Source organism: Hibiscus syriacus, unplaced genomic scaffold, assembly GCF_006381635.1.
Source record: "Hibiscus syriacus cultivar Baekdansim isolate YM2019G1 unplaced genomic scaffold, ASM638163v2 tig00112000_pilon, whole genome shotgun sequence".
Classification (NCBI taxonomy): Eukaryota; Viridiplantae; Streptophyta; class Magnoliopsida; order Malvales; family Malvaceae; genus Hibiscus; species Hibiscus syriacus.
In genome coordinates, this window is record NW_024063235.1 from 2,384,257 (window position 1) to 2,456,345 (window position 72,089).

The window sequence follows — 72,089 nt, forward strand, 5'->3', positions numbered from 1 at the left end:
AAATGTTATATTATTCTAATAAAATTCCTAAGAATAATATTAAAATAATACAACACGGGGTCTACTTACCAGAAAAATGAGTTCGGGAGTCGGTTACGTATGGAGAAGGATTAACACCCCCACAATGCCCAAAAATTGGTACCAGTGTTTATTAATTAATTTATCTTTGCAATAAATTAGTAAATTTGTATTTACTTTTAATTTACAAATAATTTAAAATATATAACTACATAATAATATTTAAGAAATATTAAAAATCCTATTATAATATTGAATATTATAATCACATAAATTAAATTATAAATTATGTATGTTAATAATCCTAAAATATAAATACTAATAGTAATTAATCCTATAATAATAATTAATGATTAAAATATTAATATTAATATTAATCACAATAATTCAAAATAATATTAAAATAGTGTAATAATAATGTAATTTACCCTAAATTATTATATAGGTCGAAATGTAAATTATTAAAGATGTTAAGGACTAAATATGATATTTATCCTAAAGTATATATATGCAGTAGTGATCAAAACATAAATAAATAAAATTAAAAGACAATTCAAATGCATAAAACATGCTTTCAGTGACTAAATTGAATGATTTCAAAATTACAGGATCACAGGTATAATTTTCCCTACCCAGAATTATACACAGGCACCTCCCCAAAACAATCGTTCGAGAAGGGCTAAAAATTGGCCTCATTAGGCCTGAAGAGACTTAAAGTCTCATTTCCCTCATTTTCTTTTCTCTCTTTAGATAGAGAAGCTCTCGCATCTCTCTAGAATTCCCTCACCGGAGCGAATTCGTTCCCGACCGAAAGTCGTACGCTATCGTCAACCATCGCCGTCGGCCACCACCCACGGTGGCCGGAAAGTACCAAACTATCCCAAAATGTTCCTATCTTCCCCCTAAAGCCTAAATCGAAAGCTATTTACCCTAAAAAGCCCTCAATCGAAGAAATATGAGATTTATACCTTCGGTGTTTCGTCTTCTCCGGTGGCGCATATAGCTTCTGACAACGGTAAGGCTTCCTTTACTCTCTTCTCAATATTGAACTGGTTTGGTTATTGTGTATTGGGCGTTTGTTCTTCGTTTCTTGTTGTTTCTTCTTCTTCTTCGTAGGTTCGTCTCTATTTATAGGGTTCTTTAAGTCATTCTTTGGACTGGTTAAAAGACTGAACCCCGGTGAGTCACCGGAGCTATGGTGGTGACTCACCCTAGGGGCTTTGAGTTGTATGGTGGAGGAACTGGGTGCATTAAATGCACCCAGATCTCGCGGATCCAGCGAGGACGTGGCAGCTACTGGTTGGAGGCAACGGCGGCGAGGTAATCATCACTTCTATGGCGGCAGTCGGAATAGCCCTAGGGTGTAATGAGAACCCTAGGGTTCTTTCATGTCACACTTGGGACCGTTGGATCTCTCTAGATCCAACGGTGGAGATCTCTGCGGCACTAGAGATGCATGTGGGAAACCCTAGCATCATTCGGGCTTGTTGGGCTGCTCGGTTCAAATTTGGGCCTGAACCGGGTCTAGTTATAACATGGGTTCTTTTGTAACTGGGCCTTCGGGTTAATTTTGAGCCTGTAAAATTATAATTATAAATATTATAATTATAATAATAATATAAAAATATAATGAAATTAAAATAATATATTTATAATAAAACTCGACGAAAACAACTGTCGACAGGTGCCCCTCTTTGCTTATTTTTGTGTTAACAAAAATAAAGCAAAGATAAAAAGACAAGAGGTTTTTGTCCAGTTAACTTCATAAAAATTCATTCCACTACTCCTCCCTAGAGATCAAGCTTTTGATCTATTCTTGCTTCACTACTATTTTGTGAAGGCTGGATTGACTTGAAAAGAATCTGTTTCACTACTCTTCCGTGAAGATCATATTCGAGGTTGAGTTACTTCACTACTCTTTAGTGAAGGTTGACTTGAAAAGAATATGTTTCACTACTTTTTTGTGAAGATCATATTAGAGGTTGATTTGATTCCACTACTCTTTCGTGAAGATTAAATTTGCAACATTATAAAGAACTTGTTCCACTACTCTTTCGTGGAAACTAGACTCATGTAATATTTGGATATCTCTATTTTTAGGGATTTTGAATTGATTACTCACATTTCAAAGTTCCAACATCTTGGACCTTTAGCCTTCTTCTGAGAAACCTGTAGATGTAACATTGTGTTTGCTATCATGCATTTATGAATGTCATGATCCTATTTATACCTAAAAATACGTGCAATGACAAAGTTTTAGGGTATTTTCTTTTTCTTCGAAAGAGGACCCCTTTTTGTTGTCCATTCTTGACTTAGTCTCATCATTAGTGCAGCAAACATAATCATTTTATCTTAGCTGACCACCTTGATTCTTTTTAGTCGAACCTGAACCTATTTTTGTTCTTAATTCTACTAGTAAAAGTGATAAATCATTCAATTAATGACAAATATTTCAGATCATCATCAAGTATCTAAAACTTCCTATGCACTTCAATGTTTCATGTATCATGTCATCATATGTTAAAATCATTGTTAGTGTAACATCCCAAACTATGGGTTAGTGACTAAATTGTAAAGTTTCAGAAATTTGGTGATTAAAGTAGAAGAATGGATTAGTTTAATGATTTATCTGCAAATAAATATTAAAAGTTGTTAGTAATTATCAAATGAAGTAGATGGAAAAATGGTCATTTGACTAATAAATGAATTAAAAATAGATATGATAAGGATATATATGTTAGAGGGGATAAGGATGAAGAGATATTCTCTTCATCTTCTTCTTCTCTTCTTTTCTTCTTCTTCTTCTTCTTCTTCTTCTTCTTCTTCTTCTTCTTCTTCTTCTTCTTCTTCATGTACGAGAGAGAGAAGAGCCAAGCTTGCAAAGGTAAGATTCCTTGTTAGCTGATTATTTGTTAATTTTAAGAGTGGGTTTTGATCATTAGGTAATACTTAAGCTTATGGAAAGCTTAAGTTGTCCTAAAATCAAAAGATAAAGAAGTTATGAAAGATTAAAGAAAATGAGTTTCTTAAGGAAATTCTGGAAAAGAGTTAGTAAGTGAATTTTGAGAAGGAATTTGACTTGTCATCAATCTAATTAAGGAATATGGAGTGTTAGAATTAGATTTAAAACATGTTCAAAATCTGGTATGATTCTTGAAGTTAATAAAGCGGAGAGGATATTAAGGTTAAAGACGAGATAATTGATTATAAATGAGTTTAAACATGTATATAAAAGTTAGGAATATGAAAGGGGATGAAATATGAAGCATTTGAGTGAAGAGTTGATGATTTTCGGGTTCAAAAAGAGGTTTCGGGTAGAGTGCATCGATGCATATTCATAGTGCATCGATGCATCAAGGTTAAAACCCAAAAATTGTTTGAAGGTGTATCGATGCATTGGTAGTGCATCGATGCACTCTTTTAAAATAAAAACATCGAATGCAATTCATGCATCGATGCATAAGTAGTGCATCGATGCATACCAGTAATAATACAACATCGAATGCATTTTATGCACCGATGCATCAGTAGTGCATCGATGCATACTTTCATTGAAAGATGAAATTGTCATTTTTCTTAGTCTAAGGAGTGAACCATTAGAGTATATTAGTTATAATACTAATATAGATCTATGTATGATGATGTAGATATAGAACGTGATCCCGTTCCGGATCAATTGAAGGATTATAATCGAATCAAAGCAAAGCTAATGTGAGTGCAATTTAATTTGTACTTATATTATTGAATAAACATTTGGCTTGCGATGAGCCAGTGATGGAGTTACTATGGTAAGAAGTAACTCCTAAAATGTTATTTGATTGGTGATCAATGTTATGATTTGTGTGATTATGAGATATATAAGTTATATGGAAAGTATATGTGAAATAAGATATGAGCTTATATGAATATGTGATATGAATAAAGCTATAAGAAATGATTTATGTGAATACATGCATTTGTGATGCGTGTTATATGATATTAGATATATGTTTACACATACATATGGTATGTGACCGAAGAGAATGAACATGTGATTATAAGATCAATGATTACACGTACATTTGGTACGTGACTGAAAAGAAAGATATATGTTCATAAGAGAAAGGATATGAATAAGTAAATTGAACTGTTATGAATGTTAATGCCCATGTTATGTGATAAGAGAGCTAGTGGTATAGTTGGCATGCCAAGGGTCGAGGATTTACCTATGTTCTTCGGGACATATGGACTGTTTACCTATGTTCTTAGGGATATATGGACTGTTTACCTATGTTCTTCGGGACATATGGACTGTTTACCTAGGTTCTTCGGGATCTATGGACTGGTCCTTCGGGACGAATACTGAACTAAGGTTCGGTGCCCCATGAGGGAATTGATACGAGCTGTGGTGATAGCATTAGTGCACAACCTCAATGTACTCACATACCTTAAGTTCTCAAATGTATACATGGGCTAATGCAAGGGCTTTAAAGATAATAAATAACTTGTTATGATACTATATATATGCTTTGTTGTGAAATGACATGGATACTCGATGGTGAGTATAAAGGTTCAATATGCTTACATGATAGAAAGAAATTAGTAATAATGACATGAGTACTGATAAATATATTAATGATATATGTATAAGTATGCCTTATGTTATATGAAATGGTTTGTGGTTTTATTATATGTTTTATATGCCTCACTAAGTCAACGACTTAGCGTGTAAGTGATTTACACGTAGGTATGGAGAGGAGTAAAGAGCGATGTGGAGTAAGAGAGGTCAGTTCTCCTTACTCAATGTCAGATCAGAAAAGAGGTGATTAATATGTACTTTTATATATAACGTTCTAGTTGGCATGTATTCAAAAGAATATATTGTATAAACTCTGAATAGTTTTGTAAACGTTTTAAATAAGTTGAATGCTATAAAAGTTTTTAAATTACTCAATATTTTATACGAATAAATGTTTGAAAAGTCAATGTGACACTTCGGACTCGTATCCGGGTCGGATACGGGTTGGGGGTGTTACATTTAAAGGTATCAGAGCTACGGTTTAGCCGATTCTAGGCTTAAATCGAAGTCAGAAGTGTTTTAAAAAGTATACATGCCAAATCAAAGTGAAAAATTCTGATCTGATAGTGTAAGGAGTATGTTGTCTTGCTAATAAAATTAGATTATTATGTGATAATAGAAGTATGATAATAAGATCTTAGAAAGAAGTGAAAGGTAATAAACCTGAAGGTAATAGCATTCACCTGCCCTGGCCAGGCAGGGAGAAGAGCGAACACCTCAGGAAATGCCTGTATAAAATTTGGAAAATTATTCTTCATGTTGAAGAATGTTCTGATGTGTTTTAAATTTATAGTTCTTTAACTCATAGAATGAATGTATCAAATTAGTTGATAAAGTTGCGAGCACCCAAGTTCAAGGGTGTATTTGAGGAAGGTTCTATTGTTATAGACCTTTGGTTGAATGATATAATAGAAGGTTTTAATTTCTTCAAAGTGGAGATGTTGAATTGAGTAGTTTTGTTACTACTTTGGTAAGTTAGAGTATGGTGGACAATTGTCACCATAATAACGTTAAAAGATTAAATGATGTGATTAGAATTGTATAAGAGTTCAAGAATAAGTGCATTGATGAACAGTTTATAAGACAGATGAAACTGGAATACACGAGCTTGAAACAAGGGAATTACACCTTGTATGAGTATGATTATAAGTTTAATAAGCTAAGCAGAATTGCTGCTGAGTTAATTCCGACTGAAAATGATACATGTGATTTGTTGTTTAGGACTTGCGCCTTAAATTAAAAGAGTGTTACTGGTTTTGAATTTGTTATCGTTTCAAGAAATGGTTAATTGTGTTAAAGCTTTAAAGAGAAAGAGCTCAGAATGAAAAGTTTGGAGAATAAAAATCTCATATGATTAAGAGAATTGGTGCTTCATAGATTTCAGTACCATCAAAGAGAGGTAGAGATTCTGGTTTTTAACTTCAGATAAGGTATGAATTAGTTGTATTCTCTGCCAGAGAATCAAATCTGATGAGAGTCAGACAGACTCAATTAGTATGGTCTGGTACTGAAAGATTAAATATGATAAAGGGTTATAAGGAAGTGCAAATTATAAGTTTGTTTAGAAGTAAGAAAAGTATGTAAGGTTATATGAAGAGATTATGTGTAACGTAATACAGACAAGGATGAAAGAATGAGTAAAAGTTTGGATTGTGGTAAATTAATTAGAAAATGAGGAAAGAAATCAATTGATTGATTTTTGATTTTGAGTGATAAGAATTGATGTTACTGTCTACAGGATAAGTAACATTATATGAATGAAATCAGAGTTATGAATTTGAAACAAAGGGATAGTATTGTGTATAAGAAAGAGTGCGAATATGATAAGGATTTGTACTTTAGAATGAAAGAGTTAGCGTTGACTAACAAGATTTTGTGATGAAATTGTATTGGATATAGTTGTATATTTTGATTACGTAAATGTGATATAGTGAATGAAGTGAGGATTCGTATAGAAGTGTAAATGATAAGTTCGATATAGAAATACGAAAAGTGTGCAAGGTGATGTGAAAATATTGTTTGACTCCTTAAAGTATATGTTTAATCACAATTGAAGAAGATTTAAAGTTGTGTTTTGGTCAAATGATGACGAAATACAAGTTTGGTATGGTTATAAGGTAATTAGAGAGTTATGAAGAAATAGATGGATTTATAATATAGAGTGATGAGATGGATGTTACTGTCAACGTGATGAGTGACATTATATGGAATTTTAGAAAGGTCAAAGGAAAAATGCATAATCGAATGAGAGAAAAGACAACAATGGATTGGTATTACTGGTTATTGTTTATATGATAAGCAACAGAAGATGAATGTATAAACGAAAAAGATAGTTGGAAAACTAAAGGATTGAAAAGTAAGTTTCTAATGATGACAAGAAAGAATAAGTCAGGGAAGCAACATAAGAACATTAGAAGATATGTTCTTATTAAGATGTACAGTGAAAATTCGAGGACGAATTTTCTTATAAGGAGGGGAGAGTTGTAACATCCCAAACTATGGGTTAGTGACTAAATGGTAAAGTTTAAGAAATTTGGTGATTAAAGTAGAAGAATGGATTAGTTCAATGATTTATCTGGAAATAAATCCTAAAAGTTGTTAGTAATTATCAAATGAAGTAGAGGGCAAAATGGTCATTTGACTAATAAATGAATTAATAAGAGATATGATAAGGATATATATGTTAGAGGGGATAAGGATGAAGAGATATTCTCTTCTTCTTCTTCTTCTTCTTTTTCTTCTTCTTCTTCTTTCTTCTTCTTCATGTACGAGAGAGAGAAGAGCCAAGCTTGCAAAGGTAAGATTCCTTGTTAGCTGATTATTTGTTAATTTTAAGAGTGGGTTTTGATCATTAGGTAATACTTAAGCTTATGGAAAGCTTAAGTTGTCCTAAAATCAAAAGATAAAGAAGTTATGAAAGATTAAAGAAAATGAGTTTCTTAAGGAAATTCTGGAAAAGAGTTAGTAAGTGAATTTTGAGAAGGAATTTGACTTGTCATCAATCTAATTAAGGAATATGGAGTGTTAGAATTAGATTTAAAACATGTTCAAAATCTGGTATGATTCTTGAAGTTAATAAAAGCGGAGAGGATATTAAGGTTAAAGACGAGATAATTGATTATAAATGAGTTTAAACATGTATATAAAAGTTAGGAATATGAAAGGGGATGAAATATGAAGCATTTGAGTGAAGAGTTGATGATTTTCGGGTTCAAAAAGAGGTTTCGGGTAGAGTGCATCGATGCATATTCATAGTGCATCGATGCATCAAGGTTAAAACCCAGAAATTGTTTGAAGGTGTATCGATGCATTGGTAGTGCATCGATGCACTCTTTTAAAATAAAAACATCGAATGCAATTCATGCATCGATGCATAAGTAGTGCATCGATGCATAAGTAGTGCATCGATGCATACCAGTAATAATACAACATCGAATGCATTTTATGCACCGATGCATCAATAGTGCATCGATGCATACTTTCATTGAAAGATGAAATTGTCATTTTTCTTAGTCTAAGGAGTGAACTATTAGAGTATATTAGTTATAATACTAATATAGATCTATGTATGATGATGTAGATATAGAACGTGATCCCGTTCCGGATCAATTGAAGGATTATAATCGAATCAAAGCAAAGCTAATGTGAGTGCAATTTAATTTGTACTTATATTATTGAATAAACATTTGGCTTGCGATGAGCCAGTGATGGAGTTACTATGGTAAGAAGTAACTCCTAAAATGTTATTTGATTGGTGATCAATGTTATGATTTGTGTGATTATGAGATATATAAAGTTATATGGAAAGTATATGTGAAATAAGATATGAGCTTATATGAATATGTGATATGAATAAAGCTATAAGAAATGATTTATGTGAATACATGCATTTGTGATGCGTGTTATATGATATTAGATATATGTTTACACATACATATGGTATGTGACCGAGGAGAATGAACATGTGATTATGAGATCAATGATTACACGTACATTTGGTACGTGACTGAAAAGAAAAGATATATGTTCATAAGAGAAAGGATATGAATAAGTAAATTGAACTGTTATAAATGTTAATGCCGATGTTATGTTATAAGAGAGCTAGTGGTATAGTTGGCATGCCAAGGGTCGAGGGTTTACCTATGTTCTTCGGGACATATGGACTGTTTACCTAGGTTCTTCAAGATCTATGGACTGGTCCTTCGGGACGAATACTGAACTAAGGTCGGTGCCCCATGAGGGAATTGATACGAGTTGTGGTGACAGCATTAGTGCACAACCTCAATGTACTCACATACCTTAAGTTCTCAAATGTATACATTGGCTAATGAAAGGGCTTTAAAGTTAATAAATAACTTGTTATGATACTATATATATGCTTTGTTTTGAAATGACATGGATACTCGATGGTGAGTATAGAAAGGTTCAATATATGCTTACATGATAGAAAGAAATTAGTAATAATGATATGAGTACTGATAAGTATATTAATGATATATGTATAAGTATGCATTATGTTATATGAAATGGTTTGTGGTTTTATTATATGTTTTATATGCCTCACTAAGTCAATGACTTAGCGTGTAAGTGATTTACACGTAGATATGGAGAAGAATAAAGAGCGATGTGGAGTAAGACAGGTCAGTTCTCCTTACTCAATGTCAGATCAGAAAAGAGCTGATTAATATGTACTTTAATATATAACGTTCTAGTTGGCATGTATTCAAAAGAATATATTGTATAAACTCTGAATAGTTTTGTAAACGTTTTGAATAAGTTGAATGTTATAATTTTTTTAAATTACTCAATATTTTATACGAGTAAATGTTTGAAAAGTCAATGTGTTACAGTTAGCCTCAAATACTTGTATTCTTCAAAAAACTATTTTCATGTTAATACACCATGATTTTATGTACTTCAAACTAAACTACATGTTTTAAATTTTCAAAGCAAGATGATGTTTGCAAAACAATTTAACAAGAAAATGTTTCTTTTTATTCATGCAAAGAATTTACATGGAAAAATTTACTTGTAAAAGATAAAGTAGGTATCCTCAAACACCAATAGCAAATACTTTTGAACTGGCATACCACAAAGTGATTCGAGCGTAGCTTCTGTCAAAAGGATCTCGAAATTATAATGAAGGTTTGGAACTCCTTTTTATACATCCAAATCTCAATACTGAAACTTATCATTAATCATAATGTTGAACAACAATCGATTTTGTTACCCCAAGATCAAGGAAACATGAGCCCTGAATAACTCAAATTATCCTTTGGTTCCAAAATATTCGCTGTTTATATTTTCATCTTGAATCCTCTTTTTCTTTCAAGAAAAATAACTTTTAATCGCGTTAGAATTCATTGGGTAAGATAATTCTGGACCATCCATTTCAGCGAGGACTAAGCTCCTCAAGAAAAAAACCTTTTTTACATCATAGGTCATTCCCAATTTGGCATCCATTTCCCTCAGAAATCCTTTTAAAAAGGTAAAATCCTTCTGAGCATGAGATCTCTTTCGTAGAATTCTCAGAGACGAACTTTCTTATCATGTGCTCGTATCATTCGCTTTTGGTAAATCTGACCATGACAAATAACTTTCATTCTCTTCTCCTCAATCAAATTCAACTGGTCATATCTGGTTTGTACCCAATCTACCTCATCTAGCTTTACTTCTGATAAAACTCGTAGTGAGGGAATTTTTACCTCAATAGGTAAAACTGTTTCAATCCCATAGGTTAATGAAAATGGAGTTGCCCCAGTTGATGTTTGTACTGAAGTTTGATAGGATAACATGACAAATGGTAGTTTCTCATGCCAATATTTATAGGTTTCAATCATATTCTCAATAAGCCTCTTGATATTCTTATTAGCTGCCTCAACTACTCCGTTCATCTTTGGGCTATAAGTGGTGGAATTATGATGCTTTATCTGGAACTGTTCACACACTGATTTCATCATCTTGTTATTTAAGTTCAAAGCATTTCAGTAATAATTCTTTCTGGTAGACCATATCGACAAATTATTTCTTTTTTCAAGAATTTACAGACTATGGACTGAGTGATGTTCACATACGAGGTTGCTTCTACCCATTTGGTAAAATAGTCTATTGCTACCAAAATGAAGCGATGGTCATTTGAGGCTTTGGGAAAATTTCCAATAACATCTATGCCCCAACATAGAGAATAGCCAAGGAGCTGTCATTACATGCAAATAATGAGGAGGAGTGTGTTTCATGTCTCCATAAATTTGACACTTGTGACACTTTCGAGCATAATTGATACAGTCAGTTTCCATAATTGACCAATAGTATCCAAATTTCATAATTTGTCTAGCCATTGTATGCCCATTAGCATGAGTACCACATACTCCTTCAAGCACTTCCTCGAGAATTGTTTTGGCTTCTTTGGTATCCACACATCTCAATAAGACTTGATCCAGGCTCTTTTTGTACAAGACTTCGCCATCGAGTATATATCCTGATGCCAATCTTCGGATAATTTTCTTATCATTTTCAGTTGCTTGTTCAGGATAACTCTGATATCTTTTATATTGCAAGATATCATATTACCAAGGTTTCTCCTCTTCTTCCTCTTCAATGTTAAAACAATGAGTTGAATATTCATAAGTCTGCATTTCATTAGGCATCATGATTGAATACTCATCTGCCTTAAATACGGCTTCCAAAGTTGCCAAAGCATTTGCCATTTGATTTTCTTCTCTAGGAAGGTAATTGAAAGTCACTTCTTCAAATTCTTTGATGAGTTCCAGAACCAATTCGTGGTATTTTACAAGCTTAGAATCTCTTGTCTCCCATTCTTCTTTAATTTGGTAAATTATCATAGCTGAATCTCCATATACCTTGAGCATTTTTATTTTACGTTCGATAGCAGTCCTAAGACCCAAAATACATGCCTAATACTCAGCCATATTGTTTGTAAAATCAAAATTAAGTCGGCTGGTGAACGGATAATGCTCTTTTTCTGGTGAGACCAAAATTTCCCCAATTTCATACCCCAAAGCATTCGCAGCACCATCAAAAGTCAACTTCCAATATTCATTGATGGATATAACTGATTCTTCCACTGAATAGCCATCAAATCCTCATCAGGAAAATCAAAATCTATTGGTTCATATTCTTGAGAAGTTCTACTTGCAATAAATTCAGCTATTGCACTCTCTTTTACTACTTTTTGACTGACATATTGAATATTAAATTCTGACAACAGAATTTGCCTACGAGCTAACCTTCCAGATAATGCAGGCATATCCATTAGATACTTCAAAGGATCAAATCTAGATACAAGCCATGTAGTGTGATATAACATGTATTGCCTAAGCCTTCGAGTGGTCCATACCAAATCACAACACAAATTTTCAATTAGAGAATATCTAGTTTCACATTCAGTGAACTTCTTACTGAGATAATAAATAGATCTCTCTTTTTTCTCAGTTTGATCATGCTGTCCTAATACACACCCCATTGAATTTTCCCAGACCGATAAATAAAGAATTAAGGGTTTTCCTAGGATTAGTGTTACCAAGATTGGGGTACATGATAGATATTTCTTAACTGTCTCAAAAGCTTCTTGACATTCTTCATTACATGTCCCAAAATCACTCTTTATAAGGAGGCAAAAAATATGATTGCATTTCTCAGTTAGTTGCGAAATAAATCGAACTATATAATTTAGTCTACCCAAAAATCCTATAACCTCCTTTTGTGTTCGTGGGGGTGGGAAATCTTGAATAGCTTTGACTTTATCTGGATCTATTTTAATTCTTTTTTGGCTTACAAAAAATCCCAAGAGTTTTCCAGACGTCGCCCGAATGTGCATTTATTGGGGTTAAGCTTTAACTGACATTTTCTTAATATTTGGAAAAGCTTTGTCAAATTCTCAACATGTTCCTCCTCTGACTTGGCTTTGACAATCATAGCATCAACATAAACTTCTATCTCTTTATGCATCATATCATGAAATAATGTTACCATAGCCCTTTGATATGTTGCCCCAGCATTGTTTAGTCCAAATGACATTACTTTATAACAAAATGTTCCCCATAAGGTGACAAACGTTATTTTTTCCATATCATCAAGGTGCATTTTGATTTGATTATATCCAGAGAAACCATTCATAAATGAGAATAGAGAATTCTTAGCAGTATTATCCACCGATGTTTCTATGTGTGGCAAAGGAAAATTATCCTTCGGACTAGCTTTATTGAGATCTCTGTAGTCAACACACATTCGGACCTTACCATCTTTCTTTGATAAAGGGATAATATTTGTTACCCATTTAGGGTACTTAGCCACTTTAAGAAACCCATCATCGAATTGTTTTTTACTTCTTCTTTGACCTTGAGTAAAATCTTGGGTTTCATTCTTCTCAACTTTTGTTGTACTGGTCTACATTCTGGTCTTATTGGTAACTTATGTACTACAAATTTTGTGTCCAATCCTGGCATGTCCTCGTATGACCAAGCAAATACTTCTTTGTACCCTTGCAGTAATTTAATTAAATTATGTCGCCCTTTATTAGATAAAGTGGTGCCAATTTTCACCTCTTTTTTATCCATATTAGTCCCTAAATTTAAGATCTCAATAGGTTCCTTATGAGGTAGATTTTGCTTATCCTCCTTTTCCACCATATTTAGCAGCTCAGAAGGTAAATCACACTCTTCACCATTATCATAACCCTCGACTTCCTCAGGACATATAGGCTGCTCGAAATCAATTTTCGGGTCAGTATCATCAACATCTATGTCATTGATATTTGAGTTCCTGAAAGAAAATAAACAAGAGTATATATATATATATATATATATATATATATATATATATATATAATAATAATAATAATAATAATAATAATAATAATAATAATAATGCACTTAAAAATGATTGCCATTTGGAACTAATGCATCTTTTATTGAAAAAGAAAAACACATAGTTTAACCCTTTACACAAAATCAAACTATTGCCCCAGGGTATAAGCAACAGTGAAGTTTTGGTGTATTACTCTGAAAAAGACTTGAAAACTACAGGTAATTCTTCCGTAGTCCAATTATTTAACTCAAAGTCTGCTGATGCGGGGTAAATGGCCATAGCTTTCTTTTCTACAAATTCATCATCTGATATGACATTGATACTTATTTCCTTCAAATCATGTTCAACAATCAGCCCTTTGTTTTGTTGGTTTTCTTGGAAAACATATCCTACAGATACAAAAGTATCACTCAATGATGGAAAAATTATTGGTTCCCATGTGAGATCTTCTCCAATTAACTTTGCCTTTCTCAATTCTTGACTTTTTCTAATGCTCCTCTATTTCTCTTTTATGGTCGGCTGATAACCAAATTGATCTTTCTTGGAGATAAAAAGAACTGGATTAACTGGTCCTTGCAAATAACTTCCTAATCCTTTTCTAGATTTTTCTCATTTTCCTAGAGTTAATTTGAGTCCCATTTAATACAGTTCGAAATTTTAGGTTTAGGCATCCTTTTTCCCTCGGCTACAAATGTGGCATTGACAAATTCCAATGATCTAAAAGAACACTCAATAGCTTCTTCATCCAATTCAATATATGGGGTAGTGGTAGAGACTGAAGCAATGATGTCTTCTTCAGCATTAAGACATATCAGCCTACCATCTATTACAAATTTTACCTTTTGGTGTAACGTGGATGGAACCTGCTTGGTGAATCCAGGATCTTCCCAGTAAACAATTATAAGTGGGTATAATATCCATTACAAGGAATTCTATCTCATATGTAGTTGGACCAAAAGTTAAAAGAATGTCAATTTTTCCCAATACCTCTTTCTTGGTTCCATCAAAAGCTCGGATAATACTTTGACTATTTCTAATGAGTGTGCTGTCAATTGGTAATTTCTTCAAAGTCACTAATGGCATTACGTTCAAAGTTGAGCCATTATCTACTAATACTCGAGATAAAATATGTCTTTTGCATTTAACCGTGATGTGCAGAGCTTTAGGGCTACCATTCATCTCATAAGGAATTTCATCTTCAGAAAAAGAAAGGAAATTGTCAGTCTGTATGTTTGCAATCAACCTATCCAATTTGTTAACAGCCAATTCTTTTGGAACAAAAGTTTGATTTAATACTTTTAGTAAAGCATTTCGATATGCTTCAGAGCTTAATAAAAGTGCTAAGACTGATATATGAGCTGGTAATTTGTGCAACTGTTCAACAATATTGTATTCATTGTGTTTGAGAAACTTCAGGAATTCTACAGCTTTATTTTCAGTTACAGGTTCGTTAATGACATATTCATCTTCTCCCAATTGTAATTCGATCTTCTTCCCTTTATCAACTGTAGCTTGCTTCTCAGGTTCCTTTGAATAACACATTCCACTTCTAGTAAAATGTCCAACTTCATCTACTTCTTCATTTGCATTTCCTCCTATTTTGCAGTCATATTTCCATGGTACTTGCTTGTCATCTTTATAAGGGAACGAGGATAAAGAAATGATGACCACCTTTGGAGATATTTTATCTGATACACGAGTCCTTAGACTGATAATTAGAGATAATTAGAGTTGTAGACTTCTCTAGATAATCCTTCAGAGGCACAAATATCCATTTCTGCTTCTGGTATTTCCTTGAAAAAATCCATCTCCTTTTCATTCATCATATTTTGTACCAAAGCCCGAAAATCTGGACATTGTTGTATAACATGTCCTTCACAACAATGATAATGGCATACATTTCCACAGTTTAATCGTTCTGCTGGCATATTGGATTTCAACAAACCAACTTTGATCATTTGAGCTCACACCCAAAACATAGCTAATTTTACTTCACTGACTCGCCTTATCACTTGCTTTCCTTTTTCCTTTATAACTGCATTGATTCCTGCTCCTACGTGGTTTGGCAACGGGTTTTGAGCTACATTCGATTGTTCATTATCACCAAAATTTATGATATTCTTTGTTCTCAGGCTTTGAACGATTCTTTTGAATATGATGCAGTTTTCAATAGAATATCTGCAAGCCCCTGCATGATATTCTCATTGCAAGTTATCATTGTACCACTTAGGATATGGAGGTTGTATAGGTGATACATGATAGGGTGATATTATATGTTTGCCATATAATATATGGTATAACTCTTTGTATGTCATTGGAATTGGGTCAAACTGAGGTCTCTCTCTTTCCATCCTTGGTTCCCTTGTCCCTTTTTGGTAGAGTTTTGTGCAGAGGATCCAACGTCTTGAGGTCGAGACACCGTAATATTATTGGATTCATATTTTCTTGTGTCATTTACCTCGCTTTCTTTCTTTTTCATTAATGGCTTCTTACTAGATTCCCCACTTTCAAGTTTTCCACTCTTAACTGCCATTTCAATCACCTCACTTGTTATGACTAAGTCAGCAAAGCTCTTAAAAGAATTCCCTATAAGGTGAGTAAAGAAAGGAGCTTTTAACGTATTCACAAAGAGCATATTTGTTTCCTCTTCTTCCATGGGTGTATGTACCTGCATAGCTATGTCCCTCCATCTCTGGGCATAATGCCTGAAACTTTCATTGAATTTCTTTTCCATGTTCTGCAACATAATTTGATTAGGTCTTATATCCTTCACATGCTTATATTATTCCATAAAATATTTATCTAAATCTTTCCAAGATTCAATATGAGCTCTACTTAATTAGTTGTACCATCAGATGGCCGAACCTGTCAAACTTTCTTGGAAACAATGAATCAATAATTGATCATTTCCTATATAAGCTGTCATTTTCCTGCAAAACATTATGATATGGGTAGAAGGACATTTCATGCCATCAAAATTTTCAAAATATGGGATCTTGAACTTGGGTGGTAATACCAAATCAGGTACTAAACTCAATTCTTTGGCCTCAATTCCATATGCACTGGATCCCTCTTCATGACCCCTAACTTCTTCTATTAATTTTTCCAATTGTTTGTTTGATTCTTTCTTTTCTTCTTGATCAAAATCTGGAATATTTTCAACTTGTTCCTGGTTTATATAAGCACTAGGTAAGTTTATGCTTACTCTTCCTGACTGGGCTTTAGCATGAGATGTTGCAAGGTCTGCGGGGTACAACGGTTCTTCAGTTACTTTATCTTTTCGACGATATGCTCTTGGTGTAAAGCATGGAGGGTATAAAGGTTCTTCAGTGAAAGTACCCACAGTTGGGGTATTTATTTGATCCACACTTCTCCTTTGTAACATACTTGCAAATATTTCCATCATATCATTTAGAGATTTTATCAATTGTTCATGCATTTCTTCCTAAGCTTTCTTAAAATTCTCTTGCATCTCAAGATGATTCTTTTCAATTTGAGCAATTTTATCGTCCATTACCTTTTTTCTGGTATTGTATGGATGCTTAGAGGTGTCCAGTATTCTTCGAAAAAGAAAAAAACCCTTTTAATGAATATGAATGCTTATTTAATAAGTATGAAAAATATAATGTCAAATGCTAAAAATATTTATGTGCAATATGTAAAATGCAAGGTGTTGATATTGAGATGATTCCTTTAGAACATCTTTTATATTAAAACAAAGTTTCATTACAAAGCTTTAAAACATAGTACAGATACAACATCACAGATATATCTGAGCAACTTCACCTAATTGTTGTATATGCTCAAGTAACTCAAAGACCTTATGAGCTTCTTCAGTTTCTGGCTCTAATTCTTCACTCAAAGTGGTAGCCTCATAGGCCAAGTCCACAGATATTGTGCCACTCCCTGAGCTTGCTCCAAATACTTTGCAATAAGATCATCTCTTTGCTTGACTTTCCATTGGGCACATTCCCAACGATAGCGCCATTGCAAAATTCCTTCATAAGGGACAATAGGGAGTTGATTCACCTTTCTCTAAAGATCCTGAACCTTAGCCTCCAGTTCATTTACTTGTTTTCTTAGGTTTCTAACTTCCGAATTACTTTGCAATGCAGTCTCCAACTTTACAATCTTGCCTTTTAGTTTCTGGTTTTGGGCTTGATTTTCCAACAACCGTTGCTCTAATGCCTCATTTTCTTTGGAAAGTATCTTGGCATGGTGTTTGATTTGTTTGAGCTCCTCTTCATCTTTTCTTTTCAAACCCATTGATGCTTGTTTACTTGATCCTTCAGCAATTTCAGTCTTTACCATCTACTGATAAGATGACTGGAGATCGCCAAAGTCTACCCTGAGCTATTTTTCAACCTTGCTAACTTGATCTGCTCGTCCTTTATGGGTGTCTATTTCGATTTCTTTATGGTACGATTCCTCTTCCAGCTTTTGCAGTGTTATTTTTAATTGCTTTCTTTCAATCTCAAAGTCTTGCTTTGATAATTCTAATGAAGATGGTATAATTCTCAAATGTTCTTTGATAGGTTGAACATTCTCGAAATTAACCATTGGAATGTTGTCGTTAACTCGGCTAACTCTCCATTGCTCGTATTCTTGTGAAAGCTTTTGACTAAAAGTGAATAAATTTACTCGATGAATCCATTTCCAAACCTCATCAACCTTTCTGATCTTTTCCTTGTACTGATCACTTCTAAATGCAAACTCTGATTTAGATAAACCCGATGTCCCAGGAATAAATTGTCTTGATTCATATTGTCTGGAAACCATCAGATGTGCATATCCTACAGAACCCCAAATGTCAGGCAAAGGAACCCAATCATGCTATCCACACTTATATAGTATATTTGAAGAAGTATTCCATGAGGCTCGCCATAACATGTCATTGTCTTTAAGAATTTGAAAGATGTTCATCCTTTTTTCTTCATCGTAACCTCCGGTCCATTTTCGAGAAAGGAAATCTTGTAGAGTTGAAAAATCTTCCAAAACTACTCGACCAGGTGTTCTTTCCTCGTGCTTAAAATGATTCAGAATCCATACCAACAACACAGGTGCACAACCTATAAAACGTCCCTCTCCTTCATGTCTGCAGGAATTCAAGGAATGAAATGTTTCGGCTAATATAGCAGGAGCCGGATATGCATTCTTGTTCAATCTTTCAAACAGGTCTACAGTCGATATATCTACATGCCTCAGGATCTTTGGAAAAATGTCTAATCCATATATACCTAAAGCCAACATATCAATCATCTTTCTTTTTTCTGGATGGCGGTAGATCACTTCTTTCAAAGAAGTCCAAGTGATACATTCACTATCACCCTTCTTTTTTATGTCTCTTGTAGCCCACTCTCTACTCATTCCGGTTAATAAGAGCACTTTTTTCTTAAAAGAAGCAGTATTAGGTGGTTTGATATATACCCTGTCTTCATATGATCTCGGACAGCAAATAAGAGCTCGATACTCTTCTATAGTATATGTCAAATCTACTTTGCCAAAGGTGAAACAACTGTAGGCAGGGTTCTAAAATTGTACTAAAGCTCTGAACAAATGTCGGTCAATAGGGATGTCTAAAAGATAGGTAATGTCACCATATAGTTGGTATAATAGTTGTTTGTCAGTCATTTCCCACTTTCCCTATTTCTTTCAATTCACCCAGATTTTTTGGAGTACATTGATATGTGTATATCTGATCAAGTCTAACATGTACCTGATGATAAGCTATTTCCTTTGATAAGTTGAGATTGCTAGACCATCTTAAAACAACTGTGTTGTCTTCTACTTCATGTTGGACTCTTTGTTCCATTTTTCCAGCTTTCTATATGAAATCAGTCATGAATCAACACCATGATATGAAAATGCAGAATGAAATGAAGCATTAAATTAATCAAGAATAATGAATAAATCCTAACTTCATGCCATCTAGTTTCATGATTTATTTAGAACAACAAACCTAACCACATGATTTCTAGTTCACATGCATTTATTTAAAAAATAATACTAAATAAATTAAAAGATTTAACATGTTTTTCCTTGTGTGCTAACCTTACGAGATTTATTTGGGGTTAGGTTCTGACTAGACTCAAGTTCTAAGTTTACTATATATTTGGTTTTGGCTCTAAGGTAAAAGGGTCGATGAATTGTCCTTTGTTGGTGTCTCTTTGGACTACCAATCCCTCAATTCGGGTCCATTACAGACTTTCAGATTAAGTTCAATTCGAAGGAACACACTTCCTTATGTCCATACAGAGGTGAAAACCCCACGAGGAACATAAGGTTTGAGCTCAAGGAATGGTCCCTTATCCCATACAGAGGTGAAAACCACAAGAGGGAGTAGTTTATCATTCGAACTAGATAGGATAAGTGCGGGGTTTTAGCTCATGTCATGAATGCAGTGCACATTGGGTGAGGAAAAGCATAAAAAGAAATAAAATAAATAATGTACACCCTACTATTTTATTCTAAATACCCAAAATTAAATCTGTACACATAAAAAAAAACTAAAGTTAGTATTATTAATAAAATAATTAAGGGATAAAAAAACAAATTTAAAATTTAATTGCAAAGACAATTATTAATAAACTGGTGGCTTGACTCTCTTTTAAAAACTCCCCAGCAGAGTCGCCAAGTTGTAGAGACGTTTCTCTGGCAGGTGACGAAGAGTGCAAATAGTACACCTAAGTGTAACTAGTCTCGAAAAAGTGAGTGTTTATCTTCCTTGAATCAGATGAAAAACTAAGTTGTAGAGTCGCTACCAATCTTTTAATGTGGTGAGATTGGTCACCAAAATGTTATATTATTCTAATAAAATTCCTAAGAATAATATTTAAATAATACAACACGGGGTCTGCTTACCAAAAAAATGAGTTCGGGAGTCAGTTACGTATGGGGAAGGATTAACACCCCTACAATGCCCAAAAATTGTACCAGTGTTTATTAATTAATTTGTCTTTACAATAAATTAGTAAATTTGTATTTACTTTTAATTTACAAATAATTTAAAATATATAACTACATAATAATATTTAAGAGAAATATTGAAAATCCTATTATAATATTGAATATTATAATCACATAAATTAAATTATAAATTATGTATGTTAATAACTAAAATATAAATACTAATAGTAATTAATCCTATAATAATAATTAATGATTAAAATATTAATATTAATCACCATAATTCGAAATAATATTAAAATAGTGTACTAATAATGTATTTTACCCTAAATTATTATATAGCTCGAAATGTAAATTATTAAAGATATTAAGGACTAAATATGATATTTATCCTAAAGTATATATATATGCAGTAGTGATCAAAACATAAATCAAATTAAAAGACAAAATTAAAATGCATAAAACATGCTTTCAGTGACTAAATTGAATGATTTCAAAATTACAGGATCACGGGTACAATTTTCCCTATCCAGAATTACACACATGCCCCTCCTCAAAACGACGTTATTCGGGGAGAGGTATAAATAGGCCTCATTATGCCTGAAGAGGCTTAAAGCCTCATTTCCCTCATTTGTTTCTCTCTTTAGAGAGAGAAGCTCTCGTATCTCTCTAGAATTCCCTCACTAGAGGGAATTCGTCCCCGGTCGGCAGCCGTATGCCGTCGTTAACCACTGCTGCCGGCCACCACCCACGGTGGCCAAAAAGTACCAAACTATCCTAAAATGTTTCTCTCTTCCCCTAAAGCCTAAATAAAAAGTTATTTACCCTAAAAAGCCCTAATCGAAGAAAATATGAGATTTATACATTCGGTGTTTCATCTTCTCCAGTGGCGCGTGGAGGCGCGTAGTAGCTTCTGACAACGGTAAGGCTTCCTTTACTCTCTTCTCAATATTTGGTTGGTTTGGTTGTTGTGTACTTGGTGTTTGTTCTTCATTTCTTGTTTTTTTTTCTTCTTCATAGGTTGGTCCCTATTTATAGGGTTCTTTGAGTCATTCTTTGGACTGGTTAAAAGACTGAACTCCGGTGAGTCACCGGAGCTACGGTGGTGACTCACCCTAGGTGTTGTGAGATGTGCGGTGGAGGGACTGGGTGCATTAAATGCACCCAGATCTCGCGGATCCAGCGAGGACGTGGCAGCTGCTGGTTAGAGGCGACGGTGACGAGGTCATCATCACTTCTATGGCGGCGGTCGGAATAGCCCTAAGGTGTAATGAGAATCTTAGGGTTCCTGTTGGTTACACTTGGGATCGTTCGATCTCTCCAGATCAAACATTGGAGATCTGTGCGGCGCTGGAGATGCAAGTGGGAAACCCTAGTAGCATTCGGGCTTGTTGGGCTGCACGGTTTAAATTTGGGCCTGAATCGGGTTTGGTTGTAATATGGGTTCAGGGTTTGTTTTGTAACTGGGCCTTCGGGTCAATTTTGAGCCTGGACGAAAACAACTGTCAACAAAGATAAATTATGTATTTAATTATTCTTGTTGTCCGTTTTGAATACTCAATATTTTTAAATCATACTTAAATTATGTTATGATCATCTTCGTTAAAAAATAAATAAAACCGTTGATATTATAATTTTTTTTATATGACATTTATTATAATAATACGTCAGTATTACCATTAATTTTTTAATAATGGGTGATCAAATATAACTTTAGATATAGTTGAAAAAAATAGTTGATTCACTCAACAAAATTATAAGAATAATAGAATAATTGGATACATAGTTTATCCATATATTTATGGGTAAATTACACGCTTACTCACTGAACTTTACTTTCTCTCCTATTTCACTCACTGTACTTTCAATTTTTAAAATTTGCTCACTCAAGTTTTTTGGTCACTCGACCGTTAAATTTCTAATACGATAAATTAAAATTCAAAAAAAATAAAAGTACAATGAGTGAAATAAGAGAGATGATAAAGTTCAGTGAGTAAACGTGGTATATTTTATTATTAAAATAAGCCACATAAGCACCCCGTTACTGAGTAAACAATCAAGTGACAAAAAAAGTTCAATGTCTAAAGTTCAGTAAGTAAATTGAAAAAATTAAAAGTACGGTGAGTAAAATATGAGAGAGTAAAGTTCAGTGAATAAGCATGGTATATTTTATTATTAAAATAAGCCACATAAGCACCCCGTTACTGAGTAAACAATCAAGTGACCAAAAAAGTTAAATGTCTAAAGTTCAGTGAGTAAATTGAAAAAATTAAAAGTACGGTGAGTAAAAAATGAGAGAGTAAAGTTCAGTGAATAAGCGTACAATTTATCCTAAATTTATACATGAATAAATAATATAGCAAAGTACAAACCAATTAGTTGCATTTATATATATCTGCATCCCTACGTAACCAATTATGTTTGCACACGCAGGGATGTTTATATATATATATAGGAAAATATGTATCGAAATGTACCACTAATTTTGAAGGTAAAATTTTTAAATGGTTATTAAATTATATTAAAATATTCATTTTGAACATTTAACTTTTAAAAGTTATATAATATGTCATTCAATCAGTCCCTCAACTGTATTACAAAATAAATATCACATCTTTAGTTATCGTTAAAGGGATAACTTAACATGTTAAATTAATTAAAAAAATATCTCATTCAACCCTCAATTATAAACTAAATTTCATTTTTGATATTTTTCAATATTTTGAGATAATAATTCTAAAAAATCAATTATATATATATTCATTTTTAAAATCATAAAACTATTTTTTAAAAATTACAACTTTGTAATTAATCTTTTAATTCATAAAATTTAGAATTATTATTTTAAAAATTATGATTATATTTGAAAATTTATAATTTTTGAAATCCAATAACTTTAGTTATAAAAATGAAACCATTTTTTATTAAACAATGTGATTCAATTCTTTAACTTTTTTTAATAGTGTTAAATATAACTTTAAAAAAATATTTATAATTTCAAAAATAAATTTTAATAATCCATATATTTAAAAAATTCTATTTTTTGAATTATTACTTAAAATTGTTAAAAAAAAACTCAAAAACAAAATTTTAGTCACAATTGATGGAGTAAATAAGTTTTTTTATTAATTGAATATGTCACATTTGCCCTTAACGAGAGTCAATGTCAATATTCTTTTTAATGGAATCTAAAATTTAATATTTATTTTATAATTTTTAAAAAGTTGAATGATAAAAAATAAATTTTATAATAATTTAATGACTATTTATAAATTTATACCGGTACGTGCATTGTACACTTATCATATATATATATATATATATATATCCCCGGTCATTATTTCCGTCAACTACAGGTTAACCCCGGAGCATAAATATCCATGTCAATACGACAAAAGATTCGTCGTCGTGAAGTTCATCGACGATAATGCGAATACCGACTTCGGAAATATAAACCTCCCCCCGAACGCAAACTTAAACCAATGTTTCATCACTGGGGACAGTGCCGGTGGCAACGTGGCGGGGAAACGTGGCGGTGAAAGCGTGCGAGTTCAAGTTGAGGAACGTGGGGTTGATACGGTTGATGGAAATACAACCGTTCTTTGGTGGGGAAGAAAGAACGGATTCAGAGACAAGATTTGCCGACGGGCTAGTGTTGACAGTGAAAGGATCGGACCAGTTGTGGAAGATGTTTTTGCCTGAAGGATCGGACCGGGACCATCCGGCTTGCAATGTGGTGGTCGGAGGAGTTGATCCGTTGAATGATTGGCAAATAAGGTACTACGAGGGGTTGAAGAAATGTGGGAAAGAAGAGTATCCCAATGCTTTTCAGTCTTTCTATGGTGTCCCTGAATTGGAAGACTCCGCTTTGGTAATGGAGGACCTAAAAAATTTCGTATGGAAATCAACTAAGGTCAGCTTATGAGCTTTTTTCTAAGAAAATGTCACTTAGAAAAAATATTATATAAATGTAATAATAAATGCAAGGATTTACTCATCCTATTTTTATTTTTTTAATTTATTCACTAAATTTTAGAATGGCTCCTATTTCAATTTTTTTATTATTATTTTGGTATGACATAATATTTTTATTATTATTTAATATAAAATAGTAATTGAAAATATAAAATAAAAATAGAAGGTGGTCGGACGTCACCTTCAACCACCGTAGATGGTAGTCATTCGATCTCAAATTTCATGAGTCAGTTCGTCTCAAACCCTGAGTTCGAATCTAATAGTTATTTAATCAAAAAATGTCCCAAACCCCATAAATCTCGATTGAAATATTTCGGTTTTCTCACTTTTCATCTCTAATTCGTGGATTTCGGAGCAAGTTTCGAAAAAATGGAGGTCAGATTTAGACTCAAAGTATCGAGGCGAAGCAACCCTTGAAATTTGGGATCGAAAGACCGCCATCTCCGGTGGTTGACGACGGCCAGTGATGGTGTACGGCGGCAACATTCTGTTTTATTGTATATTGTTAATTATTTTATATTAAATAATAAAAATGTCACATCATATGAAAATAATAATAAAATAATTCAGAAAGATCAAAATATGAACAATTCGAAAGTTCAGTAAGTAAATTAGAAAAATTAAAAGTACTGTGAGTAAAATAGGAAAAAAATAAACCTTAAATATAATTGGGTAATATTTTGTGTAGATTGGGTTGTTATTTGAGTGTGACTTTCTTTTCAATTTAATAAAAAAAGAAACTTTCTTTTACAATTATTGAAGTGCAACTAACCAATACCTTTTTTTCTTGGTTTATGTAGATTGGGTTGTTATTTGGGAAATAGTTTTCAGTTACGTTGTTGTTTAAGATAATGATTGTTGTTTTAGAGGTCCTAAGATTAAATATAGCAGGATATTAAATTGTTTATTATTAAATAATAGAGAGTTTTTAGAACAAATAATATCACTTGTAAGTATCATAGATTAATAAAAAAGGAATATAATTTTATTCTATTGTTCAAAAATTATATAATTTAATTCCTTTGTTCAAAATATAATGTAATTAAAAAAATTCATCATGAATGTTGGATAAATTATACATTTAGTATTCTAACTATCACTTTTATTTCGTTTGTCATCTAACTATCTTTTAAAATTATAACTAACGTTACATTTTAATTATTATTATTAAAAAATAATAAAACTACTAGCATTATATTTTTTTATTATTTTTAAACATGGCGTAACTTTATCATATGATGACAACATCATCATTATTTTTTTGTAAGGGGTGTTTAAAATGCAATTAAAACTAAATGTTATATATAATTTTTTTAAAAAAAAATTGAATGATATTAACGTTTAATTTAAAAAAATAGTTCATTCTCATACAATAACAGTGGTCAATCTAGAAGTAAAAAAATAGATCCAAAATTTTAATTTTTTATCTTCGAAAACCAAGTACGTAAAAATAATTTCTTCTCCTATTAAGATATTAAATTAAATTTAATAATTCTTTTAAGATAATACAACAACAACAACAAAACCCTATTCCATATGCAATGGGGTAAAGGAGATAGGGTAGTAGGCTGCCCCCAACGCCAGGTTGAGAGCAGCTTCCGTGGAAGACCTCCGACAGTCAGAAAATTAAAAATAAAGATAAAATGCAATGTATGTATATATAAATACATAGTTGAAACAGTCTTCATATGCAGTCTTTATATGCGCGTCTGTAATGGGAAGTAATCCCTGTAAATGATTCCTTGCGAAAAAAATCTTTGCATATAAACAGAAACGTAAGACCCGACAAAATTTAAAAAGATGAAACATTACAAGAAGGGTACACAGAAAGTCAACGATAGCAAGCAACGAGAAGAAATAAAGTCAAATGGGTTAAAACCTAAACTAAGACAACACTACTCCGCTACACTAGTTCTAAGTCTTCATAAATTCCAATGACAGAGACGTAAAAAAAAAAGTCTATGGATGTGACCCGCACTACTCGGCTACCCTGGTCTTAAGTCTCAATACTTTCCTATCAGAGATCATGTCCTCAGAAGGGCTAAATCCTTCAAATCAGATCTCAAGCAGTCTTCCCACTTCCGCCTTGGTCGTCCTCTCCTTCTGGCACCGTCAACTGTAATCGACTCTACCCTCTTGACTGCATCCGACGGTTGTCGCCTACGGACATGCTCAAACCACCGTAGTCTTCCCTCTCTCAATTTTTCGGATACATGCACCACCCCTAAGGACATCCTAATAGCAGAGTTTGGTGTCATGTCCCACAGAGTCCTACCACATGCACATCGAAGAATCTCATTTTTGCGACCTCCATCCTCCTTACGTGATCCTTCTTGATTGCCCAACATTCTGATCTATACAGCAGCGCTGGTCCTATTGCCATTCTATAAAAATTTCCCTTAAGTTTTAGAGGCACCTTCTTGTCACACAAAACTCCAGTAGCAGCCCTCCACTTTAACCATCCCGCCTTTATACGGTGTGTAACGTCATCTTCCACCTTTGAAGGGACGAGGAAGACATGATCTTGTAGACTCGAACTTACGTTTAAAAAGCCAGATTAGAGGTTCTACTAGTGGGACCTTCCGATATGAGATAAATGGTTTAATCAATTAAATCCATTGGTTGCATTAAAAAAATAAATTTAACTTTAAATATAAAAAATATTTAAGAAAATATGTATTTTACAAAAAGCTTCAAACTTTAATATAAATGCAAGGACTATAATGACCGAGGCGGGTAACTGGTAATACAGCGCCCGAGCCAAACATTGGCACGGTAAGAGATAACAAGATTTCCCATAAATAAAAGATGAAAGCAATGAAATGTGTTGATTTTCAATCTCCAGTAAAATTTACAGCATTTACCGTATATGATCCCTTGGTTCAAGCCTGTCGTCTAACATAATTCTCAGGTAACTACAAAAAATTTACACCATCGACCATAGCATCTATTCACATTTTACCATATTTGCCCATAAGTTTTGTGTTATGCGTTACCTGTAGCAGATATTACCTCTTTTTCATTTTTGAAGTTATCCGATCAGTCACGAAGATCCAACATGTATTCTTCTCCACAGGCACATTTAATCGCAAGAGAAATTCCCTGTAAAACATGGACGCGCACCTATTCATTATCTTGCAAGGGCAAGGAAGTAAAAAAAAAATGGTCTTTGAGACTTTTAAGATGGATATGTTTAGAGTTAAAAAAGCCAGAGATGGAATCATCAATTTTCTCATGCAAGGGAACAATCTGGGTGGTGGGAAGTAGGAACATTAAACAGGGATGGACTGAGGGGATGCTGGGGTGCGGTCAACCATGAAAATTTTAAATTTTCATATAATTTATGCATTTTTTTATATTTTCTATTTATTATATAGTTTCGTACGCCTGAAATTAAAAAATTCCGCATCTCCTAAATTTCTAATATAACTTCTTGAGTTCACACCCTCTTACATGAAATCCTACGTTCGTTTCTGTATTCAACCATCTGAATTATCACATCTTAAGGCCACTTCATGAAACAGAAAGCATAATTTGAAACATATATCTACCTTTATTTGTTCAACCTGGTTCTGCAGTGAGCAAAGATACTCAGTTTCTCCATCTTTATCTGATAGAAGAGCTTCGTATTCTTCTTCCAGTGTCATTATACTTATTTCCCACAGCTCTGGCTACAGTTACAAACAAACTTTGTAAGGATACAAGAAAACCGTCACAGATTTCTAAGATAATATTTTTAATAAAACAGTTTATATATACATTTTCCTGAAGGACTTTCATTCACCCTTTAAAATATTTGAAAACAGAAAAGTATCAACTACATAAAATAGACTATACATAAAAGCATCAAGCATGCACCCATTTCATATCATATTATTTTGTATTATGTAAGTAAAAGTCTGGAAATGGTTACCATCAAGTGGTTAATAAACTTGTTTCAGAGATGAATCCATGGTAATCAATCAACCATTTGCCAGTATTAATTGTATAAACTTTCATGCTCGTAAACAACCATACAGTTGCATGTACGAATTTCAGTAAGCAATTCACCTTTAAACGGTTTGCCCCGCGCTTTGTTTGCTCAATAGACTCCTTAATCTGAAAGCGGAAAACCATAGATGTGTTAACTTCTTTGGCATTTCTTTCTATTTGCATTTTTCTTTTTATTTAAACCTCCTTTCATCAGGGTGAGGAAGAGGCTAACAGAATGCTAAAGAGGCCAAACAGTAGGAAAACTACCTCCAGAAATATTTTTGCTTAAAATAGAACAATCAAAATTGTAAACAAGGCACCCAAAACTGAACTTCCTTTGTAAATACAGAAAGCAAACTACTTAGTACTTTAGACAGATGGAGATATTCGCTTTCCTCCGTGATGAAATATCTTAAATATAACTTGTTCACTTTAGCAAAAAGGAATTGCTTCCTGTATTCCTGCAGTGTTCTTGTATTTTCCTATCATAATCATGGTTAAGGTGTTATACATTTATATAAATTTCGATGTGCTAATATTTATGATATCTAGATTTTGACACATTCCTGCATTTTTTTCATGTTAGGTTAATTTTTCATTTCACATCATATTTTTTCCATGTTTTGTTCATGTGATGTAATCGTGTCCAAGGCTCCAAGGAATTAGCATGTACGTAATCAGTGGGAAAAGGAAAAAGAGAAGTGAAAAGGTGATTCTGATTTGAATCCTAATTAAATAAAAATTCAAATAAATTGAAATCCAGCCATAAAAGATTTTTTCCCTTTTTCTAATTTTCCCTCAATATTAGGAAACAAAAGAATAAATTGATGAAGATTAAGCCCATCCAGTGGAACAGCCGTTTAAGTTTCTTTACTAACCTTGCAATTATCTCTCACAAGTTTGGCTTTCATTTGTACAATCCCATCTAGCTTGGCTATTTCTAAGTCCAACTTCACAATCAGGTCATTGCCTCATTTTCCTGGTTTAGAGGAATAATTAGAACAAACCAACTCCTTAAATCTCAGTTGTTGGTGTAAGGGTATTTACCTCATTATTCGTAAGCATAGAGTTTCCAACATTAAGATTACCTGCAAGGTAAACCCAAAACGGTATGAAATAATTGACATTTGACACAGTATAAAGATCAATTTTGCAAATCACCAAAATTTCTAATAGAGCATAGCAGTTTGGTAAAAGTAAATACTTAGCATCCTATTTAAGATATTATTCAGACATTCTGACATTCTGACATTCATGAATTTTCATATAGGTTTTATATAATGCGAAATTAAAGGGAAATTTTGTATCATTGACAAACTCTTTAAGTTTTGATTACCTCTTTCTTCCTTTCTATAAATCTAGTATAACTTCATCATAGAGGAATAATGAACAGTCCTGAAGCCATATGATCTTGATAACGGAAAAGAAATCCTTAAATAATAAGATCATGTTCTAGAGTATCCAAAAGTAATGAGAAATCTAAAGGGTACTTGCTGAATATCATCATTTGATAACAGCTCTTTCTGGCGTGACTATGCTAATCAGTGCAAGATTTTCTGCCAACCAATATATGGCACCAACTTGCCTAGACTGAGTCTAATGATATATAGAGCAGACTATGCATTGTGTATAATATGCCACCAATTGAATTCTAGAAGGGTGCAAGTCATCATAACAGATAGCAGGAAAGAAGCCATTCATAATGGGATATCAAAGAGAGGTGAATATAAGAGCCACAAAAAAATATTTTTACAAGAAAACTTGAAAGCATAACCTACATAACAATGGAAAAAGACAAAAGAAATCCTCTGTTAGGTATGGCTCATAAATATACCAGTAAAGAGGACAGGAGATGGAGCGGAGTGAGCGAAGCGAACATCAATTGTCCTTACAAAGAAAGTCTCGTTGTGGGGTTACGAATTATGTGGGTTGGGGGTGCGGGGGCGTAGCCCCGCGGTACGGTACAGGGTTAATTTTGTAATTATGTACCAGGGTTTTCTATTATAAATAGAGATGTAACCTAGACCTAAAATATCATTGAATAAAAACTTCTAGCGCCGCCTAGGCACCGAGGACGTAAGCACATTGCCGAACCTCGTAAAATTCTCGTGTTCTTTTGTTTTCTTTACCCGTTTTCGTCAACATCCTCAAAAAATATATGGAGATGAGTTTTGAAGCCAAACCTTCAGATTCAGTCATTTTCTCATCAAGTTTCTTGTTGACCTGAAGATGCTAATAATTAGAATTTAATAATAATAATAAATTATTACAGTAACAAGAAGTGACACAAAACTCGAGTTAGCAAAATTATGTCAAAATTAGAAAGATAAAGCTTAGCAACTTGTCTGGAGCAGATCTTTAAGAGGTTACTCGGATGAAAAAATCATTCAAAATGACAAATTAATAAAATGAGCAGCTTATGGCATCAATAAAGGTTGATTTATAAATAAGGTAATTCTTGAATATTGTAGATGCATAAGGCTCTCTTTTCCATTCTCAAAAGCAAACTTAGGAATTTATTAACCAGATCAGCTCAAAAAAAGATATTTAAACTAATTTCATGTGGATCGCCTAGCACAAACGAACTGAACTTTTACATGATTTTTCATATTAAACATGTGCATTCAAACATTATATATAATATACATGCTTAAGGAGATGCCCAAGACCAGAAGTGATACAACTTATACAAAACCTGAGAAAACCAATCTAAGTCAAGAATTACCGCATATGATATCATGTTTCATTACTTATTCAGTCAAGTTGGACTCAACAATATAAGTCAGAAGCTCAAAAAGTTTGTACAAGATTAAAAAGAGTTGAGTAGACCAGTTCTGTTAGACAAGAATCGTGTCTTTTTCCTATACTGCCTGTCCCTTTTCTGCCTGTCCCTTTTCTGCTTCCTTTCTTAATTGATTCTTATTCCTAAACAAAGAAAAGCATAGAAGGTTAGCAGAGTACCAAATCATGCTCTTCCATTTGTCTTCCTTTCTGATAAATGACCCAGTCCTACGCACAAATGAAGAGGATAACATCAACTGCATGTTGAAGAGGTGAGTGCGAAACTCAGAAACCTAGAAGTGGAATATGGAACTCAAACCTGTTGTTGCTGCAATTTGGAGGAAAGATCCTCGACCACCTTGAAGTAGTAAGCACTGTAATCATAATAAAGAAGATAGGGATTCATCAAAGTTGTGCAATGAACCATGAATCAAGACCAATCATTCAAATTATGAAAGATAAATCAAGCATATAAAAGAATGTGAACATAAGCAATCGATAAGGTTTAACCCAAAACCTATATCCGAAGGCACATATGATATAGACTACCCTGCCATATGACACCAGAAAACTAACATCTTAAATCAATAACTGCAGTTATCCATAAAAAAATACACAGTTCATTGACACTAATATCAGTCAAACAGCTTCTTCAAATCCTTAGCACAAACACAACTAAGTACTGCTCATATGTTGATCAACATGTCAATACATATGACCTTTTTCCAGAAAAAGGACAAACAAGCCCACAAATTAAATAATAATAGATAGCATGCTGATCAACAAATTATGTGTCATCCTAAGAGTTTAAGACAGTTTTCAGTTTTCATAGTCATCACAATGCAAGCTGCTGATTAAACTGCCATAAGATCACTTTGAAATACCTCTTTTCTATTAGTCTGGAAGATAAGCTCATTTTTTCCTGTTGAATAAGCTCCAGTGTCTGTATGTAAGTCAGAGACAAAACCGATAAGTGAAATGCTGACCAAAACATTAATGGAAATAGGAAACCTAATCTCGGAAGCAGAAACAAATGTTAACATCTCAAATATGTAACCAACATACAGATTTGTATACAAAGTTAAAGTTCGACATTCATATTGTTCTGGTAAGATCAGAATTGTATTGGCGATTCCAAGTTTGAGCCTGCTCTCATTGGGCCAGCATCTTACAACATGGGTACTCTCAAGTTAGTCGCTTAAAGATTTTGTTTCCCATTTTATTTAAAAGTAAAAACAGATACAGATTGTCAGTCTGAACGTAATCTATATAGAACAATAAGTTTGCCATGGACGTAGTGTCGAAACGATTATTCCCTCAAAATGTGAAAAAATGTGAGATTTTGAAAACCACATCAATTTTTAACTTATTTTGTTCAATTGATTTTTTATTTAAAAACAAATGCGATTTAAAAGACTCCTCGTTCCGAAAAATTTTGAATTTCCTTTACGATCGAAAAATACGGTTTGAAGAGTCGCCACCAATCTTTGATTAAGGTGTGATTGAGCACCCAAAAATGCTTTGTCATTTTAAATAAAAATTAATTTTAATTAAAATCACAAATTGAGGTATGCGTTACCAAAATCCGAGTTCGGGAGTCGGTTACGTGTGGGGAAGGATTAGCACCCCCACAACGCCCTTAATCGATACCTAGTCGATTAATTAACGTCTTTGCAATGAACTTTATAAATTCGAATTTATTTTGATTTTTGATCCATAAACAATGACGTAAATTTAAAAACATTCAAAAGCACTCAAACAATTAAATTAAAATACCAAGTCGTTTTAGAAAGATAAAGAATGTTCGATTATTTACAAATATCGAGACCAGATCTTAAAGATATAACAACCTTTTCTCGATATATTTAAATAAACGAACATTTCCTTTTCTCTCATTCCCAAATTTTAGGTGACGAATCAATTTTTTTTGTTTCACTTTCGGGATACACTTTTATTTTAAAATCATTAAAAGCGGACCTCAAATCAGTTATGACTGCCCACTTAAAACAATTTAAATTAAAAGGGTATTACCCTTAGTCCCGATTATGTAATATGTCGAGTTATGCAAATGAGGTTACCATGCGAATCGTGCAAAAAAATGTCATGTCAAAATTAATTAAACAAAATTAAAAATATCATACAACGTGACATACAAAAAATTATATATACATATTTTAATTAAAATCATAAACCATGCATATTAACATATTATGTATACAATGTGACTTAAATACAAAAACGAAAACATGACATGCTAAACTATAAATTTAATATATATAATATATATATATAAATAATGGCTAAATTTAAATACACATAAAATTAAACATGCAAATCAAAAATTAAACCAAGGACTTAAATAAAACAACACACATAATAAGGGATCTACACCTAAATAACCCAAATTAAATGATCTCTATGTAATTTTCCTAAAATACTAGTCCTAAATGTTTAAGGACTAAAAGAAAAAAATTAGAGTTCAAATGTCTAAAAAAAGTTAAATAATAATACTACTGGGTCCGAAATTAAATGCAGGTGAAATAAAGGGATAAAATTAAATACATGAAAACGTTCGATTAGGGACTAAAATGAATTTAGAAGAAAACTCCATGAACAATAGCTCAAATAATCCAAAAATTTTAACTAAAACCAAAATTTGCAAAATAACAAAATCAGGACAAACTTAAAATGTCAAATTTCGAAAACAGACTTCAACAGTAACGGAAATGCAAAAACTAAACTTAAGAGGACAAAATCTAATTTACCCAAAAATTTAATATGTAATCTAAGTAAAAAAAGAAAAAACCTAAGTTAATTTACTAAACTTAAACATCCATTCAGTCGTTCTTCTCATCTTCTCTATCTCTTTCTCCCAACCTTATTTATCCCTAACCCTAGACAACATAAGGCTCCCGTGGCCTTCATCCTTGAACCACCATCGCCGTTTCTCTTCTACTCTCTCATCCTTCTCATTCTCACCTCTGAACCGAGCCTAAACCTTCACTATAGCTTCCTTCCACTCCCAACCCCTTTCTCTCAAGCTCACATGAACGCCACCAAGAGTCCCCACTGCCTCACGCTTGCCCGGCCACCATCAACAGTGGGTTTGACTCCGATGATGGACATCCATACTTAAGGTAAAAGGACCCCCACTTTCTTAATACTCTGTTTTGGCTTCAGAAAAAATGTAAGAAATGGGTTGTTCGAGGTTTCGAAGAAAGTAAAAAATAATTTAGAAACTTCTGATTTTGTACTGCTTAATTTCCGAATATGAAAGAAAACTCTAACATGGATCATTTTTTTTTTTGAAGAATCGGGCAGGTCATATGAGGTCTGTTTGTAAATTCTCTCTCGATTCCTTTACCTCAGATGACCCCAGAGGAACAATCTTTAGTCTGGACAACAAAACTCGACTCCCCTCCCCAATGAGACTCGATGCAGAATTAGGTAAAACAAAGCTAATTTCTCTCCTTTCTCGTTCTCGACTGCTTGATTCAAAATGTGTTATTTACTAAGACTAACATCAATAATCCAAGTGAATTCCTAATGCCTCTCTATTTTCAGTTTGAATAATAATAGCATAAAAAAAAACAGATGGAAATCAAAAATAATGGAAGAAAAAATACCTCGTAAAGTGTGTATTTTAATTGCTTTATCTGTTTTTTTTTTTAATTCTGAAATTACACCACTTTTTCCTTTTGTATTCCTTTACACTATGAAGTCGTTGATATCTAACAGGGTCCTCGGCTCCTAGTCCTTTATTTTCTGAAATGCTTCCCTTCGTTTCTGGTTCTCTGTCCGTTTCTTGTGTGTTCTCCGGTTCTTCTCTTCTATCGTTCTCCTTTTTATTTTTTGTTGCTCTCTCCCCTTTTTTTTTTGTGTAATGCCCCCACCCATGCTCTATAGTTTCCAGTAGTTAATCTCTTTTTACTGATGATGGGTGGTTATTTCCTAAAAACCAAAACTACTAAAAACCAACCCTCAAATTGCTCTCTTCTTGTGCATATATCTGCTGTCCATTGGGCTTGAATGGGGCCTGTAATTGGTTTGCTTGGGGCCGCTCCGACCTAGACTAGGATAAAAATGAGCATCTACAGCTGCCCCTCTTTGCTCATTGTTGTGTAACGAGAATAGAGCAAAGATCAAAAGATGATCGAGTTTGTCCGGTCATGAGAACTTCAAAAGATTAAACCATTCCACTGTTACTTCAAGAGAAGTGATACTTGAAAAATCTTCAAATAACGGGTCTGCTCCCTATTCATTCAGGGAGTATAAGACTCAAACAATCTTCAACAAACATGTCTGCTCCCTATTCATTCAGGGAGTATAAGACTCAAACAATCTTTAACAAACGTGTCTGCTCCCTATTCATTCAGGGAGTATAAGACTCGAATAATCTTCAACAAACGGGTCCGCTCCTTATTCTTTCAGAGAGTATAAGACTCGATCTTCAATAAACGTGTCCACTCCCTATTCCTTCAGAGAGTATAGGACTCAAACAATCTTCAACAAATGTGTCTGCTCCCTATTCGTTCAGGGAGTATAGAACTCAAACAATCTTCATAAAACGTGTTCGCGCTCTATTCCTTCAAGAGTATAGAACTCGATCTTCATAAAACGGGTTCGTTCTCTATTCCTTCCGAGAGTATAGAACTTGAACAATCTTCATAAAACGGGTCCGCTCTCTATTCCTTCAGAGAGTATAGAACTCGAACAATCTTCAGCAAACGTATTTGCTTCACTATTCTTTCCTGAAGGCTTATATATGATTTGCTTCACCACTCTTATGTGAAGTCTTAAGTTTGAATTGCTTCACAATTCTTTCGTGAAGGCTTAAGTTTGACTTGTTTCGAAGGCCATGCAATTCAATGTGTGTCCATCTTCGAATGAACTCTATCTCCTTTTGATCTCAATGGAACTCGGTTTCGTCTTGGGCACAGAACATATGACCAGTTCACCCCAGTTAACAATCTCAATACCATATCCTTCGGTTTAACAGGACCTTGACTTCCTTCTTTCTGAAAACCCATTGGTACCCATAACCAACCTCTTAATTATTGACAATCTCCTTAGGTCATCTTTTAATGGCTGAGATTTTCTATGAACTCCAAGGTTTTAGTTTCCCGTAGCCACACAAGCTTACATGTATCAACCATTGTCAGCTTCAGAATACCTGTATTTTCCAAAACCTTTTGCACAATAATACAAAATGATCTCATGCACTTCAAGTTAAGCTATATGTTTTAACTTTTCAAAATAAGATGCTTGCAAAATGGAAATTAACAAGAAAAGACACCCATTTTATTTATATATGCAGAGAATCTTTAAGTAACTACATGGCAAACTTTTAACTGAGAAAAGCAAAAGAACAAAAGAGTAGGCATCTTCAAATATCAATAATGCAAATGCTTTTGAACTGGCACGCCGTTAGAAAGTCTTGAGTGTAGCTTCTGTCAAAAGGATCTCCAAAATTGTGATGCTTAAGAGTATGAAGCTACTTCTAAACTCCCAAATCTCTATCATTAGATGCCCTAAACCAGTATTGAATCTCATGTGCATTCAATTTCTCTTGGTTATTTCAATCGAGACTCACTAATCTTTAGTCTCAACCCTGATCACCAACTGTCATTGTTACTATCTATATCAGGAGCTCTTTCCACTTCCAGAATTGATTCAGAACCTCCACCATGCACGAATTCTGAATTTAAAACTCAAGTCGCCCTCTACAGGTTTTCAACTTGAGACCTCCTTTGGTTTCAAGACGCCCTTTGCGGATTTTCATCTTGAACCCTCCTTTATTTCTTTTCTTTTTTTTTCTTTTTCATTTTTTTATTTTTCTCTTTCATTTTTTCTTCCATTTTCCATTTTTTCTTTTTTCTTTTCATTTTTTTCCATCATTTTTCTTTTTTCTTTTTTCTCAATTTTCTTTTATTCTTTTTCTTCTTCTCATTTTTATTATTATTATTTTTTCATTTTTTCATTTTTTCTTTTCTCTTTTATTTCTTCTTCAAGCGAAATATCTCTTAACAGCGTCGGAATTCACTGGATATGGTAATTCTGATCCGTCCATTTCGGTTAGGACTAGAGCTCCCCCAGAAAAGGCCTTCTTGACAACATAAGGTCCTTCCCAATTGGACATCCATTTTCCTCTGAAATCCTTCTGAATAGGCAAAATCCTTTTAAGCACCAAATCTCCCTCATGGAATTCTCGAAGGCGAACTTTCTTACCATGTGCCCGTATCATACGTTTTTGGTACATCTGACCATGACAAATAGCTTTCAATCTCTTTTCTTCAATCAAATTCAACTGGTCATACCTAGCTTGGACCCATTCTGCCTTATCAAGCTTTACCTCTGACAAAATCCGAAGTGAGGGAATTTCCACCTCAATAGGTAAGACAGCTTCCATCCCATAAACCAAAGAAAACGGAGTTGCCCCAGTTGAAGTCCGTACTGAAGTTCGATAAGCAAACAGAGCAAAGGGCAACTTCTCATGCCAATCTTTATAGGTCTCAGTCATCTTCTCTATGAGCCTTTTGATGTTCTTATTAGCCGCCTCTACTGCCCCATTCATCTTTGGGCGATAAGTGGTGGAATTATGATTCTTTATTTTGAACTGTTTACAGACCGAGTCCATCATCTTATTGTTTAAATTCAACGCATTATCGGAGATAATCCTCTCGGGCAAACCCTATCTACAAATGATCTCCTTCTTTAAGAATTTGCATAATGTAGACTGGGTAACATTTGCGTAAGAAGCTACTTCTACCCACTTGGTGAAATAATCTATGGCTACCAGAATGAAGCGATGACCATTTGAAGCTTTGGGCGAAATTTGTCCAATAACATCCATGCCCCACATTGAGAATGGCCACGGAGCTGTCATTACATGCAACGGATGAGAAGGAGTATGTATTTTATCTCCATAAATCTGACACTTGTGACATTTTCGGACATAATTGATACAGTCTGTTTCTATAGTTGACTAATAATACCCAAATCTCATAATCTGCCTAGCCATAGCATGCCCATTAGCATGGGTACCACATATTCCCTCATGCACTTCTTCAAGAATCAATTTGGCTTCTTTCGCATCCACACATCTTAACAAGACCTGATCCAGACTTTTCTTGTATAGAGTCTCACCATCAAGCACATACCCTGATGCCATTCTTCTAATGGTTCTCTTATCATTCTCAGTGGCCTGTTCTGGATAACTCTGATACCTTATATATTGCAGGATATCATAATACCAAGGGTTTCCATCTTCTTCCTCTTCGATATTAAAACAATGGGCTGGATACTCATAAGCTTTCATTTCAATGGGCATCATATTTGAATGTTCGTTCATCTTAAACACTGCTGCCAGTGTAGCTAAGGCATCTGCCATTTGATTCTCTTCTCTGGGGAGGTAATTGAAAGTTACTTCTTCAAATTCTTCAACAAGTTCCATAACCAACTTACGGTATTCTACAAGCTTGGGATCTTTTGTCTCCCATTCTTCTCTGAGCTGGTATATTACCAAAGCTGAATCCCCATACACCTTGAGCATTTTTACTTTGCGTTCAACAGCAGCTTTAAGACCCAGAACACAAGCTTCATACTCGGCCATATTGTTAGTACAATCAAAATTAAGCCGACTGGTGAAAGGATAATGATCTTCCTCTGGTGAGACCAAAATTGCCCCGATTCCATGTCCCATGGCATTTGAAGCACCATCGAAGTTCAACTTCCAATATTTGCTAGTGAATGCAACTGCTTCTTCTATCGAAATAGCCATTAAATCTTCATCTGGGAAATCAAAGCTCAACGACATATTCTTCCGAAGCCCTGCTTGCATAGCACTTCCTTTAATTGCCATCTGGTTTACATACTGGATGTCAAATTCGGACAATAAGATCTGCCAACGAGCTAATCTTCCAGATAATGCAGGCACACCCATTAGATATTTCAAGGGATCAAGCTTGGATATAAACCAAGTAGTATGATACAACATATATTGCCTAAGCCTTCGGGTAGGCCATACTAAAGCGCAACACAACTTTTCAATAGGTGAGTATCTTGTCTCACATTCAGTGAACTTCTTGCTGAGATAATAGATAGCCCTTTCTTTCTTCTCGATTTGGTCACGTTGCCCCAGCACACACCCCATTGAATTTTCATAAACGGACAAATAAAGATTGGAGTGCTCGACAAATATCTCTTCACTGTTTCAAAAGCTCTTTGACAGTCCTCACTCCATTCTCCTGAGTTATTCTTGCGAAGAAGGCGAAATATAGGATCACACTTTTCCGTCAGCTGTGAAATAAATCGAGCTATATAATTCAATCTCCCCAAAAATCCTCTGACTTCTTTTTGTGTTCGTGGGGCTGGAAGTCTTGAATAGCCTTTACTTTATCTGGGTCTATTTCAATTCCTTTCGGCTCACTAAAAATCCCAACAGCTTCCCAGATGTCACCCCAAAAGTACATTTATTTGGGTTGAGTTTTAGCTGGCATCTTTTTAGTCTTTTAAAGAGCTTTCTCAAATTCCCGATATGTTCTTCCTCTGTCTTAGCTTTGACAATCATATCATCGACATAAACTTCTATCTCTTTATGCATCATGTCATGAAATAACGTCACCATGGCCCTTTGATATGTTGCCCCGACGTTCTTCAATCCAAACGGCATTACTTTATAACAAAATGTTCCCCACATGGTAACGAACGTCATTTTTTCCATATCTTCAGGGTTCATCTTAATTTGATTGTAGCCAGAGAAACCATCCATAAAAGAGAACAAAGAATTTCCAGCAGTATTATCCACTAGCGTATCTATATGTGGCAAAGGAAAATTATCCTTTGGACTGGCTCGATTGAGATCTCTGTAGTCAACACACATTCGAACATTCCCATCCTTCTTTGGTACTGGGACAATATTCGCCACCCATTCAGGATATTTAGCCACTTTAAGAAACCCGGCATCAAATTGTTTCTTTACTTCCTCTTTAATCTTGAGCAGCATCTCGGGTCTCATTCTTCTCAGTTTTTGTTGTACCGGTTTACATTCAGGCTTTATTGGCAGTTTGTGAACAACCAATTCTGTATCTAAACCCGGCATATCTTCATATGACCAAGCAAACACATCCTTGTATTCTTGAAGCAATTCTATCAAATCATGTCGACCTCCAACTGACAGAGTGGTACCAATATTTACTTCTCTCTTATCCTCATCTGTCCCCAAATTCAAAATCTTGGTAGACTCTTTATGAGGCAGAATCTGCTTATCTTCATTCTCCACCATTTTCAGCAATTCAGAAGGTAGTTAACATCCCTCATCATCATCACAATCCTCGATTTCTCCTTGACATATAGGCTTCTCGAAATCAATCTCCGGGTCAGAGTCATTGGCATTCATATTATTGATATCTGAGCTCCTGAAAAAATAATGAAAGAGAAGATATATATACATATATACATATGGGAGGATCTTTTACCATATAAATAAATAGAAATAAATAAATACATACATATATACAACAAAGAATGAATGAATGAAATGCATGGGAGAATGTTTTCCATTTGGAACTAACAGAATGCATCTTTTATTGAAAGCAAGAAAAAACAAACAGCTTAACCCTTTACATAAAATCACCTATTACCCCAGGGTATTAACAACAGGGAGAAAGTTCCAGTGCATTACTCTGTAAAAGATTTGTAAACTACAGGCAGTTCTTCCGCGGTCCAATTGTCCAACACGAAGCCCGGCGGTGCAGGATAAATGCCCATAACTCTCATTTCCTCAAATTCATCATCAGTTATAACGTTAATGCCTAAATCTCCCAAGGCATCTGTTGAAAACATTTTGATATTTCGATATAACAAATTAAGTTAAATGAATTTTAAGATTTTCCAAAATGATTTTCTAAGTATATTCGATATAATTATTTGAATATCAAAACATCACTCAAAATATTTCAAAAATCATTTTTAATCCTTACTTAAGTGTAAAATTAAGTTTTAATCTTAAAACAATTTCAAATAATCTTTCAAAGTATTTCGAACCATTTCAAAGCCAAAAATTTCAGATTGCTCAGAGGGAACCGATTCCCCCCCAAGGGGGTACCGATTCCCCCTGAATTGTTTGGCTCCGAGATTTCCAGAATGCTCGGAGGGAACCGATTCCCCCATAGGTGGTACCGATTCCCCCCTGTTCAACGGTCGAAATATTTGAATTTTACACTTAGGGAACTGATTCCCCATAGGGGGTACCGATTCCCCCCACGCTCCAAACTATTTTATTAATTGTTTTCACACTAAAATGGCTATATGATCTTCACTAATCATCCCCAACGTTCAGAAGAGATTCAAGGTGTATTTAAACAAGTTCTGAAGCCCTTGATCAACAAGAAATCATAGAGAAACAAGAGAGAAAGCATCAAACACCAAGTTTGTGCAAATCAAGCCAATTTTCCTTTCAATATTCATTTTGCTTTCAAGAATACCATTTGTGCTCATTTGTAATTATCTTTGAGTGTTCTTTTCTTGTTCTAGAATTGTGCAAACATCTTACCTTGTGAGGTTTTCTTGTAAGTTTGCAAATTTGTAATCTTCTCTTTGGGAAAAAGAGTGTTCTCAAGAGTTGGGGTATACTCTTGAGGGATTTTGTAAGGTTATCTCTTTGGCCTCAAAAGAAAGAACAAATTAGTGAATTTGTTGGAAAATCCTTAGTGTGGATAGCTAAGTTAGTGGACGTAGACTTTGTTTGAGAAAGTCGAACCACTGTAAATCGCTGTGCAATTACTTTCAATTTTTCTGCAAAAGCTTCTACGAAATTTTTAATTGTCAATTCACCCCCCTCTTGGCCGATTCCGTCGATCGATTAACTCAACAATTGGTATCAGAGCCTAACTCATTTGAAGGTTTAATCGCCTCTTGAGTCGATTTGGGAAGAGTTATATCGATTATTAAAGTCATCAATGGCCTCCGCTTCAAACTTCGACTCCGGTCTCGATTCGATGCCCGTTAACAAGCCTCATTTCTTCAATGGAGCTAACTATGCCTATTGGAAGAATAGAATGATGTACTTCATTCAAGCAAGTGACATGGGAGCATGGAATGCTGTAGAAGAAGGATACATCAAACCTCTCACTCATCCAAGGTTGTGGAGTGAAGGAGAGACAAGAATGTTCCAACTCAACTCCAAAGCTATCCATATTATTTTTTGTGCTGTTGGACCAGATGAATACGGAAGAGTTTCATCGTGTACAACCGCCAAAGAAATATGGGTCAAGCTTCAAGTCACACATGAAGGTACAAATGAGGTAAAGAAATCAAAAATTAGTATTCTAACGCATAGCTATGAAATTTCAGGATGAAACCAAATGAAGACATCAAAGCTATGACGGATAGATTTTCAACGATTGTCAATGGTCTCAAATCATATGGAGAGATCATCTCAAATGAAAAGCTTGTGAGGAAGTTAGTCTACTCCCTCCCAAAATCATGGCAATCAAAGAAGACGGAAATCATCGAGTCTAAGGACCTATCGTCCTTAACTCTTGAAGAACTTATCGGTTCACTCCTCACTCATGAGATGATGCTTGAAGATGAGGTGGACCTTGATAAAGTTGAAGAGACACCAAAGGAAAAAGAGAAGAAGAAAAATATTGGAGTTGCTCTCAAATCCACAAAAGATGAGAGTGATTCTAATAATGATGATGATGACGAGGAAATGGCATTGTTTGCCAAACGGTTCAGAAAAATGATGAGACCTTACCAAGGAAGAAAATTCAAATGAAACGAAGGCCTCAAAAATGAACCAAAAGAGAAGGACCCAATCATTTGCTATGAATGCAAAAAGCCGGGGCATGTCAAATATGATTGCCCACAATTGAAGAAAAAGGGTCAATCAAAGAATAAGCACAAGGCTCATGTGGCTACATGGAGCGATGAAGAAAGTTCCGATGAAGAGGAACAAGAAGTAGCAAACTTGTGCTTGATGGCATTCGGGGAAGATTCTAAGGTAACCTCTAACTCATCCGATTTTGATGATTTATCTTATGATGAGTTATTTGAGGAGTACAATGGGTTGGCTTCGGATTATGAGAAATTGTTTTTAAATATAAAAATGATGTTTCAAAATTGAAAAATGAAACAAACTCATATCCAAAACCAACAACGATCTTGAAAGTAAAATCAAAAGATTTGCAAATCAAACTAGAAGAGTTTGAAAAGAAAATTTTAGATTTGCAAAATTTACTTTCAAAGATCAATGATGATCATCAAAAGAAAATTGATGATCTTAAAACTTTTGATAAAGTTGGAACAAAACATTTTGAAAAGGTGGAAATTCAAATCCAACTTTGTTAGAAAAAGTTTTAGAAACTAAAATCATAGAGGTCCCCAAAGAACCTCTAATGGAAAAATCATTAGAAGTATGTGGGTTCCTAAAGAACTCATTACTACTAAAGATAAAAATATCCTACACAATGGATACCTAAGGGGACTAGGATTTGGAAACTAATGAATATGGACCCAAAAGATTTGGGTACCAAAAATCAAAAATTAATCTATGTTTGTAGGGAAAGGAGCATTGCTACAAGGACGGGAAACAATTCAAATTCATGGTACCTTGATAGTGGATGCTCAAGACATATGACCGGAGACAAAGCCGGTTCATTGAGCTTAACGCCAAAAATGGAGGAGAAGTGACTTTTGGAGACAATTCAAAAGCTCACATTGAAGGTATTGGTACAATAGGTAATACCTCTTCCATACAAATTAATAATGTTTATATGTGAATGGATTAAAGCATAATCTATTGAGTATTAGTCAATTATGCGATAAAGGATTCAATGTCTTATTTGAAATTAATGGTTGTAAAGTCATTGCATTGCATCTAATCGGATTATGCTTGTTGGTCATAGAATAGGAAACATTTACACGGTATTTAGATTCTATTGATATGACTAATTTATGCCTAGTTGCTAAGGATAGCATGATAGTTGGTTATGGCATAGGAGACTAGGTCATGCTAGTATAGTGTTTTGCAAGGTTAATTCAAGGAGACTTAGTAAGAGGGTTGCCTAAGCTTAAATTTGATAATGATAAAATCTGTGATGCATGTGCTAAAGGAAAACAAAAGCGAGTTTCTTTTAAATCTATTAATGATGTATCAACTAGTAGAGTATTACAATTGATCCATTTAGATCTTTTTGGGCCAACTAGAACTACTAGCTTGGGAGGAAAACAATATGCATTTGTCTTGGTAGATGACTATTCTAGATATACTTGGGTTCTATTCTTAAGTACTAAAGATGAAGCATTAGAAAATTTCATCACATTTTCAAAAATAATCCAAAATAGAAAAAGGTTACTCTATCACTAGTGTTAGAAGTGATCATGGAACTGAATTTGAAAATCTTGGATTTATTGAGTTTTGTAATTCTAATGGTATTAGCCATAATTTTTCAACACCTAGAACTCCTCAACAAAATGGAGTTGTTGAGAGGAAAATCGAACTTTAGAAGAATGGCTAGAACCATGCTTTGTGAAAATAATTTGCCAAAATATTTTTGGGCGGAAGCCACAAATACCGCTTGTTATGTTGTAAATCGAGTAATGATTAGGCCAATTTTAAAGAAACTCCATATGAAATTCTCAAAATAAAAAGCCTAACATTAGCTATTTTCATCCTTTTGGATGTAAATGTTTTGTTTTAAACAACGGTAAAGAAAACCTTGGCAAATTTGATGCTAAAAGTGATGAAGGAATTTTTCTGGATTATTCCTTAAATTCTAAAGCTTATCGTGTATTTAATAAAAGAACTTTAGTTGTAGAAGAGTCTATACATGTTGTTTTCGATGATAATCCCCTTCCGAGGAAGGATTCTTCTGTTAATGATGATGTAGGTATTGTACAAGCAAATGACGTTAGACATGACATTGGAGAATCATCATCAAAGGAAGAAACAAAAGATGAGGAAACTCATGATCCCCTCGAGAATCCAACCAGTGAAGAAAGGGAAGTATCTTTTCCAAGAGAGTACAACTATGTCAAGGATGGTGAAATTATAGGTGATCCATCAAAAGGGGTAACTACTCGATCTTCTCTTAGAAATATCTGTAATTATGTTGCATTTATTTCATGCATAGAGCCTAAGAACATCAAAGAAGCATTAAAATATGAACATTGGATTATGGCTATGCAAGAAGAATTAAATCAATTTGAGAGAAGTAAAGTATGGACATTAGTTGAAAGGCCTAGTAATAAATCTACTGTAGGTACTAGATGGGTTTTTAGAAATAAACTTGATGAAAGTGGTAATATAGTGAGGAACAAGGCTAGACTTGTTGCTCAAGGCTATACTCAAGAAGAGGGCATAGACTATGATGAAACATACGCTCCCGTAGCTAGGATGGAAGCAATTAGAATGTTATTAGCATTTGCATGTTTCAATGAATTTAAATTATACAAATGGATGTTAAAAGTGCATTTTTAAATGGTTTTATAAAAGAAGAAGTGTACGTGGAACAACCTCCAGGTTTTGAAGATTCAAATTTTCCGGATCATGTTTTAAATTGACAAAAGCTCTTTATGGTTTAAAACAAGCTCCTAGAGCTTGGTATGAAAGATTGTCAAATTTTAATTGAAAAAGGTTTTTAAAAGGAAAGGTTGACACTATATTGTTTTTAAAGAGAAAAGGTAAAGATTTATTAGTAGTTCAAATTTATGTGATGATATATATTTGGTTCTACTAATGATGTTCTTTGCCAAGAATTTTCTAAGCTAATGCAAAGTGTTTGAGATGAGCATGATGGGGGAGCTCTCATTTTTCTTGGGACTCCAAATCAAGCAAAGAAAAGATGGCATCTTCATTAATCAAGCTAAGTACGTCAAAGATATGCTCAAGAAGTTTGGACTGGAAAATGGGAAACCTCATAACACTCCAATGAGCTCTTCAACAAAGCTTGACTTAGATGAAGGAGGTAATGTGTGGATGTTAAATTATATAGATCCATGATTGGCTCATTGCTTTATCTAACCGCAAGTAGACCGGATATTATGTTTAGTGTTTGCTTGTGTGCTAGGTTTCAATCATGTCCTAAAGAATCACATTTACTAGATGTTAAGAGAATCTTTAGATACCTTAAGGACACTCCTAGTTTAGGACTTTGGTATCCTAGAGACTCTAGCTTTAGCTTGCATGCCTTTTTTGATTCGGATTATGGAGGATGCAAATTAGATAGGAAAAACACCTCCGGTACTTGCCAATTCCTTGGAAATATGTTGATTTCTTGGTTTTCAAAGAAACAAAATTGTGTTGCATTATCTACCACTGAAGCGGAATACATTTCAGCCGGTAGTTGTTGTGCACAAGTTTTATGGATGAAACAACAACTTTTTGATTATGGAATTGAAGTAGGTACCATTCCTATCAAGTGTGACAATACTAGTGCTATTTGTCTCACTAAAAATCCCATCCAACACTCTAGAACTAAGCACATTGAAATAAGACATCACTTCATTAGAGACCATGTCACTAAGGAAGATATAGTTTTAGAATATGTTGATACTTTGCATCAATTAGCGGATATCTTTACAAAACCCTTAGACAAGGAAAGGTTTTGGACACTTAGAAGAGAATTAGGTTTAACTAACCTATCTTCACTTAGTGTTTAAAATAATTTAGCACTTTTAATAAAAACTGAAAAATGCTTATAATAATAATTTTTGATTGCATTCTTGCTATTAGTTAGGGGGAGTTTATGATTCTTGGTGAAAATTAATTTTATGTTCAAATAATGTTTAAAGATTAATTTAATTGTTTGAACATAATTATTTTTCAATATATGAGTTGCCTATACCACTAGAGAAGATTAATTTAGCATTTTATGTGCTTAAAAGTCGGATTTTAGCATTTTGGTGCAGAGGGAATCGATCCCCCCATGAGGGAACCGATTCCCCCTTTAAAGGGGAACCGATTCCCCCCTGGGGTTCTGTTAAAATCGGGCAGAACCCTTCAAAACACAAAAACCCTCCTTTTCTTCTTCCTTCCGTCGTTTCTCACCCTTTAAGCACTCAAATCTCCATTCTTGCCTTAAATCATTGATTTTAATCGGAAATCACTTCAAATATCATCTTCTAAACTTGCAATCATCATTAAAATCGTGCAAACAACATCTAAATCCCCTCAATCTTCATCTTTCAAGGTAAATTTTTCTAAACTCTCTATTTCATTGATTTTGAACATAGGATTAGTTTTAATTAGTTCTAGGTTGAAATAGTGATCGGGCATTGATTGTTTAGTGATTAGAAACTAGATGTTACAACTAATTTCATCAAAAACACAAAAATTTTCCAAAAATTTTAAATTTTCGAAATTAAAAAAAAATTGTTGTTTTTCAAATCATTGTGTTTTGATTAAATTATGTTATTGTTATGAAAACTATACATATATTGTTTCTCAAAACCATATTTTTTCAAAAGTTTTTCAAAAACTTTGCCCATTAGGATTGATTTAGAGAACCTTGAAATATTAAGGACTCATTTGAGTTTTGGGATTAATTGAATTGCATACATTTGTTTTTAAATTTGTAGGTTATTCAATCTATTCCGATTTCCTTCACCATGTCTAATCCTAAACGTGCTAGGTCTTCATCTAGTCGTTCACACCGACAACCAAATCCACCTCCAAATCCTCCACCTATTCCAATTTCTAATCCTAATCCTATTGATCGTAATTTCACTATCCAAAATTCGTGTTTCAATTATCCTGGTCCTAGAAATCATCGTTTTTGGTATTATCAATATTTGACTCTTACAAAATCGGAAGAACGTATTCCTTCTCATCAAGCTATGTTAGCTATCAATTTTAAATATCTTCCTCTTTTACAAGAGTGGAAATTTGATAAACTCTTTGACCTTGAACCCATCGTTTACCATCAACTTGTTCGTATTTTTTATTCTAATGCCGTTTGTGTTAAAGACCAAACTGAAACCGAAACCATAGGAATTCGTTCCTACCTTCTAGGACAATTCTTATATATTGACTCGGCTTACATAGCCAATACATTCGGATTAGATAATGAAGGGATTTTAAATGAAAAATAGGTTTTAGGATCTCGTTATAAAAGAAGGGATAGTGCAAGTGTCCTAGACCTTCATGAACGTTTTCTTCATCTAATGATTTCTTGGTGGTTTCGACCATCTGGAGGTCGTTATTCTACTCTTAGAGCCTTAGATCTTTGGTGGTTACATTGTTTCAAAAATAATATTAAAATCAACCTACCTCAAATTATTTTTGCAGAAATTGTTGAAACCATAAATCTTGTTCCTAATAAAAAACTTTGTTCATCTCGTGTTTATGGTTGTATTTTGAGTAATATGTTTTCCAAAGCTGGGCTTAGAGTCAGTCTAGATGCCGTTTTTCCTCTTAAGAAACAAATTAACCTTCTTTCCTTAACGAGAGTGAGATGGATTAAGGATAAGGAAACCGGGGAATGGGTTCGATCTTCTGCAACTACTCTGGGAGCTAGTTCTTCACGAGCTCCACCCGAAGCTGACGAAGATCTCGAGCTTGAGCAACTAATGCGAAACATCGATGAAGCTGAAGCTGAACCTGAGCAGGCCGAGGAGCAGCCCGAAGAGCAAGCACAACAATCGACTCAAATGCCTCCATATTTTCAATCTTTTATGGAGACATTTGATTACCGATATGCGACCATGGATTTGCGCTTTATTTCTATAGAGTCCCATTTATCTACAATGGGAGCTCAACAATTAAAAATTCTTCGAGAAATGCGTGCAAATAATGAAGCAACCAACGCACGTATTAATGACCTCACTAACGAAATGGCCGCTATGCGAGCTCGCTTTCCTCCTCCTAATCCAGATATATGATTAAATGTTTTACTTTGTTTTCCAAACTTATTGTTTTAACATTTTGAATATTTTAGGATGTTTGAATTTGAGGATTGTGAATTTGTTTGGATTTATGGATGGTTTGAACTTTATGTTTGGTGTGATTTATTTATTATTGCATCATTTACATCATTATTAGCAATATGACCAATTTTGCCATATCACATTATTTATGAATATTGATTACGGAACTAATGGCTAACGTTTCTCTTAATTGTGATCTTAGCAGCTTATGCATACATATACCTAATCAATTGGCTTAATATTCTTCACGTTTATTTGAATCTTTTTGATTTAACAAAAAGGGGGAGAAGTGTGTTTTAAGTGTGTTTTTAAAATGATAAATGGGAGAAAAGTGTGTTTTTAAAATGATAAATGGGAGAAGTGTTAAAGTAAGGGGGAGTAATTTCAAAACTTAATTTCAAAATCTTAAAATTACTAAAATGTTTTGTTATATCAAAAAGGGGGAGATTGTTGAAAACATTTTGATATTTCGATATAACAAATTAAGTTAAATGAATTTTAAGATTTTCCAATATGATTTTCTAAGTATATTCGATATAATTATTCGAATATCAAAACATTACTCAAAATATTTCAAAAATCATTTTTAATCCTTACTTAAGTGTAAAATTAAGTTTTAATCTTAAAACAATTTCAAAATAATCTTTCAAAGTATTTCGAACCATTTCAAAGCCAAAAATTCCAGATTGCTCAGAGGGAACCGATTCCCCCCCCAAGGGAGTACCGATTCCCCCTGAATGGTTTGGCTCTGAGATTTCCAAAATGCTCGGAGGGAACCGATTCCCCCATAGGGGGTACCGATTCCCCCCTATTCAACGGTCAAAATATTTGAATTTTACACTTAGGGAACCGATTCTCCATAGGGGGTACCGATTCCCCCCACGCTCCAAACTGTTTTATTAATTGTTTTCACACTAAAACGGCTATATGATCTTCACTAATCATCCCCAACGTTCAGAAGAGATTCAAGGTGTATATAAACAAGTTTTGAAGCCCTTGATCAACAAGAAATCATAGAGAAACAAGAGATAAAGCATCAAACACCAAGTTTGTGCAAATCAAGCCAATTTTCCTTTCAATATTCATTTTGCTTTCAAGAACACCATTTGTGCTCATTTGTAATTATCTTTGAGTGTTATTTTCTTATTCTAGAATTGTGCAAACATCTTACCTTGTGAGGTTTTCTTGTAAGTTTGCAAATTTTTAATCTTCTCTTTGGGAAAAAGAGTGTTCTCAAGAGTTGGGGTATACTCTTGAGGGATTTTGTAAGGTTATCTCTTTGGCCTCAAAAAAAGAACAAATTAGTGAATTTGTTGGAAAATCCTTAGTGTGGATAGCTAAGGTAGTGGATGTAGACTTTGTTTGAGAAAGTCGAACCACTGTAAATCGTTGTGCAATTACTTTCAATTTTTCTGCAAAAGCTTCCACGAAATTTTTAATTGCCAATTCACCCCCCTCTTGGCCGATTCCGTCGATCGATTAACTCAACAGCATCCTCAACCATCACCTCAGTATTCCTCGAATTCCCTTGAAACATATGTCCCCAGATATGAAAAAGCTGCTCAACGGCGGGAAGATCATGGGTTTCCAACTAAGGTCTTCACCAACTATTCTGGCCTTTCTCATTTCCTGACCCTTCTTAATTCCCCTCAGCTTATCCCTCGGAGTTGGCTGATACCCCAAACCAAATCGATCTCTTTTAGTAACAGGGCATATTGGATTCACCAGTCCTTGCAACTGTCGACCTAACCCCTTTCCAACTTTGCTCTCTTCCCAGAGTCAATTTGAGTCCCATTTTGGTACAATTTGACAGTCTAGGCTTTGGTATCTTCTTGCCTTCAGCCACAAATGTAGCATTGACAAACTCCAACGATCTAAAAGAACACTTGACTGTTGCTCATCCACTTCAATGTACGGAGCAGTAGTAGAAACAGAAGCAATAATGTCCTCTTCAGCATGAATACATACCAACCTTCCATCAATCACAAATTTCAGTCTTTGGTGTAATGTGGACGGAACTGCACCGGCCTGATGAATCCAAGGCCTTCCCAACAAACAATTGTACGTAGGCATAATGCCATTACGAGAAATTCCACTTCATAAGTTGCTGGACCAATATTCAAAGGAACATCAATCTTGCCCAACACTTCTCTTTTAGTCCCATCGAAAGCTCGAACTACACTTTGACAGGTCCTCATAAGTGTACTATCTAATGGAAGCTTCTTTAGAGTCACTAAGGGCATCACATTCAAAGCTGAACCATTATCAACCAAGACCCGGGACAACACATACCCTTTACATTTAACTGTAATGTCCAAAGCCTTCTGACTACCCATCATCCCAGAAGGGATTTCATCCTTAGAAAAAGATAAAAAATTATCAGCTTGTACATTGGAAACTAACCGATCCAACTTTTCAATGGGCAACTCTTTTGGAACAAAAGTCTGGTTCAAAACCTTTAACAGAGCATTCTATGGGCCTCTAAACTCAAAAGTAATGATAAAACAGAAATACGGGCAGGCAACTTGTGTAACTGTTCAACAACACTGTATTCACTGTGTTTCAGAAACTTCAAAAATTCTACCGCTTCACTCTCGGTTACTGGTTCATTGATAACAGGCATATCTTCTTCTATCTGCACATCAACCTTTTTCCCCTTATCAACTGCAACCTTCTTCTCAGACTCTTTAGGTGGATTAAGAGAATAACACCTACCGCTTCTAGTAAAGCGTCCCACCTCATCTACTTCCTCATTCTCTTTTATTACATCTCCCATCTGGCAATCATATCTCCAAGGCACTTGTTTATTATCCCGATATGGGAATGGAGATGGAGGTGTAATAACCAATTTCGGGGCTACCTTCTCAGTAACTCGATTTTTGGGAGTAATAATTAGGGGACAACTGGCATTGTATACCCCTTTAGACGATCCTTCTGAAGCGCAAACTTCCGCTTCCTCTTCTTCAGCAATCTCTCTAAAGAACTCAATTTCTTTACTATCCATCATATCTTGTACCAAAGATAGGAAGTCAGGACATTGCTGAATATTGTGTCCTTCACTGTTATGATATTGACACACCTCTCCACTGTTGAACTGTTCACCCATCAAACTAGGCTTCAACAATCCTACCTTGACCATCTGGCACCACACCCAACTCATAGGTGATACCACCTCACTAACATTCCTTACAATTCTCTTTCCCTTCTCTTTAGTAATCGCGTTAACTCCTGCCCCTGCATGGCTTGGCAACGGATTCTGAGCTATATTCGGCTGCTCACTGTCACCAAAGTTGATGACATTCCTCGTTCTCAAAGCTTGGACAACCTTCTTAAGAAGTACAATTCTCAATGGAATGCCCAGGGTTCCCTGCATGGTACTCACATTGAGCACTAGCATCATACCATTTGGGAAAAGGAGGTTGCATTGGTGTCACGTGATACGCGAAACCACATGCCGATCATACAAAATCTGAAACAATTCCTTATAATTCATCGGGATGGGGTCAAATTGAAGCCTCTCTCTCCTCTGGTCCCTTGCCCCTTGTCTATTATCATTTTGTGTTGACGACCCTGCTTCTTGAGGACGGGAAACAGTGATGTTATTAGAATCGTACTGCCTCACATTACTGACTTGCTTTCCTTTTTCCTCGTTGGTGGCCTCTTACTAGACTCTCTCCTTCGAGCTTTCCACTCTTAATTGCCATTTCAATCATTTCTCTTACTGTAACCACATCAGCAAAACTTCGATAAGGATTACCGATAAGATGCGAGAAAAAAAGAGCCTTTAAGGTGTTGACAAAAAGCATATTTGTTTCCTCCTCTTCCAATGGCGGGTGGACTTGCACTGCTACATCTCTCCATCTTTGAGCATATTGTCTAAAAATCTCGTTAGACTTCTTTTTCATTCCTTGCAACATCATCCTGTTGGGCCTAACATCTTTCACATGTTTGTATTGCTCAAGAAATGACTTATCCAAGTCTTTCCACGATTTAATATTAGCTCTACTCAGCTGGTTATACCACCGGATTGCCGAGCCAGTTAAGCTTTCCTGAAAGCAGTGTATCAACAATTGATCATCCCCTATGTATCCGGTCATCTTCCTACAAAACATTGTGATATGCGTAGAGGGGCACCTGGTACCATCAAACTTCTCAAAGTCAAGAACTTTAAACTTTGGAGGCAAGACCAGATTAGGAACTAGACTTAACTCCTTTGCGTCAAATCCATAGACACCGGTATCTTCCTTCATGGCTCTGACCTCTCTTTCTAACTGCTTCCATTTCTCTTCCAACAGATTGTTTTGATCCTTCTTGGCTTCTTCATCAAGGTCCGAAACTTGATGATATTGATGTTCTTCCTGATACAAACTAGATCCAGGCTGTACGTTAATAGAAGCACCGACTGGATTAATGTGCACCTTCCCGACATGAACAGGGGTCACTTGAACATTCTTAGATTGTTCTAGGGTTAACCCTGGATGATGAAGTGGGTCCTCAGTTACACCTTCTGGCATAGGGCTTTTCCCATGTTCTGGATTTCTTCCTTCCAACATACTCGCAAACTTGGCAAACATCTCCTTTTGGGCATTAATCATATCTTCTTGCATTTTCTTGATATTATCTTGTAACTCCAACTGAGTCTTCTCAATTTGGGCAAGTTTGTCTTCCATAACTTTCTTCCTGGTTCTGTAGATATACTTGGGATTTTCCAGTATTACTCTGTCACAGAGTCATTTTGTTATCACTGATATTTATTAATGAATATGAAACATGTGATTATGAATGAATAAAATGCGATGCAAAAATTTAAATGTATTAAAAATGCATATGCAAAATGCAGGGTGTTGATCCTAGAACGACTCCTTAGAACAACTCTTTATATTAGAATGACGTTTAATTACAAAGTTGAAACATATCACAAATAAATCTGCACCATCTCTCCTATTTGCTGTACATGTGCTAGAAACTCCACGATCTTCTGGTTTTCTTCAGCCTCGGGATCCAGTTCTTCAATCACATCAGCAGCTTCCTCAGATAGAATGACCAAATATTGAGCTATCCCCCGCGCGTGGTCTAGGTAACAAGCAATAAAGTCCTCTATTTGCTTAACTCTCGCCTGAGCTCGCTCCTATCGAAAATGCCACTGTATATCCCCCTCATAAGGAACTATCGATAGCTCACTTGATTGCCTCTGAAAATCTTGAACCATGGCTTCAAGCTCACTCACTTGTTTTTTCAGACTTTCAACCTCCCCCTGGCTCGAGCTACCTTCCCTGTTTCGGTATCATCGTAATGCAGTCTCTAAACTTGAAATTTTCTCCTTCAACTTCTCATTCTGAGCTTGACTCTTTTGTAACTGCTGCTCTAAAGAATCTTTTTTTTCGATAAAATCTTCACTTGGTGCCTGCTTTGTTTGAGCTCTTCTTGACTTTCTCCAGCTATTCTTTTGAGGCTTGCCACCTCTTGCCTCCATTCGATAGATGACTTACTCGAGCTAGAACCTACCTGAGCTTTTACCATTCGCTGATAAGTTGACCGAAGATCGTCAAAGTCTAGCCGAAGTTGCTTCTCCACTTTTTCAATTCGATCTGCTCTACTCTTCTGAATGTCGATCTCCAATCCCTTTTGATACACTTCATCTTCTAGCTTCTGTAAAGTCATTCTCCATTGTCTCCGTTCTGCTTCGAAATCGCGCTTGGCTAACTCTAATGGAGATGGCACCACTCTCAACTGTTCCTCCACCGGCTGAATATTTTCAGGATTCACTATCGGGATGTTGTCATTTACTCGACCGCTTCTCCACTGCTCGTACTCTTGAGATAACTCGAGATCATAAGTGAACAGATTCACACGACGAGTTTGCTTCCAGGCCTCAGTAACCCCTTTAACTTTACCCTTATACTGATCTCCTTTGAATGCAAAATCCGATCCTACCAAGTCCCACGTGGCTGGAATGAATTGCCTCGATCCATACTGTCTGGAAACTAGTAGCGGTGCATACCCAACAGAACCCCATATACCTGGCAAAGGAACCCAATATCGCTCTCCACATCGATAAAGTATATCCGAAGAGGTATTCCACGAAGCTCGCCACAAAATATCTCCATCTCTGATATCCTTGAAGATGACCATCCATTTTTCTTCGGTAAAACCCCCATGCCACTCTTTAGAAAGAAAATCTTTCAAAGGCGAGAACCCCTCTAGAAACACTCGTCCTGGTGCTCTTTCAACATGTTTGAAATGACTCAGAATCCACACTAGCAGCAAAGGCGCACATCCTATAAAACGTCCTTCTCCCTCGCGCCTACAAGAACTCAAAGACCGGAATGTCTCAGCTAGAATAGCTGGAATTGGATCCACGCGCTTGTCTAATCTTTCAAACAGGTCAACGACTGATACGTCTACATATCCTAACACCTTTGGAAAAATAACGAGCCCATAAATCCCTAAAGCCAACAAGTCAAGCTTCTTTCTCTTATCAGGATGATGAACAATTACTTCTTTCAGAGCAGCCCAAGAGATGCACTCACTGTCTCCCTTCTTCTTAATGTTTCTGATTACCCAATCTTCACTCATTCCGGTCATCAGTAGTAATTTCTTCTTAAACGAAGGAGTGACTGGCAGCTTGGTATATATTCTATCTATCTGGGACCTCGGACAATGGACCAATGCTTGATACTCCTCTATTGTTGGTGTTAGATCCACTCTACCAAATGTGAAACAGCCATAAACCGGATTCCAAAACTGCGCCAATGCTCTAAACAGATTTCGTCAATAGGAACATCCAGAAGATAAGGAATATCGCCGTACAACTGATAAAACATCTCCTTATAGCTGCTTCCCATCTTCCCCATATCTCTCTTAGCTCACTCAGATCATTCTGACGTACGTTGATGTGAGTGTAACCAAATAACTCTGACACATATCCAGGCATCACGCTGTCTCCATTGGTCAATTGGGACTGTTCCGACCACCTCAGAACATCTGCATTATCCTCAACCTCTTTCTGAACCGTTCGTTCCATATTACTGGCCTTCTATATGGACATCAACCCCAAATAAACACCATGTAATGGACAATGCAATGCAAAACAGAAAAGAAACAAGGCAAAAACAACAAAAGATCGGTTAGTAAACATGAAGCAATTAATTCAGGATAATAATTTGTTCAAAAATCCTACCCACATATGCTGACTACCCCATCATGCTTTATCAGATCCTACCCAACATGATATCTACCCCCATGCTTTGTTATCCACAAAAAGAAATCCTAACCTCATGATATCTAATTTGCATGCTTATTCAAAAAATAAACCTAACCGCATGATATCTAGTTCGCATGCATTTATTCGAAAAAAACGAAAATAAATGACTCAAAAAAGCTTTTCCTTGTGTACCCTCCTCACGGGTTCTTAAGGTTCGGGTTTGGTTCAACCTAAGTTCAGGCTCTACGTTCACTATATGCCGGGTTAGGTTCTAAAGTAATAGGTTCTCGAATTGTCCTTGTCGGTGCCCCCTTGGGCTGCCGAACCCTCAATCCTGGCCCATCACAGGCTTTAGGGGATCGAGTTCAATTTCGAGGGAACACACCTCCTTATGTCCATGCAGAGGTGATTACCATCATGAGGACCATAAGGCGTGAGCTCCAGGAGCGATCCACTATCCCATGCGGAGGTGAAAACCACACGAGGGCATAGTCTCTCACTCTTACTTAATTAGGACGGAGCGAGGTTTTAGCTCATGTCATGAAAATGCAACTGTGCAGTGTGTGAGGAAAAGCGAAAAAACACAATAAAAACACTCAAAATTTCCTAAATTCTAATCTGAAATCATTAGCAAACAAATTAGTACAACTATTTAATTGTTAATCGAATTAAATTAAAAAAAATCAAAATACAAACAAGACTTATTAAACACCAAACAAGGGATCAAAAATCAAATTAAAACGAATTTGTAATTTTCAATTGCAAAGACAATTAATTAATCGACTATCGGCCTGACTCTCTAAAAAAAAATTTCCCCAGCGGAGTCGCCAAGCTGTCGAAACGATTATTCCCTAAAAAGGTGAAAAAAGGTGAGATTTTGAAAACCACATCAATTTTTAACTTATTTTGTTCAATTGATTTTTTATTTAAAAACAAATGCGATTTAAAAGACCCCTCGTTCCGAAAAATTTTGAATTTCCTTTACGATCGAAAAATACGGTTTGAAGAGTCGCCACCAATCTTTGATTAAGGTGTGATTGGGCACCCAAAAATGCTTTGTCATTTTAAATAAAAATTAATTTTAATTAAAATCACAAATTGAGGTCTGCGTTACCAAAATTCGAGTTCGGGAGTCGGTTACGTCTGGGGAAGGATTAGCACCCCCACAACGCCCTAAATCGGTACCTAGTCGATTAATTAACGTCTTTGCAATGAACTTTATAAATTCGAATTTATTTTGATTTTTGATCCCATAAAACAATGACGTAAATTTAAAAACATTCAAAAGCACTCAAACAAATTAAATTAAAATTACCAAGTCGTTTTAGAAAGATAAAGAATGTTCGATTATTTACAAATATCGAGACCAGATCTTAAAGATATAACAACCTTTTCTCGATATATTTAAATAAACGAACATTTCCTTTTCTCTCGTTCCCAAATTTTAGGTGACGAATCAATTTTTTTTGTTTCACTTTCGGGATACACTTTTATTTTAAAATCATTAAAAGTGGACCTCAAATCAGTTATGACTGCCCACTTATTAGTCCGATTATGTAATATGTCGAGTTATGCAAATGAGGTTACCATGTGAATCGTGCAAAAAAATGTCATGTCAAAATTAATTAAACAAAATTAAAAATATCATACAACGTGACATACAAAAAAATTATATATACATATTTTAATTAAAAATCATAAACCATGCATATTAACATATTATGTATACAAATGTGACTTAAATACAAAAACGAAAACATGACATGCTAAACTATAAATTTAATATATATATATATATATATATATATATATATATATATATATATATATATATATATATATTAAGATAATGGCTAAATTTAAATACATATAAAATTAAACATGCAAATCAAAAATTAAACCAAGGACTTAAATAAAACAACACACATAATAAGGGATCTACACCTAAATAACCCAAATTAAATGATCTCTATGTAATTTTCCTAAAATACTAGTCCTAAATGTTTAAGGGCTAAAAAGAAAAAAAATTAGAGTTCAAATGTCTAAAAAAGTTAAATATAATAATACTACTTGGGTCCGAAATTAAATGCAGGTGAAATAAAGGGATAAAATTAAATACATGAAAACGTTCGATTAGGGACTAAAATGAATTTAGAAGAAAACTCCATGAACAATAGCTCAAATAATCCAAAAATTTTAACTAAAACCAAAATTGCAAAATAACAAAATCAGGACAAACTTAAAATGTCAAATTTCGAAAACAGACTTCAACAGTAACGGAAATGCAAAAAGACTAAACTTAAGAGGACAAAAATCTAATTTACCCAAAAATTTAATATGTAATCTAAGTAAAAAAAGAAAAAACCTAAGTTAATTTACTAAACTTAAACATCCATTCAGTCGTTCTTCTCATCTCTTTCTCCCAACCTTATTTATCCCTAACCCTAGACAACATAAGGCTGCCGTGGCCTTCATCCTTGAACCACCATCGCCGTTTCTCTTCTACTCTCTCATCCTTCTCATTCTCACCTCTGAACCGAGCCTAAACCTTCACCATAGCTTCCTTCCACTCCCAACCCCTTTCTCTCAAGCTCACATGAACGCCACCAAGAGTCCCCACTGCCTCACGCTTGCCCGGCCACCATCAACAGTGGGTTTGACTCCGATGATGGACATCCATACTTAAGGTAAAGGACCCCCACTTTTCTTAATACTCTGTTTTGGCTTCAGAAAAAATGTAAGAAATGGGTTGTTCGAGGTTCGAAAGAAAGTAAAAAAATAATTTAGAAACTTCTGATGTTTGTACTGCTTAATTTTCCGAATATGAAAGAAAAACTCTAACATGGATCGTTTTTTTTTTTTGAAGAATCGGGCAGGTCATATGAGGTCTGTTTGTAAATTCTCTCTCGATTCCTCTACCTCAGATGACCCCAGACGAACAATCTTTAGTCTGGACAACAAAACTCGACTCCCCTCCCCAATGAGACTCGATGCAGAATTAGGTAAAACAAAGCTAATTTCTCTCCTTTCTCGTTCTCGACTGCTTGATTCAAAATGTGTTATTTACTAAGACTAACATCAATAATCCAAGTGAATTCCTAATGCCTCTCTATTTTCAGTTTTGAATAATAATAGCATACAAAAAAAACAGATTGGAAATCAAAAATAAATGGAAGAAAAAATACCTCGTAAAAGTGTGTATTTTAATTGCTTTATCTGTTTTTTTTTTAATTCTGAAATTACACCACTTTTTCCTTTTGTATTCCTTTACACTATGAAGTCGTTGATATCTAACAGGGTCCTCGGCTCCTAGTCCTTTATTTTCTGAAATGCTTCCCTTCGTTTCTGGTTCTCTGTCAGTTCTTGTGTGTTCTCCGGTTCTTCTCTTCTATCGTTCTCCTTTTTATTTTTCTGTTGCTCTCTCCCCTTTTTTTTTTGTGTAATGCCCCCACCCATGCTCTATAGTTTCCAGTAGTTAATCTCCTTTTACTGATGATGGGTGGTTATTTCCTAAAAACCAAAACTACTAAAAACCAACCCTCAAACTGCTCTCTTCTTGTGCATATATCTGCTGTCCATTGGGCTTGAATGGGGCCTGTAATTGGTTTGCTTCGGGCCTGCTCCGACCTAGACTCGGATAAAAACGAGCATCTACACGTAGCTATAAAACAACAGGTCGGTTATCTATTTTGCTATTAATATCTAATTTCGAATATGTTTAACTGTTTTAGAATCCAAATCGCTTATCATCCACATTAAATACAGGTTGGGCATCCATTAATATTCAAATCCACATTATCCATCACCATCCCATATAGACTGAATCTTTTCGTTTATTGTCTGTAGCTTCTATTTTAGCCATGAATTTTGCTTTCTTGTTCTTAGCAAAGTTCAAAACTAATGACCACAAGAGAAATCACTCATATAATGAAAGAGAGATCGGGAAATAGCCTGGGTAAGTGTGGATGAATCAGAGTCTAGAGAGGCTATTTTTATCTGTTTCTCAATTATCAGTGAACACAGTTGACCCTTTGCTGTCAGCATCTTCTCAATGTCTTCCGTAAGTTGGTTTTTTCTGGACATTACTGCAAATTAGAGAGAGATGAGAAAACAAATCAAAATTTGAGATTAAAAGAAAGTAACAACTAATTCAAAACTAAACAATGGACTATTTGAACTCAAAAGTACAGACAATATATTGAAAAGCATGTTATCTATTTCACCTATATTTTCTTTTCTTTCTTTTATGCATATAATAATATATTCGCAGTAGTATAAAATAAAATTAGGATTAATATTTTAATCAATTAATTAGATCTGGCAATATAATCCACAATGAACAGAATAAGGCAGTTGTCAATATATACCTAACCTTATTTTTTTTTACCAAAAATAATTAAATATTTTGAACTTACTTAAAAATCAATTCAATGCGTATGATTACGAAGATCATATCAAACAAATATAAATGTCTAAAAAATTACAAATGGAACAAGGCGGATTCAAGTTATTCAATATTCCCGCGATTCGATTATAAAAAAAATACAAAAATGAAATTACCAGAAAGGGTGTTGTTTTGCAAGGTTTGAATGGTAGTAAACTGAATCTGCTCTTCAGCTGAAATGTTGGTGGCTTGATCCTCCACATCTTCCAGTTCATTTCCACAGATTTAACATTATTTCGAAGAAATTAAGAAGCAAAGTGGATAGCCAAGCATGAAAGAGAAAGAACCGTTGATCTGAGAGCGGAGAGTTTTCATGTACTGCAAATACTCTTCCATTTTCGGTGGCGGCTTTGATCTTCCTCCTCCAAGCCCTCAGTATTTTTGGCGGGAAATAAAACTAACTGCTTCTGTAGAGTGCCTTCCGAATTTTGGCAAAAGATGACAAGTTACTACGACGCCGTCGCCGACACCTCTTCACAATTCCACAAATCTTTTATACTTTTGCTTCGTCAGTTCAAATCCGAAAATTTTCGCCGAAACTGTTTCAATAAAAATATTAAGGTTTAAATATAAAAAAAAATACCGAACGTATGCTTTGGAATATTTTTTTCATTCCATTTTAGTGTTTAATATTTCATTTCGTAGCTTAATCTGGGTCTAACCGTGATAGCCCTTAATTTTGACCATTAAATACCCCTTGAAATGTATTTAATATTAGAAAATAAATTTTGTAATTAAAATAATAAAAAATTAATTACTTTCCCTCTCCTCCCCTTCACTCTCTTCCCAAGACATCAGTCCAACATTCATCGGGGTTAAAATTGGTCGGCCACCGGATGTCCACGAGGAGCCTTGGGTTGCCCAGGAAGAGATGATTGCTTCATAATCTAAGCTAAAAATGGTTTCTTCTTCTTCTTCTTCTTCTTCTTCTTCTTCATTTTTGTTGTATTGTCTTCGTATTCCACTTCCCCTTTACTCTTATTTACTACTTCTTCCTTTACAAACTCATCTCTTGCCCGCAACTTACCGGAGAATCATAATTAAAGCTTAACTCAAATAGTTCAAAACCCTCTTCGTCTTCAACCTTCACTTTACCATTTACCATTGAACAACCTTTAAAATCTTCTTTGGTGTCAATTAGCCCCAGCTCCTCCATTGCAAAGGACTCGTTCTTGAGACCCTTACCGAGCAAACTCTCGACATCGACGGCAAACTCTGCAAGATCAATCTCAGAAGAAAAAACCCCATGCGAACCGTCAGCCAATAAAACTTTAGACTCGGTTGAAATGCATAATTCAGTAATAAAGGGATCAAATATCGGCACCCTATAAAGCAACTGCTCCTCTTCATTCTCTCCGTGAGATATCTCATCGACACCGCTTTCTGGCACGATAGAAACATGATCGTTCTTCCTTTTGGAGCCCTTCACGGGTCGCTTCGTCCTTGTCTTTTTAGTAAACCCTCGATCCCACGACGACGAAATGCTCTCTGATGACTTAACCGAAGCAATTTTGAGGCAAACTCATTTATGTCTACTAGCAAGCGAATTCGTCGAATGAACTGAGGAATCGCGAGATTGGCAAAGAAAAGCATCATCGGTAGCACAACACCATCGAGCCCTTCTCTTTATGCAGCTATATAAGCTCTAACGTGTCTGGTTTGGGGATCAATCAATAGAGTGTTCAATCACCTTTGTTTTGGTTTGGGGAAGATGAGAGGGAAGATGGTGTTGGAAGCGTAGATGGGCTCTCGGTAATTTATAACTCGAACTATTATTAATACGAAAAAAATATATTACAACGACACTACCTCAATATTACAATACTACAATACTACAACACTAGTTGCGGCTTGTTTACAAACACAACCTCGCTATTCTAAGCTTTGCTAAGATTTACTCAATTCTCTCTAGCTTTTCTAAGCTTTCAATCATATTTGTTTTTCTCACTTGTTTTTTTTCTTTACATTGCATATATAACTAAGCTTAGGATACACATATATATAGGTATAATAAACCTCCTCTTATGCTTCTAAAATCTTCTTGCCGCCTCTTTAATTTCTTTTCTTTTGCCAACATTGATTTCCATAATGTTCAAGAATTATCCATGTCTTGCCAGCATAAGTAGTAAAATTAGATTTGAATTCTAACACTCCCCCTCAAATCCGATTTTTCATTCCGAGCTTTTCTTTGAGTCGGTTGAATATATCTGCTCTCAATTGCTTTGTGAAATGTCAGCTAGTTGATCTTTAGTTTTGCAGTAAATTAGCTCCACAATTTTATTCTTCACATGCTCTCGTATAAAGTGATACTTTGTATCGATATGCTTGCTTCGGCTATGGGAGACTAGATTCTTGGCAAATGCACGCTGCTGCGGCTATGTATTCTTCTTTGCTTTTTCGGCACTTTTTAGAGATTTTTGCAAAATCTCCCACGCTTGTTTTGCGGTCTTCGCATCATAAATTTTTTCAAAGGTAGATTCATCTACTCCTTGAAAAATAAAGAACAATGCTCTTTTATCTCTTTTCTGGGATTTTTTCAATACATTCTTGTCTTCATCGGCCAGGGCTGCTTCTGCTACTACATTTTCAGGCTGGTGTAACCATCCTTGATGATATCCCAACAATCTTGGGATCCTAGTAACGCCTTCATTTGAATACTCTAATTTCCATAATTCGCCTTTGTCAATTTTGGGATTTGAGGTTAAATCATGTTGGCCATATTCTCCACCACGTTAAACTCGAACCAAGCTCTGATGCCACTTGTTGGAAGCGTAGATGGGCTCTCGGTAATTTATAACTCGAACTATTATTGATACGAAACAAAATACGTTACAACGACACTACCTCAATATTACAATACTACAATACTACAACACTAGTGCGGCTTGTTTACAAATACAACCTCGCTATTCTAAGCTTTGCTAAGTTTTACTCAATTCTCTCTAGCTTTTCTAAGCTTTCAATCATATTTGTTTTTCTCACTTGTGTTTTTTCTTTACATTGCATATATAACTAAGCTTAGGATACACATATATATAGGTATAATAAGCCTCCTCTTATGCTTCTAAAATCTTCTTGCTGCCTCTTTAATTTCTTTTCTTTTGCCAACATTGATTTCCATAATGTTCAAGAATTATCTATGCCTTGCTAGCATAAGTAGTAAAATTAGATTTGAATTCTAACATATGAGAGGGAAAATCATTTTTTGTTTTGGTTTGGGGAAGAGGAGAAAGAGAGGGAACAGGAGAGGAATAATCATTTTTTTAATATTAAAAAATAAGTCATGTGGTATTTTTAATAGGTTAATTGCTGAAATTAACGGTCGTTGCGGTCAAATTCAAACTAAGTTACGCAATGAAACGTTAGACACCAAATTGAAACGAAAAAAAAACATTAGACACCAAACAGAAACTAAAGACATACATTGGACACATTTTTTATATTTAAGTCAAATATTAAATTTAAGTTAAATCAAACTATTTATTTTTACTATATTATGTTTTTTTGTTATTGTTAATTAAAACACCATTTATTTTTATAATCAGTTAGTAAAATAAAATTATATATGATATTAATGATAATTTTATTAAAAATATTTAATAATTTTTATAATCATGATTAAATTTTGCAATTAATGTTTTAAATTTTTTATAAATTCTAAATTTAACCTTAATCCTAATTTGAAGAAGAAGAAAAAATGACTTCAGGAGAAAAAAGGAAAATACTTGTAGTGGATTAAAATTCACGACTTAAAGAGGTATAAGAAAATAAAGATGAGTAGTTTGGCCAACCATCAAATATATTTGCGCTACTATTAATATTTTATAATATATAAATTAAAGATTCAATCCATATACTTGATCAAATTTAGTTCTTATGTTCTTAAAAGTTAAAATTACAACCTAATTTATAAGATAATGATTAAATTTATTAAATTAAATTTGATAATTCGCCATATAGTATATAGATAAGTTATAAACATAATTTTTATCATATAATTTAATTTTTTTATTTTTTATTTATCTCTAAAACAAGTGGTTAAAACCTCTTAATTGACACAGTTCCTCTCCTTTAAATTGTGGGTTCAATACCTAAACAAGAATTTCTCTTCCTTGTCCTCCTAGATATTCAGTGTTCCTGTTTAGCTTTTAACATTACTATAGTTGATGTTTTCACTGTAGGAGGTAAGAATGACAAACGGGCGGGTCGGGTGCGAATACCCCCTCCCTTATCCCCATACCTACATAATTTTTTCAAATTCATCACCCGTCCACCACCCATGATGGGTAAAATTTTTCAAATTCACACCCGCCCACACGGGTATATTCTCAAATCTATCCCCACACCCACTACCCAACTGGAGACGTACCCAGCTAGACCCGCCTAACAGCAATCTTAAGTTATACATAAGCAACAAACATAAAACAAACACGTCCATTAAGAAATATAATATTATTCTCTAAAATTATATCTAATATTTGGTTAAATTATAAGTTATATCTTATAAATATTAAGATTTATAAATTAGTCTCTAAAATTATACCTAAATTCATAATTGTCCAAAATTTAATGGGTATTTAGTGGGCGGGCGGATTCAGGGTGGGTAAGATCTCAAACCATCATCCGCCCACTACCCGCGACGGGTACCACTTTCTAAATCTACACCCGCCTACTAACCACTTAAGTTATACCCATCTCTGCCTAATTGGATCGGGTACTGTGCGGAATCTACAAAATTATACATGTTTGTCATCCCTAGTAGGAGGGTTTGATTGCTGGAAGGTGTTGTAACTCGCTTTAGAGTTTGGTTTTCAGTCTATAATTGTCGAAAGCGATGTGCGGATAGTTATTGATAGGTTGTGGTCATAAAGGCCTGATGGTTTGGCTATGCCATCTTTTATAGGATTCAAAACTTTTTGCTCGAGTTTTCGTAAGTGGTCAGTTTATGCATGTCAGAATAGAGGATAATATGGTTGCAACTTGTTAGTTTGGTTAGGAATCGAAGTTGGGGGTGATCTGGTGCTTTTCGAGAGCAAGTTGACGATGAGATTTGTTGGTTCGATGGTAGATACCGAGTAGTTTTTTAATTTGCTCTCTTATTTCTTCTATATTTTGATTACCTTTTGGATATATTTGCATTGGGTTCAAACCATGAAGATTTAGGGAACACGTTTAGTAAGTGCAGAGCTCAAAACAATGTTGCTCATGCATTCCCTAACACATGTAAGAAACCTCGTTGGGGATAGGTGATGTTGGTTGCATTGTCCTCCTTTTTTCTTTCTTTCTCTCCATCACATATCTCCACTTACTGTGGAGTGATCAGAAGGGACAAGTGTATTTGGGTATGATTTCAGAGAGAAAAAGAGGATGTGAGTATGACTGTTTTGGTTTTTCTTGGGAGACAAGGATGGAAGTTTTGGTCTTTGGGTGAGATTTGGGCTGGTTCTATTGATCATGATGTTTGTCCATGCTCATCGCACCAATTGCTGATGAGAACAAGTTTATATACCCGATTGTTGGTGTTTCATCCTTTTGAACAGAGAGCCATGACCGGCGAGTGAGTGATCGTGGGCTAGTTTGTTGCAAAGGAAAAAAAAGGTTGGCCATGAAGGATGAAGGAGATGATACAAAGATGGTGAAAGTTTCATCCTTTGTGCTAGCCTCGGTTTGGGGTATTTATAGTGTCCACCAGAGCGTGTGTTAACCGTAAGACTATTATGATTATTTATAAACTAAAGGATTAAACAGATAAGATGTCAAAAAAAAGTAGATAAGAGAGGAGTAATATTTTTTGCCCATGTTGAACAGCCGTGTAAAGTTTCATTCCAAAGTCAAATCTCAACCTACTTAAGCTTGAATGCAGTATGTTGAACTACCGTTCCTCATTATCCTGCATGCCTTGATTACTCCCTTCACTCACACGTTTATATTACGTCAACGGTGTCTTTATTAAGATCTTCCCTCCAATTAGACTACACTTCCTCTCTCTGCATGAATAATTCTCTCCACATATCATATCTAAAATTAATTTATGCATTATCAGTGAAAAATAAATATTTCATAAGCGGAATTTTAAATCGTGTCTCTGTTTAAAATTTAAGATTATAAATTTTATAATTTAGAATATATATATATAAACTGTAGAGTTTAAAGATTGAAGGTTATAATTTAAAATTGAAAATATTTTAATAATACAATGATATTTCAATAAACATTTCTAAAATAATTTTTATCATCGCGGAGGTATGAAATAAAAGCATATTTCATTTTTTCAGCTAACTAGAAAATATAGATAGGTACATGGCGCCTGGCGGTATTAAAAATAACAAAATAAATAATGATTTTCCTTTCTTTCGTTCGACCTAAAAGGAATATGCAGCCTTGTTCACATAAAGCCTGCAAATTCCACGCCAGTAGAAAAGAATAAGCCAAATTATTGGTCAATTTTTGCACTGCCTTCTCAATTCTCAACCCTTAATATCAGCTTCAATGTCTTCCAATTTCAGTAACATCCATGGCAGAATGCTATTTTTTTTGTTTATAAAAAACCTTAACTGTGTCATTTATTTTATAATCATTAAAATTTTAATTGTCTTTTATTTGTATTAAGGTTTTTAATAAAGCGTCAGTGCTGTACATTATTAATGCTATAAATTTATATGTTGATATATTCTTTTTTTATTAATATGAGGTGAATCTAACGTAATATTTGTTTGAAATATTCTCAATCATTTGAATATAAATATTAATACACGTCTAAAGATATCATGCTCGAACCTGAGACATAAAAAAATAACAACAATCCTTGAACTACTGAAATCATTTGCAAGGATGAATCAAGAGGAGCGGGTGGGGGTAAACGCCCCCTGAAAATTTAAAATTATTTTTTAGTTTTTTTTACGTTTTTTCTATTGAAAATCTATTTTCGCCTCATGATATTTTATAAATTCGTCCCTTATTAAAATTTTAGATATTTACTCTCTAGTATAAAATTATGTGTTTGTTCCTAATCATTTGGTTCGTGTTATATAATAAAAAAACCATAATTTAAAGAGAATATAAAAGAGAAAAAAAGGTAATGATAAGAAAGAAAATATGGTCCACAAACCTTGCACATAATTTGCTTGAATAGGCTAAATACTCATCAAATTATGCAAGCGATATGATTTGTGAGAACTGTTAAAAATAAACAGCTAATGTCGAATTTACAGTTTTTCGTGTACGTCCAGAAATTCAATTACTTTTTTTTGTTAGTTATCTATTTTATTGATGATGTTTACTTTGAAATTCAATTTATGTTCAGCTTGTTAAAAGTTTTTCTGTTAATAACATATGTGTGTCAACCCTAAAAAAATAGTTTTGAAACAGCCATGGGATAAACCCATATATATCTTTAGGCTTCATACAGCATAATAACCCTAAAACAATGTGAAGTTGGCTGATTAATAAACAGAATTATAGAGTATAAAAAGAATCTTAAATGTATTTGTATCCATTGTTCAGTTCGTGATTCTAAAAAAATGTTTAGAAAATAGAAGGATATGAAAGAACTATGGATCTTAGAATTCAAGTGACATTAGAGCAGAATATATAACGTGTTTTCATTATTGATAGAGTGAAGTTCACAGTGAAACTCAATCCCATGCTCAAATTTGGAACTTGCAACCTCACTATATAAAGCATCTTCTATAGGACCTGTTCAGTGTCAATTTTCTTTCAAACAACAATCCATCTAATTAGATATTTGAGGAGGGAAAATGTGTTGGATTCAAATGATTGCCACTCTTTTTCTGCTATATGCAATGATGCCCAATGCTCAACTTAGTGGTTCTTTCTATGCCAAAACCTGCCCAAATGAGTCCACTATTGTTCGCACTGTGCTGCAACAAGCCCAACAAAATGACATCCGTATATATCCCAAGATCGTTCGCCTTCACTTTCATGATTGTTTCGTAAATGTAACAAAAATTTTGTCCCATCATATATAACTCATTCATATACAAATATAGTTGATAACTCCGTAAAAAGGTTGTATTTAGGGCATTTTCACTTAAGTTATTGATTGTCTAAAAGCCCATATAGGTTCATATAGATGCATCTAGGAGCATATAGTTCAATGTGGTGGATATATTTTACCGTGGCGTTTTATTTTGGAAAACGGAGCTGTGTTATAGGGAATGTGCTTTGTTTGATGATGTGTAGGATTTAGGAGAAAGGATGTGTGAGGAGAATTGTTGTAACAAATTAGAAATGTTGAGTAGAATACAAATTCCATGGAAACTCGGACGTCATTTCTGGGCAGAAAAGACAAAAAAATATATTTTTATTAAAAGCCAGTTGTCTTATCTTTGTGTGCTCTCTGCTACCAGCCACCTAGGAGGGGACCACTGTCACCTTTGTACCACCCCTCACGTAAAGGGAATGAACCTTGGAGTATCATGGGAATTTTGACACAAATCCGTAGGTTTATTCCCATTATAAATAGGATATGAGGTCACCATATTAGAGAGACGGTTTTGAAACATATGAGCTAAAATTCTTGAGATTAGATGTGGCTGGAAGAAAAAGTTTCCCCTTTCTTTTTCCTTATCTTTACCATGGTGTTCTTCTATTAACAAGCTCGAGGGAGTGGCAAGCTAGGCGTCCGAGAGGAGCTAGCAAGCTAAGGCGGTTCGTGGTGGCAAAGAAGAGATCCGACAGTGCACGTCGAAGGCATTTCTTCCTTCCGTTTGTTGTTTTTTCTCACTTATCACATCCGGATTGTAAGGAACGATTGGATTTTATGATTTACTTCATGGATTATTTGAACCCCACCATGAACTAGCTTTATTTGGTGGGAGCTCATTATGTATACTTAAGTTTTTCTTTAATGGATTGTTGTTTTTTTCCATGTGTTTATTTGTTTTGTTTATGGTGCTTAATGACTTAAGGTTGTAGGAGCAATGAGAGTAGCCATTCCTTAGGAAAATACTTAGTGTTCGAGAGAAACTAAGTAACTCATCTTTAGTGTTCGAGAGAAACTAAGGCAATCAATATAAACAAAGGGTTTTAGATAGTAACTAGACCTATTCCACGTTAGACATAAGGCTAGGATTTCAATCGACTAAAAACAGTAGTGCTCAGTCAAGAGGTTAGATGTTAGTGCTGACGCTGAGTGGTATTGCCGTGACATATTCTATTGATCTGAACTAATAGGATCCATGCTCCTTCTAATGCTGAGAGGTATTGCCATGCATTCTCAACCTATCAAGTCCCTTAACTAAAGATAGCATAGGGTATTTTCATAAATTCTGAAGGCAAGTAAGACATAGAAGCAAGACCATCCTAAGAAGATAGACTTAAGTTACCTAAGTGACTCATATCATTCATTCCCATGGTAGCTTGTTGTGTGAGGATTGTCAAGTCATTCTATTCAAATTCAGTGTTTAATTTTGTTTTGCCTTTAATTTTCATTTGATTTCACTACACACAATTTATTTTGCCACAACATCTCCAGTTGCTGCCACATCATACTATCATTCTATCCTCACCAACATATATTTCACATTGCCTCAACATTCTCATTAGTACATATCATCACACTAACTATACTTAGATAAGTAGTTCTTTGCTTTGACTAAACTTATAAATTTTCTCCAATCCCTATAGAGACATATTACACTTATCACTGTATTACTTGTTCAATTGTGTATATTTGGACATATTTCGCGTCCATATTAAGTACTCACAAAATGCGGACTAATTTTTGGCGCCATTACCGGGGATTGACAACTGGAAGTTAATTAGCTTTGTCATATCATTTTTATTTTACCTCTTCATTTTTTTTATAGTTTTACTTGTTATTTTCCATGTCTTTATCAGGTTTTTGTTGGTGTATGATTCGAGAACATCCAAAGGATTACTACATCCAAATAAACCTGAGATTGAATGACTTTTTAAACAATGGAGATGTGTGCTCAATGTGCTTAAACAAACATGTATCAAATTGGAAATAAAGGTATTGGTCAAGCGGAAGATTAGAATGCCGAGGCAATTTTGAATTCTGGGAATACAGCTAGGCCTCATGTTATTTGAGATCACTTAAACCTATCTTAGATGAATTGAATCCTGAAATTATGGCACCTGAGATTCAGACAGCCCATTTTGAGCTCAAACCAGTCATGTTTAATATGATGAATTTTATTGTGTTGTTTGGGGGCAATCCTCAAGAAGATGCCAGACATCATATTTGTAACTTCTTAGAGGTGTATGATTCTTTCCGAAAAAATGTGCATGATTGAGCAAGTTCTTGGTTAAGTGGTGTTCCAGCAGGCTCGATGGAGTCTTGGACTGATATGTGCAAAAGTTTTTTGTTGCGACATAATTCGCTGAACATGAACACCTAACTAAGGAATATTATTGCTTTTTTCATCAAGCTGATGACGAATTAATGTATGAATGTTGGGATCAATATAAAGGATTGCTTCACAAATGTTCTAATCATGGTTTTCAAGATTGGACACAAGTAGTAATGTTCTACAATGGAGTCAATGCACCCATGAGGATGATGCTAGATGCCTCAAAAAAATGGGACATTGCTCGATAAATCACCTGTAGAGGCATTTGATATCCTGGATAGGATTGACAACAATGATTATCAGTTTCCATCTTCAAGGATTGGAACGGGTGAAAATTGTTTGGGACATTCGAGTTGGATATTAAGGATTTCATGTCTACCCAACTTTCTGCCATCACCAATATGTTGAAGAATTTGTAACGATCAAGTGAGGTGAAAGAATTGAAGGCAACCAACTCAGCGTCTCTATTATGCCATGGTAATCACCATGAGAGCGAGTGGCCTACTAATCGGAGTTCATCAAATATATACAGAATTACAATCGAGGTAATAACAACCCTTATTCTAACACCTACAATCTGGATGGCGTCAGCATCCAAACTTCTCATGGGGAAATCAAGGAACCAACAATGCAAGTCAGCCTTCTAGGCAGCAGAATTTCAGTGACTACCAAGGCTTTCAAGCGAATATGCCATGGCATAATTCTAACAATGGAGTACCATCCTCAGCCAACATAAATTCTTTGGAGGCCTTCAAGATTTTATAACAACCACGAAGACCATGTTGCAAGACTATGCTACATCCATCAAAAACCAAAGAGTCTTATTACACAGTCAAAGAGCTTTGCTTCAAAGCCACAACTCATCTTTAAGGACCTTGAAGAGTCAGGTTGGTCAAATTATCGTGGTATTACAAGAAAGTCAATCAGGTCGTCTTCCAAAGTGAAATTAAAATCACTAAAGCTCATGGTAAAGAGAAATGTAGTGCACTCACTCTACGGAGTGACACCTAAAATCAATGTACAAGACAAGTTTGGGGGAAGAAAGAATGATGATTCAACCCCATTAACCATGCAAGCTAAGCATGAAATACTAGAAGAGACACAAGTGGAGAAGGATAAGGATGAGGGTTCATCTAGTGA

General features: G+C 34.6%; 2 protein-coding genes and 2 pseudogenes across 2 annotated transcripts; 1 reads left to right on the forward strand and 3 right to left on the reverse strand.

The window, feature by feature from the left end:
• Window positions 1–17,755: 17,755 nt before the first annotated feature.
• Window positions 17,756–19,214, reverse strand: LOC120174058. Its single transcript, XM_039181036.1, has 3 exons — window positions 19,119–19,214; window positions 18,346–18,931; window positions 17,756–18,195 (listed from the first exon to the last, which is right to left on the reverse strand). Exons 1-3 carry the CDS (start codon window positions 19,212–19,214, stop codon window positions 17,756–17,758), a joined length of 1,122 nt encoding a protein of 373 aa, XP_039036967.1.
• A 4,352-nt stretch (window positions 19,215–23,566) lies between these two features.
• On the forward strand, window positions 23,567–24,233 carry LOC120174059 (annotated as a pseudogene).
• Window positions 24,234–29,269: 5,036 nt separating this feature from the next.
• On the reverse strand, window positions 29,270–32,030 carry LOC120174060. Its single transcript, XM_039181037.1, has 5 exons — window positions 31,921–32,030; window positions 31,356–31,410; window positions 31,217–31,264; window positions 30,439–30,478; window positions 29,270–29,343 (listed from the first exon to the last, which is right to left on the reverse strand). Exons 1-5 carry the CDS (start codon window positions 32,028–32,030, stop codon window positions 29,270–29,272), a joined length of 327 nt encoding a protein of 108 aa, XP_039036968.1.
• Window positions 32,031–61,387: 29,357 nt separating this feature from the next.
• The window catches only part of LOC120174061, a 23,215-nt pseudogene continuing 12,513 nt past the window's right edge, over window positions 61,388–72,089 (reverse strand).

Bases quoted from the DNA above. Each gene is read 5' to 3' on its own strand.
- LOC120174058 (XM_039181036.1), bottom strand. From the start codon at position 19,214: ATGGAACAAAGAGTCCAACATGAAGTAGAAGACAACACAGTTGTTTTA. The intron at 18,932-19,118 runs GTACATGTTAGA...GTACAATTTTAG, and splicing joins AGGAAATAGCTTATCATCAG to AACCCTGCCTACAGTTGTTT. The intron at 18,196-18,345 runs GTTACGATGAAG...GGGGTTCTGTAG, and splicing joins TTCTCGAAAATGGACCGGAG to GATATGCACATCTGATGGTT.
- LOC120174060 (XM_039181037.1), bottom strand. From the start codon at position 32,030: ATGTTTTGGTCAGCATTTCACTTATCGGTTTTGTCTCTGACTTACATA. The intron at 31,411-31,920 runs GTATTTCAAAGT...TTATGATTACAG, and splicing joins TCCAGACTAATAGAAAAGAG to TGCTTACTACTTCAAGGTGG. The intron at 29,344-30,438 runs GTTTGGCTTCAA...TTTACCTTGCAG, and splicing joins GAAAATGACTGAATCTGAAG to GTAATCTTAATGTTGGAAAC.